Source organism: Hypanus sabinus, chromosome 6, assembly GCF_030144855.1.
Source record: "Hypanus sabinus isolate sHypSab1 chromosome 6, sHypSab1.hap1, whole genome shotgun sequence".
Lineage (NCBI taxonomy): Eukaryota > Metazoa > Chordata > Chondrichthyes > Myliobatiformes > Dasyatidae > Hypanus > Hypanus sabinus.
This window is the reverse complement of record NC_082711.1, coordinates 111,954,471-112,026,246: the sequence shown is the minus strand read 5'-3', so window position 1 is coordinate 112,026,246 and position 71,776 is coordinate 111,954,471. Positions and strand designations below refer to the sequence as shown.

At 45.3% G+C, this 71,776-nt stretch overlaps 1 protein-coding gene across 3 annotated transcripts; it reads right to left on the bottom strand.

Moving 5' to 3' along the window:
* Positions 1 to 27,670: 27,670 nt before the first annotated feature.
* Positions 27,671 to 60,272, bottom strand: LOC132395758 (patatin-like phospholipase domain-containing protein 2). Of its 3 annotated transcripts, none has more exons than XM_059972748.1 (8): positions 59,613 to 60,272; positions 57,188 to 57,420; positions 55,403 to 55,468; positions 41,249 to 41,452; positions 38,974 to 39,034; positions 34,488 to 34,655; positions 32,124 to 32,196; positions 27,671 to 30,447 (listed from the first exon to the last, which is right to left on the bottom strand). In XM_059972748.1, the coding sequence occupies exons 1-8, from the start codon at positions 59,842 to 59,844 to the stop codon at positions 30,312 to 30,314; spliced, it is 1,173 nt and encodes a 390-aa protein (XP_059828731.1). In that variant the 5' UTR covers positions 59,845 to 60,272; the 3' UTR covers positions 27,671 to 30,311. The 3 variants fall into 3 exon arrangements, with proteins under 3 accessions (XP_059828731.1, XP_059828732.1, XP_059828733.1); XM_059972749.1 differs by having other exon boundaries at positions 34,488 to 34,625; XM_059972750.1 differs by lacking the exon at positions 41,249 to 41,452.
* Between the last annotated feature and the right edge of the window lie 11,504 nt (positions 60,273 to 71,776).

The following is a 71,776-nucleotide window of genomic DNA, read 5'->3' as shown; positions in this document are numbered from 1 at the left end:
GCAATTTGTGTGTGTTACTCTGAATTGTCAGCAGGAGTTCCTCCAGCAGATTGTGTGTGTTACTCCTAATTGTCACCATGAGTTCCTCCGGCAATTTGTGTGTGTTACCCTGAATTGTCAGCATGTGTTCCTCAGGCAATTTGTGTGAGTTACCCTGAATTGTCAGCAGGAGTTCCTCCGGCAATTTGTGTGTGTTACCCTGAATTGTCAGCATGTGTTCCTCAGGCAATTTGTGTGAGTTACCCTGAATTGTCAGCAGGAGTTCCTCCGGCAATTTGTGTGTGTTACTCTGAATTGTCAGCATGAGTTCCTCCGGCAATTTGTGTGTGTTACCCTGAATTGTCAGCATGAGTTCCTCCGTCAATTTGTGTGAGTTACCCAGAATTGTCCGCATGAGTTCCTCTGGCAGCTTGTGTGTGTTACCCTGAATTGTCAGCATGAGTTCCTCTGGCAGATTGTGTGTGTCGCCCTGAATTGTCAGCATGAGTTCCTCCTGCAATTTGTGTGTGTCACCCTGAATTGTCAGCATCAGTTGCTCCGGCAATTTCTGTGTGTTATCCTGAATTGTCAGCATGTGTTCCTCAGGCAGTTTGTGTGAGTTACCCTGAATTGTCAGCATGAGTTCCTCTGGTAGATTGTGTGAGTTACCCTGAATTGTCAGCATGAGTTCCTCCGGCAATTTGTGTGAGTTACCCTGAATTTTCAGCATGAGTTCCTCCGGCAATTGTGTGAGTTACCCTGAATTGTCAGCAGGAGTTTTTCTGGCAATTTGTGTGTGTTACCCTGAATTGTCAGCCTGAGTTCCTCCGGCAGATTGTGTGTGTCACCCTAAATTTGTCAGCATCAGTTCCTCTGGCAATTTGTGTGTGTTACCCTGAATTGTCAACATGAGTTCCTCCGGCAGATTGTGTGTGGTACCCTGAATTGTCAGCATCAGTTCCTCTGGCAATTTGTGTGTGTTACCCTGAATTGTCAGCAGTTGTTCCTCCGTCAATTTGTGTGAGTTACCCAGAATTGTCAGCATGAGTTCCTCTGGCAGCTTGTGTGTGTTACCCTGAATTGTCAGCATGAGTTCCTCTGGCAGATTGTGTGTGTCGCCCTGAATTGTCAGCATGAGTTACTCCTGCAATTTGTGTGTGTCACCCTGAATTGTCAGCATGAGTTCCTCCGGCAATTTGTGTGTGTTACCCTGAATTGTCAGCATGAGTTCCTCCGGCAATTTGTGTGTGTTACACTAAATTGTCAGCATCAGTTGCTCCGGCAATTTCTGTGTGTTATCCTGAATTATCAGCATGTGTTCCTCAGGCAGTTTGTGTGAGTTACCCTGAATTGTCAGCATGAGTTCCTCTGGCAGATTGTGTGTGTTACCCTGAATTATCAGCAGGAGTTCCTCCGGCAATTTGTGAGTGTTACTCTGAATTGTCAGCAGGAGTTCCTCCAGCAGATTGTGTGTGTTACTCCTAATTGTCAGCATGAGTTCCTCCGGCAGATTGTGTGTGTTACCATGAATTGTCACCTTGAGTTCCTCCGGCAATTTGAGAGTGTTACCCTGAATTGTCAGCATGTGTTCCTCAGGCAATTTGTGTGAGTTACCCTGAATTGTCAGCATGAGTTCCTCTGGTAGATTGTGTGAGTTACCCTGAATTGTCAGCATGAGTTCCTCCAGCAGATTGTGTGTGTTACCCGGAATTGTCAGCATGAGTTCCTCCGGCAATTTGTGTGAGTTACCCTGAATTGTCAGCATGAGTTCCTCCGGCAATTGTGTGAGTTACCCTGAATTTTCAGCATGCGTTCCTCCGGCAATTGTGTGAGTTACCCTGAATTGTCAGCAGGAATTTTTCCGGCAATTTGTGTGTGTTACCCTGAATTGTCAGCATGACGTCCTCCGGCAGATTGTGTGTGTCACCCTAAATTTGTCAGCATCAGTTCCTCTGGGAATTTGTGTGTGTTACCCTGAATTGTCAGCATGAGTTCCTCCGGCAGATTGTGTGTGTTACCCTGAATTGTCAGCATGAGTTGCTCTGGCAGATTGTGTGTGTCGCCCTGAATTGTCAGCATGAGTTCCTCCGGCAGATTGTGTGTGTTACCCTGAATTGTCAGCATGAGTTCCTCCGGAAGATTGTGTGTGTTACCCTGAATTGTCAGCAGGAGTTCCTGCAGCAGATTTTGTGTGTTACTCTGAATTGTCAGCATGACTTCCTCCTGCAGTTTGTGTGTGTTACCCTGAATTGTCAGCATGAGTTCCTCCGGCAACTTGTGTGTGTTACCCTGAATTGTCAGCATGAGTTCCTCCGGCAGATTGTGTGTGTTACCCTGAATTGTCAGCATGAGTTCCTCCGGCAGATTGTGTGTGTTACCCTGAATTGTCAGCATGAGTTCCTCCGGCAGATTGTGTGTGTCACCCTAAATTTGTCAGCATCAGTTCCTCTGGCAATTTGTGTGTGTTACCCTGAATTGTCAACATGAGTTCCTCCGGCAGATTGTGTGTGGTACCCTGAATTGTCAGCATCAGTTCCTCCTGCAATTTGTGTGTGTCACCCTGAATTGTCAGCATGAGTTCCTCCGGCAATTTGTGTGTGTTACCCTGAATTGTCAGCATGAGTTCCTCCGGCAATTTGTGTGTGTTACCCTAAATTGTCAGCATCAGTTGCTCCGGCAATTTCTGTGTGTTATCCTGAATTGTCAGCATGTGTTCCTCAGGCAGTTTGTGTGAGTTACCCTGAATTGCCAGCATGAGTTCCACTGGTAGATTGTGTGTGTTACCCTGAATTATCAGCAGGAGTTCCTCCGGCAATTTGTGTGTGTTACTCTGAATTGTCAGCAGGAGTTCCTCCAACAGATTGTGTGTGTTACTCCTAATTGTCAGCATGAGTTCCTCTGGTAGATTGTGTGAGTTACCCTGAATTGTCAGCATGAGTTCCTCAGGCAATTTGAGTGTGGTACCCTGAATTGTCAGCATGAGTTCCTCCGGCAATTTGAGTGTGTTACCCTGAATTGTCAGCATGTGTTCCTCAGGCAATTTGTGTGAGTTACCCTGAATTGTCAGCATGAGTTCCTCTGGTAGATTGTGTGAGTTACCCTGAATTGTCAGCATGAGTTCCTCTGGTAGATTGTGTGAGTTACCCTGAATTGTCAGCATGAGTTCCTCTGGTAGATTGTGTGAGTTACCCTGAATTGTCAGCATGAGTTCCTCCGGCAATTTGTGTGTGTTACACTAAATTGTCAGCATCAGTTGCTCCGGCAATTTCTGTGTGTTATCCTGAATTGTCAGCATCAGTTGATCCGGCAATTTCTGTGTGTTACCCTGAATTGTCAGCAGTTGTTCCTCTGTCAATTTGTGTGAGTTACCCAGAATTGTCAGCATGAGTTCCTCTGGCAGATTGTGTGAGTTACCCTGAATTATCAGCAGGAGTTCCTCCGGCAATTTGTGTGTGTTACTCTGAATTGTCAGCAGGAGTTCCTCCAGCAGATTGTGTGTGTTACTCCTAATTGTCACCATGAGTTCCTCCGGCAATTTGTGTGTGTTACCCTGAATTGTCAGCATGTGTTCCTCAGGCAATTTGTGTGAGTTACCCTGAATTGTCAGCATGAGTTCCTCCGGCAATTTGTGTGTGTTACCCTGAATTGTCAGCATGTGTTCCTCAGGCAATTTGTGTGAGTTACCCTGAATTGTCAGCAGGAGTTCCTCCGGCAATTTGTGTGTGTTACTCTGAATTGTCAGCATGAGTTCCTCCGGCAATTTGTGTGTGTTACCCTGAATTGTCAGCATGAGTTCCTCCGTCAATTTGTGTGAGTTACCCAGAATTGTCCGCATGAGTTCCTCTGGCAGCTTGTGTGTGTTACCCTGAATTGTCAGCATGAGTTCCTCTGGCAGATTGTGTGTGTCGCCCTGAATTGTCAGCATGAGTTCCTCCTGCAATTTGTGTGTGTCACCCTGAATTGTCAGCATGAGTTCCTCCGGCAATTTGTGTGTGTTACCCTGAATTGTCAGCATGAGTTCCTCCGGCAATTTGTGTGTGTTACACTAAATTGTCAGCATCAGTTGCTCCGGCAATTTCTGTGTGTTATCCTGAATTGTCAGCATGTGTTCCTCAGGCAGTTTGTGTGAGTTACCCTGAATTGTCAGCATGAGTTCCTCTGGTAGATTGTGTGTGTTACCCTGAATTATCAGCAGGAGTTCCTCCGGCAATTTGTGTGTGTTACTCTGAATTGTCAGCAGGAGTTCCTCCAGCAGATTATGTGTGTTACTCCTAATTGTCAGCATGAGTTCCTCCGGCAGATTGTGTGTGTTACCATGAATTGTCACCATGAGTTCCTCCGGCAATTTGAGTGTGTTACCCTGAATTGTCAGCATGTGTTCCTCAGGCAATTTGTGTGAGTTACCCTGAATTGTCAGCATGAGTTCCTCCAGCAGATTGTGTGTGTTACCCTGAATTGTCAGCATGAGTTCCTCCGGCAATTTGTGTGAGTTACCCTGAATTGTCAGCATGAGTTCCTCCGGCAATTGTGTGAGTTACCCTGAATTTTCAGCATGCGTTCCTCCGGCAATTGTGTGAGTTACCCTGAATTGTCAGCAGGAGTTTTTCCGGCAATTTGTGTGTGTTACCCTGAATTGTCAGCATGACGTCCTCCGGCAGATTGTGTGTGTCACCCTAAATTTGTCAGCATCAGTTCCACTGGGAATTTGTGTGTGTTACCCTGAATTGTCAGCATGAGTTCCTCCGGCAGATTGTGTGTGTTACCCTGAATTGTCAGCATGAGTTGCTCTGGCAGATTGTGTGTGTCGCCCTGAATTGTCAGCATGAGTTCCTCCGGCAATTTGTGTGTGTCACCCTGATTTGTCAGCATGAGTTCCTCCGGCAGATTGTGTGTGTTACCCTGAATTGTCAGCATGAGTTCCTCCAGCAGATTGTGTGTGTTACCCTGAATTGTCAGCAGGAGTTCCTGCAGCGGATTTTGTGTGTTACTCTGAATTGTCAGCATGACTTCCTCCTGCAGTTTGTGTGTGTTACCCTGAATTGTCAGCATGAGTTCCTCCGGCAATTTGTGTGTGTTACCCTGAATTGTCAGCATGAGTTCCTCCGGCAACTTGTGTGTGTTACCCTGAATTGTCAGCATGAGTTCCTCCGGCAGATTGTGTGAGTTACCCTGAATTGTCAGCATGAGTTCCTCCGGCAATTGTGTGAGTTACCCTGAATTTTCAGCATGAGTTCCTCCGGCAATTGTGTGAGTTACCCTGAATTGTCAGCAGGAGTTTTTCCGGCAATTTGTGTGTGTTACCCTGAATTGTCAGCATGAGTTCCTCCGGCAGATTGTGTGTGTCACCCTAAATTTGTCAGCATCAGTTCCTCAGGCAATTTGTGTGTGTTACCCTGAATTGTCAACATGAGTTCCTCCGGCAGATTGTGTGTGGTACCCTGAATTGTCAGCATCAGTTCCTCTGGCAATTTGTGTGAGTCACCCTGAATTGTCAGCATGAGTTCCTCTGGCAGATTGTGTGTGTTACCCTGCATTGTCAGCATGAGTTCCTCTGGCAGATTGTGTGCGTCGCCCTGAATTGTCAGCATGACTTCCTCCTGCAATTTGTGTGTGTTACCCTGAATTGTCAGCATGAGTTCCTCCTGCAATTTGTGTGTGTCACCCTGAATTGTCAGCATGAGTTCCTCCGGCAACTTGTGTGTGTTACCCTGAATTGTCAGCATGAGTTCCTCCGGCAGATTGTGTGAGTTACCCTGAATTGTCAGCATGAGTTCCTCCGGCAATTTGTGTGAGTTACCCTGAATTTTCTGCATGAGTTCCTCCGGCAATTGTGTGAGTTACCCTGAATTGTCAGCAGGAGTTTTTCTGGCAATTTGTGTGTGTTACCATGAATTGTCAGCATGAGTTCCTCCGGCAGATTGTGTGATTTACCCTGAATTGTCAGCATGAGTTCCTCCGGCAGATTGTGTGTGTCAGCCTAAATTTGTCAGCATCAGTTCCTCTGGCAATTTGTGTGTGTTACCCTGAATTGTCAACATGAGTTCCTCCGGCAGATTGTGTGTGGTACCCTGAATTGTCAGCATCAGTTCCTCCTGCAAGTTGTGTGTGTCACCCTGAATTGTCAGCATGAGTTCCTCCGGCAATTTGTGTGTGTTACCCTGAATTGTCAGCATGAGTTCCTCCGGCAATTTGTGTGTGTTACCCTAAATTGTCAGCATCAGTTGCTCCGGCAATTTCTGTGTGTTATCCTGAATTGTCAGCATGTGTTCCTCAGGCAGTTTGTGTGAGTTACCCTGAATTGCCAGCATGAGTTCCACTGGTAGATTGTGTGTGTTACCCTGAATTATCAGCAGGAGTTCCTCCGGCAATTTGTGTGTGTTACTCTGAATTGTCAGCAGGAGTTCCTCCAACAGATTGTGTGTGTTACTCCTAATTGTCAGCATGAGTTCCTCTGGTAGATTGTGTGAGTTACCCTGAATTGTCAGCATGAGTTCCTCCGGCAATTTTAGTGTGTTACCCTGAATTGTCAGCATGTGTTCCTCAGGTAATTTGTGTGAGTTACCCTGAATTGTCAGCATGAGTTCCTCTGGTAGATTGTGTGAGTTACCCTGAATTGTCAGCATGAGTTCCTCTGGTAGATTGTGTGAGTTACCCTGAATTGTCAGCATGAGTTCCTCCGGCAATTTGTGTGTGTTACACTAAATTGTCAGCATCAGTTGCTCCGGCAATTTCTGTGTGTTATCCTGAATTGTCAGCATCAGTTGATCCGGCAATTTCTGTGTGTTACCCTGAATTGTCAGCATGTGTTCCTCAGGCAATTTGTGTGAGTTACCCTGAATTGTCAGCAGGAGTTCCTCTGGCAATTGTGTGAGTTACCCTGAATTGTCAGCAGGAGTTTTCCTGGCAATTTGTGTGTGTTACCCTGAATTGTCAGCATGAGTTCCTCCGGCAGATTTTGTGTGTCACCCTAAATTTGTCAGCATCAGTTCCTCTGGCAATTTGTGTGTGTTACCCTGAATTGTCAACATGAGTTCCTCCGGCAGATTGTGTGTGGTACCCTGAATTGTCAGCATCAGTTCCTCTGGCAATTTGTGTGCGTTACCCTGAATTGTCAGCAGTTGTTCCTCTGTCAATTTGTGTGAGTTACCCAGAATTGTCAGCATGAGTTCCTCTGGCAGATTGTGTGAGTTACCCTGAATTGTCAGCAGGAGTTTTTCCGGCAATTTGTGTGAGTTACCCTGAATTGCCAGCATGAGTTCCTCTGGTAGATTGTGTGTGTTACCCTGAATTATCAGCAGGAGTTCCTCCGGCAATTTGTGTGTGTTACTCTGAATTGTCAGCAGGAGTTCCTCCAGCAGATTGTGTGTGTTACTCCTAATTGTCACCATGAGTTCCTCCGGCAATTTGTGTGTGTTACCCTGAATTGTCAGCATGTGTTCCTCAGGCAATTTGTGTGAGTTACCCTGAATTGTCAGCAGGAGTTCCTCCGGCAATTTGTGTGTGTTACCCTGAATTGTCAGCATGTGTTCCTCAGGCAATTTGTGTGAGTTACCCTGAATTGTCAGCAGGAGTTCCTCCGGCAATTTGTGTGTGTTACTCTGAATTGTCAGCATGAGTTCCTCCGGCAATTTGTGTGTGTTACCCTGAATTGTCAGCATGAGTTCCTCCGGCAATTTGTGTGTGTTACCCTGAATTGTCAGCATGAGTTCCTCCGTCAATTTGTGTGAGTTACCCTGAATTGTCAGCATGAGTTCCTCTGGTAGATTGTGTGAGTTACCCTGAATTGTCAGCATGAGTTCCTCTGGTAGATTGTGTGTGTTACCCTGAATTGTCAGCATGAGTTCCTCCGTCAATTTGTGTGAGTTACCCAGAATTGTCCGCATGAGTTCCTCTGGCAGCTTGTGTGTGTTACCCTGAATTGTCACCATGAGTTCCTCCGGCAACTTGTGTGTGTTACCCTGAATTGTCAGCATGAGTTCCTCCGGCACATTGTGTGAGTTACCCTGAATTGTCAGCATGAGTTCCTCCGGCAATTGTGTGAGTTACCCTGAATTTTCAGCATGAGTTCCTCAGGCAATTTGTGTGAGTTACCCTGAATTGTCAGCATGTGTTCCTCAGGCAATTTGTGTGAGTTACCCTGAATTGTCAGCATGAGTTCCTCTGGTAGATTGTGTGAGTTACCCTGAATTGTCAGCATGAGTTCCTCCAGCAGATTGTGTGTGTTACCCTGAATTGTCAGCATGAGTTCCTCCGGCAATTTGTGTGAGTTACCCTGAATTGTCAGCATGAGTTCCTCCGGCAATTGTGTGAGTTACCCTGAATTTTCAGCATGCGTTCCTCCGGCAATTGTGTGAGTTACCCTGAATTGTCAGCAGGAATTTTTCCGGCAATTTGTGTGTGTTACCCTGAATTGTCAGCATGACGTCCTCCGGCAGATTGTGTGTGTCACCCTAAATTTGTCAGCATCAGTTCCTCTGGGAATTTGTGTGTGTTACCCTGAATTGTCAGCATGAGTTCCTCCGGCAGATTGTGTGTGTTACCCTGAATTGTCAGCATGAGTTGCTCTGGCAGATTGTGTGTGTCGCCCTGAATTGTCAGCATGAGTTCCTCCGGCAGATTGTGTGTGTTACCCTGAATTGTCAGCATGAGTTCCTCCGGAAGATTGTGTGTGTTACCCTGAATTGTCAGCAGGAGTTCCTGCAGCAGATTTTGTGTGTTACTCTGAATTGTCAGCATGACTTCCTCCTGCAGTTTGTGTGTGTTACCCTGAATTGTCAGCATGAGTTCCTCCGGCAACTTGTGTGTGTTACCCTGAATTGTCAGCATGAGTTCCTCCGGCAGATTGTGTGTGTTACCCTGAATTGTCAGCATGAGTTCCTCCGGCAGATTGTGTGTGTTACCCTGAATTGTCAGCATGAGTTCCTCCGGCAGATTGTGTGTGTCACCCTAAATTTGTCAGCATCAGTTCCTCTGGCAATTTGTGTGTGTTACCCTGAATTGTCAACATGAGTTCCTCCGGCAGATTGTGTGTGGTACCCTGAATTGTCAGCATCAGTTCCTCCTGCAATTTGTGTGTGTCACCCTGAATTGTCAGCATGAGTTCCTCCGGCAATTTGTGTGTGTTACCCTGAATTGTCAGCATGAGTTCCTCCGGCAATTTGTGTGTGTTACCCTAAATTGTCAGCATCAGTTGCTCCGGCAATTTCTGTGTGTTATCCTGAATTGTCAGCATGTGTTCCTCAGGCAGTTTGTGTGAGTTACCCTGAATTGCCAGCATGAGTTCCACTGGTAGATTGTGTGTGTTACCCTGAATTATCAGCAGGAGTTCCTCCGGCAATTTGTGTGTGTTACTCTGAATTGTCAGCAGGAGTTCCTCCAACAGATTGTGTGTGTTACTCCTAATTGTCAGCATGAGTTCCTCTGGTAGATTGTGTGAGTTACCCTGAATTGTCAGCATGAGTTCCTCAGGCAATTTGTGTGAGTTACCCTGAATTGTCAGCATGAGTTCCTCTGGTAGATTGTGTGAGTTACCCTGAATTGTCAGCATGAGTTCCTCTGGTAGATTGTGTGTGTTACCCTGAATTGTCAGCATGAGTTCCTCTGGTAGATTGTGTGAGTTACCCTGAATTGTCAGCATGAGTTCCTCCGGCAGATTGTGTGTGTTACCCTGAATTGTCAGCATGAGTTGCTCTGGCAGATTGTGTGTGTCGCCCTGAATTGTCAGCATGAGTTCCTCCGGCAGATTGTGTGTGTTACCCTGAATTGTCAGCATGAGTTCCTCCGGAAGATTGTGTGTGTTACCCTGAATTGTCAGCAGGAGTTCCTGCAGCAGATTTTGTGTGTTACTCTGAATTGTCAGCATGACTTCCTCCTGCAGTTTGTGTGTGTTACCCTGAATTGTCAGCATGAGTTCCTCCGGCAACTTGTGTGTGTTACCCTGAATTGTCAGCATGAGTTCCTCCGGCAGATTGTGTGTGTTACCCTGAATTGTCAGCATGAGTTCCTCCGGCAGATTGTGTGTGTTACCCTGAATTGTCAGCATGAGTTCCTCCGGCAGATTGTGTGTGTCACCCTAAATTTGTCAGCATCAGTTCCTCTGGCAATTTGTGTGTGTTACCCTGAATTGTCAACATGAGTTCCTCCGGCAGATTGTGTGTGGTACCCTGAATTGTCAGCATCAGTTCCTCCTGCAATTTGTGTGTGTCACCCTGAATTGTCAGCATGAGTTCCTCCGGCAATTTGTGTGTGTTACCCTGAATTGTCAGCATGAGTTCCTCCGGCAATTTGTGTGTGTTACCCTAAATTGTCAGCATCAGTTGCTCCGGCAATTTCTGTGTGTTATCCTGAATTGTCAGCATGTGTTCCTCAGGCAGTTTGTGTGAGTTACCCTGAATTGCCAGCATGAGTTCCACTGGTAGATTGTGTGTGTTACCCTGAATTATCAGCAGGAGTTCCTCCGGCAATTTGTGTGTGTTACTCTGAATTGTCAGCAGGAGTTCCTCCAACAGATTGTGTGTGTTACTCCTAATTGTCAGCATGAGTTCCTCTGGTAGATTGTGTGAGTTACCCTGAATTGTCAGCATGAGTTCCTCAGGCAATTTGTGTGAGTTACCCTGAATTGTCAGCATGAGTTCCTCTGGTAGATTGTGTGAGTTACCCTGAATTGTCAGCATGAGTTCCTCTGGTAGATTGTGTGTGTTACCCTGAATTGTCAGCATGAGTTCCTCTGGTAGATTGTGTGAGTTACCCTGAATTGTCAGCATGAGTTCCTCTGGTAGATTGTGTGAGTTACCCTGAATTGTCAGCATGAGTTCCTCCGGCAATTTGTGTGTGTTACACTAAATTGTCAGCATCAGTTGCTCCGGCAATTTCTGTGTGTTATCCTGAATTGTCAGCATCAGTTGATCCGGCAATTTCTGTGTGTTACCCTGAATTGTCAGCATGAGTTCCTCCGGCAATTTGTGTGTGTTACACTAAATTGTCAGCATCAGTTGCTCCGGCAATTTCTGTGAGTTACCCTGAATTGTCAGCAGTTGTTCCTCTGTCAATTTGTGTGAGTTACCCAGAATTGTCAGCATGAGTTCCTCTGGCAGTTTGTGTGAGTTACCCAGAATTGTCAGCATGAGTTCCTCTGGCAGATTGTGTGAGTTACCCAGAATTGTCAGCATGTGTTCCTCAGGCAATTTGTGTGAGTTACCCTGAATTGTCAGCATGTGTTCCTCAGGCAATTTGTGTGAGTTACCCTGAATTGTCAGCAGGAGTTCCTCCGGCAATTTGTGTGAGTTACCCTGAATTGTCAGCAGGAGTTCCTCCGGCAATTTGTGTGTGTTACTCTGAATTGTCAGCATGAGTTCCTCCGGCAATTTGTGTGAGTTACCCAGAATTGTCCGCATGAGTTCCTCTGGCAGCTTGTGTGTGTTACCCTGAATTGTCAGCATGAGTTCCTCTGGCAGATTGTGTGTGTCGCCCTGAATTGTCAGCATGAGTTCCTCCTGCAATTTGTGTGTGTCACCCTGAATTGTCAGCATGAGTTCCTCCGGCAATTTGTGTGTGTTACCCTGAATTGTCAGCATGAGTTCCTCCGGCAATTTGTGTGTGTTACACTAAATTGTCAGCATCAGTTGCTCCGGCAATTTCTGTGTGTTATCCTGAATTGTCAGCATGTGTTCCTCAGGCAGTTTGTGTGAGTTACCCTGAATTGTCAGCATGAGTTCCTCTGGTAGATTGTGTGTGTTACCCTGAATTATCAGCAGGAGTTCCTCCGGCAATTTGTGTGTGTTACTCTGAATTGTCAGCAGGAGTTCCTCCAGCAGATTATGTGTGTTACTCCTAATTGTCAGCATGAGTTCCTCCGGCAGATTGTGTGTGTTACCATGAATTGTCACCATGAGTTCCTCCGGCAATTTGAGTGTGTTACCCTGAATTGTCAGCATGTGTTCCTCAGGCAATTTGTGTGAGTTACCCTGAATTGTCAGCATGAGTTCCTCCAGCAGATTGTGTGTGTTACCCTGAATTGTCAGCATGAGTTCCTCCGGCAATTTGTGTGAGTTACCCTGAATTGTCAGCATGAGTTCCTCCGGCAATTGTGTGAGTTACCCTGAATTTTCAGCATGCGTTCCTCCGGCAATTGTGTGAGTTACCCTGAATTGTCAGCAGGAGTTTTTCCGGCAATTTGTGTGTGTTACCCTGAATTGTCAGCATGACGTCCTCCGGCAGATTGTGTGTGTCACCCTAAATTTGTCAGCATCAGTTCCACTGGGAATTTGTGTGTGTTACCCTGAATTGTCAGCATGAGTTCCTCCGGCAGATTGTGTGTGTTACCCTGAATTGTCAGCATGAGTTGCTCTGGCAGATTGTGTGTGTCGCCCTGAATTATCAGCATGAGTTCCTCCGGCAATTTGTGTGTGTCACCCTGATTTGTCAGCATGAGTTCCTCCGGCAGATTGTGTGTGTTACCCTGAATTGTCAGCATGAGTTCCTCCAGCAGATTGTGTGTGTTACCCTGAATTGTCAGCAGGAGTTCCTGCAGCGGATTTTGTGTGTTACTCTGAATTGTCAGCATGACTTCCTCCTGCAGTTTGTGTGTGTTACCCTGAATTGTCAGCATGAGTTCCTCCGGCAATTTGTGTGTGTTACCCTGAATTGTCAGCATGAGTTCCTCCGGCAACTTGTGTGTGTTACCCTGAATTGTCAGCATGAGTTCCTCCGGCAGATTGTGTGAGTTACCCTGAATTGTCAGCATGAGTTCCTCCGGCAATTGTGTGAGTTACCCTGAATTTTCAGCATGAGTTCCTCCGGCAATTGTGTGAGTTACCCTGAATTGTCAGCAGGAGTTTTTCCGGCAATTTGTGTGTGTTACCCTGAATTGTCAGCATGAGTTCCTCCGGCAGATTGTGTGTGTCACCGTAAATTTGTCAGCATCAGTTCCTCAGGCAATTTGTGTGTGTTACCCTGAATTGTCAACATGAGTTCCTCCGGCAGATTGTGTGTGGTACCCTGAATTGTCAGCATCAGTTCCTCTGGCAATTTGTGTGAGTCACCCTGAATTGTCAGCATGAGTTCCTCTGGCAGATTGTGTGTGTTACCCTGCATTGTCAGCATGAGTTCCTCTGGCAGATTGTGTGCGTCGCCCTGAATTGTCAGCATGACTTCCTCCTGCAATTTGTGTGTGTTACCCTGAATTGTCAGCATGAGTTCCTCCTGCAATTTGTGTGTGTCACCCTGAATTGTCAGCATGAGTTCCTCCGGCAACTTGTGTGTGTTACCCTGAATTGTCAGCATGAGTTCCTCCGGCAGATTGTGTGAGTTACCCTGAATTGTCAGCATGAGTTCCTCCGGCAATTTGTGTGAGTTACCCTGAATTTTCTGCATGAGTTCCTCCGGCAATTGTGTGAGTTACCCTGAATTGTCAGCAGGAGTTTTTCTGGCAATTTGTGTGTGTTACCATGAATTGTCAGCATGAGTTCCTCCGGCAGATTGTGTGATTTACCCTGAATTGTCAGCATGAGTTCCTCCGGCAGATTGTGTGTGTCACCCTAAATTTGTCAGCATCAGTTCCTCTGGCAATTTGTGTGTGTTACCCTGAATTGTCAACATGAGTTCCTCCGGCAGATTGTGTGTGGTACCCTGAATTGTCAGCATCAGTTCCTCCTGCAAGTTGTGTGTGTCACCCTGAATTGTCAGCATGAGTTCCTCCGGCAATTTGTGTGTGTTACCCTGAATTGTCAGCATGAGTTCCTCCGGCAATTTGTGTGTGTTACCCTAAATTGTCAGCATCAGTTGCTCCGGCAATTTCTGTGTGTTATCCTGAATTGTCAGCATGTGTTCCTCAGGCAGTTTGTGTGAGTTACCCTGAATTGCCAGCATGAGTTCCACTGGTAGATTGTGTGTGTTACCCTGAATTATCAGCAGGAGTTCCTCCGGCAATTTGTGTGTGTTACTCTGAATTGTCAGCAGGAGTTCCTCCAACAGATTGTGTGTGTTACTCCTAATTGTCAGCATGAGTTCCTCTGGTAGATTGTGTGAGTTACCCTGAATTGTCAGCATGAGTTCCTCCGGCAATTTTAGTGTGTTACCCTGAATTGTCAGCATGTGTTCCTCAGGCAATTTGTGTGAGTTACCCTGAATTGTCAGCATGAGTTCCTCTGGTAGATTGTGTGAGTTACCCTGAATTGTCAGCATGAGTTCCTCTGGTAGATTGTGTGAGTTACCCTGAATTGTCAGCATGAGTTCCTCCGGCAATTTGTGTGTGTTACACTAAATTGTCAGCATCAGTTGCTCCGGCAATTTCTGTGTGTTATCCTGAATTGTCAGCATCAGTTGATCCGGCAATTTCTGTGTGTTACCCTGAATTGTCAGCATGTGTTCCTCAGGCAATTTGTGTGAGTTACCCTGAATTGTCAGCAGGAGTTCCTCTGGCAATTGTGTGAGTTACCCTGAATTGTCAGCAGGAGTTTTTCTGGCAATTTGTGTGTGTTACCCTGAATTGTCAGCATGAGTTCCTCCGGCAGATTTTGTGTGTCACCCTAAATTTGTCAGCATCAGTTCCTCTGGCAATTTGTGTGTGTTACCCTGAATTGTCAACATGAGTTCCTCCGGCAGATTGTGTGTGGTACCCTGAATTGTCAGCATCAGTTCCTCTGGCAATTTGTGTGCGTTACCCTGAATTGTCAGCAGTTGTTCCTCTGTCAATTTGTGTGAGTTACCCAGAATTGTCAGCATGAGTTCCTCTGGCAGATTGTGTGAGTTACCCTGAATTGTCAGCAGGAGTTTTTCCGGCAATTTGTGTGAGTTACCCTGAATTGCCAGCATGAGTTCCTCTGGTAGATTGTGTGTGTTACCCTGAATTATCAGCAGGAGTTCCTCCGGCAATTTGTGTGTGTTACTCTGAATTGTCAGCAGGAGTTCCTCCAGCAGATTGTGTGTGTTACTCCTAATTGTCACCATGAGTTCCTCAGGCAATTTGTGTGTGTTACCCTGAATTGTCAGCATGAGTTCCTCCGGCAATTTGTGTGAGTTACCCTGAATTGTCAGCATGAGTTCCTCCGGCAATTTGTGTGAGTTACCCTGAATTGTCAGCATGAGTTCCTCCGGCAATTTGTGTGTGTTACCCTGAATTGTCAGCATGAGTTCCTCCGGCAATTTGTGTGAGTTACCCTGAATTGTCAGCATGAGTTCCTCCGGCAATTTGTGTGAGTTACCCTGAATTGTCAGCATGAGTTCCTCCGGCAATTTGTGTGTGTTACACTAAATTGTCAGCATGTGTTCCTCAGGCAATTTGTGTGAGTTACCCTGAATTGTCAGCATGAGTTCCTCAGGCAATTTGTGTGAGTTACCCTGAATTGTCAGCAGGAGTTCCTCCGGCAATTTGTGTGTGTTACTCTGAATTGTCAGCATGAGTTCCTCCGGCAATTTGTGTGAGTTACCCAGAATTGTCAGCATGAGTTCCTCCGTCAATTTGTGTGAGTTACCCAGAATTGTCCGCATGAGTTCCTCTGGCAGCTTGTGTGTGTTACCCTGAATTGTCAGCATGAGTTCCTCCGGCAACTTGTGTGTGTTACCCTGAATTGTCAGCATGAGTTCCTCCGTCAATTTGTGTGAGTTACCCAGAATTGTCCGCATGAGTTCCTCTGGCAGCTTGTGTGTGTTACCCTGAATTGTCAGCATGAGTTCCTCCGGCAACTTGTGTGTGTTACCCTGAATTGTCAGCATGAGTTCCTCCGGCACATTGTGTGAGTTACCCTGAATTGTCAGCATGAGTTCCTCCGGCAATTGTGTGAGTTACCCTGAATTTTCAGCATGAGTTCCTCCGGCAATTGTGTGAGTTACCCTGAATTGTCAGCAGGAGTTTTTCCGGCAATTTGTGTGTGTTACCCTGAATTGTCAGCATGAGTTCCTGCGGCAGATTGTGTGTGTCACCCTAAATTTGTCAGCATCAGTTCCTCAGGCAATTTGTGTGTGTTACCCTGAATTGTCAACATGAGTTCCTCCGGCAGATTGTGTGTGGTACCCTGAATTGTCAGCATCAGTTCCTCTGGCAATTTGTGTGAGTCACCCTGAATTGTCAGCATGAGTTCCTCTGGCAGATTGTGTGTGTTACCCTGCATTGTCAGCATGAGTTCCTCTGGCAGATTGTGTGCGTCGCCCTGAATTGTCAGCATGACTTCCTCCTGCAATTTGTGTGTGTTACCCTGAATTGTCAGCATGAGTTCCTCCTGCAATTTGTGTGTGTCACCCTGAATTGTCAGCATGAGTTCCTCCGGCAACTTGTGTGAGTTACCCTGAATTGTCAGCATGAGTTCCTCCGGCAGATTGTGTGAGTTACCCTGAATTGTCAGCATGAGTTCCTCCGGAAATTTGTGTGAGTTACCCTGAATTTTCTGCATGAGTTCCTCCGGCAATTGTGTGAGTTACCCTGAATTGTCAGCAGGAGTTTTCCTGGCAATTTGTGTGTGTTACCCTGAATTGTCAGCATGAGTTCCTCCGGCAGATTGTGTGTGTTACCCTGAATTGTCAGCATGAGTTCCTCCGGCAGATTGTGTGTGTCACCCTAAATTTGTCAGCATCAGTTCCTCTGGCAATTTGTGTGTGTTACCCTGAATTGTCAACATGAGTTCCTCCGGCAGATTGTGTGTGGTACCCTGAATTGTCAGCATCAGTTCCTCCTGCAAGTTGTGTGTGTCACCCTGAATTGTCAGCATGAGTTCCTCCGGCAATTTGTGTGAGTTACCCTGAATTGTCAGCATGAGTTCCTCCGGCAATTTGTGTGTGTTACCCTAAATTGTCAGCATCAGTTGCTCCGGCAATTTCTGTGTGTTATACTGAATTGTCAGCATGTGTTCCTCAGGCAGTTTGTGTGAGTTACCCTGAATTGTCAGCATGAGTTCCTCTGGTAGATTGTGTGTGTTACCCTGAATTATCAGCAGGAGTTCCTCCGGCAATTTGTGTGTGTTACTCTGAATTGTCAGCAGGAGTTCCTCCAACAGATTGTGTGTGTTACTCCTAATTGTCAGCATGAGTTCCTCTGGTAGATTGTGTGAGTTACCCTGAATTGTCAGCATGAGTTCCTCCGGCAATTTTAGTGTGTTACCCTGAATTGTCAGCATGTGTTCCTCAGGCAATTTGTGTGAGTTACCCTGAATTGTCAGCAGGAGTTCCTCCGGCAATTTGTGTGTGTTACCCTGAATTGTCAGCATGTGTTCCTCAGGCAATTTGTGTGAGTTACCCTGAATTGCCAGCATGAGTTCCTCCGGCAATTTGTGTGTGTTACCCTGAATTGTCAGCAGGAGTTCCTCCGGCAATTTGTGTGTGTTACCCTGAATTGTCAGCATGTGTTCCTCAGGCAATTTGTGTGAGTTACCCTGAATTGTCAGCAGGAGTTCCTCCGGCAATTTGTGTGTGTTACTCTGAATTGTCAGCATGAGTTCCTCCGGCAATTTGTGTGTGTTACCCTGAATTGTCAGCATGAGTTCCTCCGTCAATTTGTGTGAGTTACCCAGAATTGTCCGCATGAGTTCCTCTGGCAGCTTGTGTGTGTTACCCTGAATTGTCAGCATGAGTTCCTCCGTCAATTTGTGTGAGTTACCCAGAATTGTCCGCATGAGTTCCTCTGGCAACTTGTGTGTGTTACCCAGAATTGTCCGCATGAGTTCCTCTGGCAGCTTGTGTGTGTTACCCTGAATTGTCAGCATGAGTTCCTCTGGCAGATTGTGTGTGTCGCCCTGAATTGTCAGCATGAGTTCCTCCTGCAATTTGTGTGTGTCACCCTGAATTGTCAGCATGAGTTCCTCCGGCAATTTGTGTGTGTTACCCTGAATTGTCAGCATGAGTTCCTCCGGCAATTTGTGTGTGTTACACTAAATTGTCAGCATCAGTTGCTCCGGCAATTTCTGTGTGTTATCCTGAATTGTCAGCATGTGTTCCTCAGGCAGTTTGTGTGAGTTACCCTGAATTGTCAGCATGAGTTCCTCTGGTAGATTGTGTGTGTTACCCTGAATTATCAGCAGGAGTTCCTCCGGCAATTTGTGTGTGTTACTCTGAATTGTCAGCAGGAGTTCCTCCAGCAGATTATGTGTGTTACTCCTAATTGTCAGCATGAGTTCCTCCGGCAGATTGTGTGTGTTACCATGAATTGTCAGCATGAGTTCCTCCGGCAATTTGAGTGTGTTACCCTGAATTGTCAGCATGAGTTCCTCTGGTAGATTGTGTGAGTTACCCTGAATTGTCAGCAGGAGTTTTTCCGGCAATTTGTGTGTGTTACCCTGAATTGTCAGCATGAGTTCCTCCGGCAGATTGTGTGTGTCACCCTAAATTTGTCAGCATCAGTTCCTCAGGCAATTTGTGTGTGTTACCCTGAATTGTCAACATGAGTTCCTCCGGCAGATTGTGTGTGGTACCCTGAATTGTCAGCATCAGTTCCTCTGGCAATTTGTGTGAGTCACCCTGAATTGTCAGCATGAGTTCCTCTGGCAGATTGTGTGTGTTACCCTGCATTGTCAGCATGAGTTCCTCTGGCAGATTGTGTGCGTCGCCCTGAATTGTCAGCATGACTTCCTCCTGCAATTTGTGTGTGTTACCCTGAATTGTCAGCATGAGTTCCTCCTGCAATTTGTGTGTGTCACCCTGAATTGTCAGCATGAGTTCCTCCGGCAACTTGTGTGTGTTACCCTGAATTGTCAGCATGAGTTCCTCCGGCAGATTGTGTGAGTTACCCTGAATTGTCAGCATGAGTTCCTCCGGCAATTTGTGTGAGTTACCCTGAATTTTCTGCATGAGTTCCTCCGGCAATTGTGTGAGTTACCCTGAATTGTCAGCAGGAGTTTTTCTGGCAATTTGTGTGTGTTACCCTGAATTGTCAGCATGAGTTCCTCCGGCAGATTGTGTGTGTTACCCTGAATTGTCAGCATGAGTTCCTCCGGCAGATTGTGTGTGTCACCCTAAATTTGTCAGCATCAGTTCCTCTGGCAATTTGTGTGTGTTACCCTGAATTGTCAACATGAGTTCCTCCGGCAGATTGTGTGTGGTACCCTGAATTGTCAGCATCAGTTCCTCCTGCAAGTTGTGTGTGTCACCCTGAATTGTCAGCATGAGTTCCTCCGGCAATTTGTGTGTGTTACCCTGAATTGTCAGCATGAGTTCCTCCGGCAATTTGTGTGTGTTACCCTAAATTGTCAGCATCAGTTGCTCCGGCAATTTCTGTGTGTTATCCTGAATTGCCAGCATGAGTTCCACTGGTAGATTGTGTGAGTTACCCTGAATTGCCAGCATGAGTTCCTCTGGTAGATTGTGTGTGTTACCCTGAATTATCAGCAGGAGTTCCTCCGGCAATTTGTGTGTGTTACTCTGAATTGTCAGCAGGAGTTCCTCCAACAGATTGTGTGTGTTACTCCTAATTGTCAGCATGAGTTCCTCTGGTAGATTGTGTGAGTTACCCTGAATTGTCAGCATGAGTTCCTCCGGCAATTTTAGTGTGTTACCCTGAATTGTCAGCATGTGTTCCTCAGGCAATTTGTGTGAGTTACCCTGAATTGTCAGCATGAGTTCCTCTGGTAGATTGTGTGAGTTACCCTGAATTGTCAGCATGAGTTCCTCTGGTAGATTGTGTGAGTTACCCTGAATTGTCAGCATGAGTTCCTCCGGCAATTTGTGTGTGTTACACTAAATTGTCAGCATCAGTTGCTCCGGCAATTTCTGTGTGTTATCCTGAATTGTCAGCATGTGTTCCTCAGGCAATTTGTGTGAGTTACCCTGAATTTTCAGCATGAGTTCCTCCGGCAATTGTGTGAGTTACCCTGAATTGTCAGCAGGAGTTTTTCTGGCAATTTGTGTGTGTTACCCTGAATTGTCAGCATGAGTTCCTCCGGCAGATTGTGTGTGTCACCCTAAATTTGTCAGCATCAGTTCCTCTGGCAATTTGTGTGTGTTACCCTGAATTGTCAACATGAGTTCCTCCGGCAGATTGTGTGTGGTACCCTGAATTGTCAGCATCAGTTCCTCTGGCAATTTGTGTGCCTTACCCTGAATTGTCAGCAGTTGTTCCTCTGTCAATTTGTGTGAGTTACCCAGAATTGTCAGCATGAGTTCCTCTGGCAGATTGTGTGAGTTACCCTGAATTGTCAGCAGGAGTTTTTCCGGCAATTTGTGTGAGTTACCCTGAATTGCCAGCATGAGTTCCTCTGGTAGATTGTGTGTGTTACCCTGAATTATCAGCAGGAGTTCCTCCGGCAATTTGTGTGTGTTACTCTGAATTGTCAGCAGGAGTTCCTCCAGCAGATTGTGTGTGTTACTCCTAATTGTCACCATGAGTTCCTCCGGCAATTTGTGTGTGTTACCCTGAATTGTCAGCAGGAGTTCGTCCAGCAGATTGAGTGAGTTACCCTGAATTGTCAGCATGTGTTCCTCAGGCAGTTTGTGTGAGTTACCCTGAATTGCCAGCATGAGTTCCTCTGGTAGATTGTGTGTGTTACCCTGAATTATCAGCAGGAGTTCCTCCGGCAATTTGTGTGTGTTACTCTGAATTGTCAGCAGGAGTTCCTCCAGCAGATTGTGTGTGTTACTCCTAATTGTCACCATGAGTTCCTCCGGCAATTTGTGTGTGTTACCCTGAATTGTCAGCATGAGTTCCTCCGGCAATTTGTCTGTGTTACCCTGAACTGTCAGCATGTGTTCCTCAGGCAATTTGTGTGTGTCACCCTGAATTGTCACCATGAGTTCCTCCGGCAATTTGTGTGTGTTACCCTGAATTGTCAGCATGAGTTCCTCCGGCAATTTGAGTGTGTTACCCTGAATTGTCAGCATGAGTTCCTCTGGTAGATTGTGTGAGTTACCCTGAATTGTCAGCATGAGTTCCTCCAGCAGATTGTGTGTGTTACCCTGAATTGTCAGCATGAGTTCCTCCGGCAATTTGTGTGAGTTACCCTGAATTGTCAGCATGAGTTCCTCCGGCAATTGTGTGAGTTACCCTGAATTTTCAGCATGCGTTCCTCCGGCAATTGTGTGAGTTACCCTGAATTGTCAGCAGGAGTTTTTCCGGCAATTTGTGTGTGTTACCCTGAATTGTCAGCATGACGTCCTCCGGCAGATTGTGTGTGTCACCCTAAATTTGTCAGCATCAGTTCCACTGGGAATTTGTGTGTGTTACCCTGAATTGTCAGCATGAGTTCCTCCGGCAGATTGTGTGTGTTACCCTGAATTGTCAGCATGAGTTGCTCTGGCAGATTGTGTGTGTCGCCCTGAATTGTCAGCATGAGTTCCTCCGGCAATTTGTGTGTGTCACCCTGATTTGTCAGCATGAGTTCCTCCGGCAGATTGTGTGTGTTACCCTGAATTGTCAGCATGAGTTCCTCCAGTAGATTGTGTGTGTTACCCTGAATTGTCAGCAGGAGTTCCTGCAGCGGATTTTGTGTGTTACTCTGAATTGTCAGCATGACTTCCTCCTGCAGTTTGTGTGTGTTACCCTGAATTGTCAGCATGAGTTCCTCCGGCAATTTGTGTGTGTTACCCTGAATTGTCAGCATGTGTTCCTCAGGCAATTTGTGTGAGTTACCCTGAATTGTCAGCAGGAGTTCCTCCGGCAATTTGTGTGTGTTACCCTGAATTGTCAGCATGTGTTCCTCAGGCAATTTGTGTGAGTTACCCTGAATTGTCAGCAGGAGTTCCTCCGGCAATTTGTGTGTGTTACTCTGAATTGTCAGCATGAGTTCCTCCGGCAATTTGTGTGTGTTACCCTGAATTGTCAGCATGAGTTCCTCCGTCAATTTGTGTGAGTTACCCAGAATTGTCCGCATGAGTTCCTCTGGCAGCTTGTGTGTGTTACCCTGAATTGTCAGCATGAGTTCCTCCGTCAATTTGTGTGAGTTACCCAGAATTGTCCGCATGAGTTCCTCTGGCAGCTTGTGTGTGTTACCCAGAATTGTCCGCATGAGTTCCTCTGGCAGCTTGTGTGTGTTACCCTGAATTGTCAGCATGAGTTCCTCTGGCAGATTGTGTGTGTCGCCCTGAATTGTCAGCATGAGTTCCTCCTGCAATTTGTGTGTGTCACCCTGAATTGTCAGCATGAGTTCCTCCGGCAATTTGTGTGTGTTACCCTGAATTGTCAGCATGAGTTCCTCCGGCAATTTGTGTGTGTTACACTAAATTGTCAGCATCAGTTGCTCCGGCAATTTCTGTGTGTTATCCTGAATTGTCAGCATGTGTTCCTCAGGCAGTTTGTGTGAGTTACCCTGAATTGTCAGCATGAGTTCCTCTGGTAGATTGTGTGTGTTACCCTGAATTATCAGCAGGAGTTCCTCCGGCAATTTGTGTGTGTTACTCTGAATTGTCAGCAGGAGTTCCTCCAGCAGATTATGTGTGTTACTCCTAATTGTCAGCATGAGTTCCTCCGGCAGATTGTGTGTGTTACCATGAATTGTCAGCATGAGTTCCTCCGGCAATTTGAGTGTGTTACCCTGAATTGTCAGCATGAGTTCCTCTGGTAGATTGTGTGAGTTACCCTGAATTGTCAGCATGAGTTCCTCCAGCAGATTGTGTGTGTTACCCTGAATTGTCAGCATGAGTTCCTCCGGCAATTTGTGTGAGTTACCCTGAATTGTCAGCATGAGTTCCTCCGGCAATTGTGTGAGTTACCCTGAATTTTCAGCATGCGTTCCTCCGGCAATTGTGTGAGTTACCCTGAATTGTCAGCAGGAGTTTTTCCGGCAATTTGTGTGTGTTACCCTGAATTGTCAGCATGACGTCCTCCGGCAGATTGTGTGTGTCACCCTAAATTTGTCAGCATCAGTTCCACTGGGAATTTGTGTGTGTTACCCTGAATTGTCAGCATGAGTTCCTCCGGCAGATTGTGTGTGTTACCCTGAATTGTCAGCATGAGTTGCTCTGGCAGATTGTGTGTGTCGCCCTGAATTGTCAGCATGAGTTCCTCCGGCAATTTGTGTGTGTCACCCTGATTTGTCAGCATGAGTTCCTCCGGCAGATTGTGTGTGTTACCCTGAATTGTCAGCATGAGTTCCTCCAGCAGATTGTGTGTGTTACCCTGAATTGTCAGCAGGAGTTCCTGCAGCGGATTTTGTGTGTTACTCTGAATTGTCAGCATGACTTCCTCCTGCAGTTTGTGTGTGTTACCCTGAATTGTCAGCATGAGTTCCTCCGGCAATTTGTGTGTGTTACCCTGAATTGTCAGCATGAGTTCCTCCGGCAACTTGTGTGTGTTACCCTGAATTGTCAGCATGAGTTCCTCCGGCAGATTGTGTGAGTTACCCTGAATTGTCAGCATGAGTTCCTCCGGCAATTGTGTGAGTTACCCTGAATTTTCAGCATGAGTTCCTCCAGCAATTGTGTGAGTTACCCTGAATTGTCAGCAGGAGTTTTTCCGGCAATTTGTGTGTGTTACCCTGAATTGTCAGCATGAGTTCCTCCGGCAGATTGTGTGTGTCACCCTAAATTTGTCAGCATCAGTTCCTCAGGCAATTTGTGTGTGTTACCCTGAATTGTCAACATGAGTTCCTCCGGCAGATTGTGTGTGGTACCCTGAATTGTCAGCATCAGTTCCTCTGGCAATTTGTGTGTGTTACCCTGAATTGTCAGCAGTTGTTCCTCCGTCAACTTGTGTGAGTTACCCAGAATTGTCAGCATGAGTTCCTCTGGCAGATTGTGTGTGTTACCCTGCATTGTCAGCATGAGTTCCTCTGGCAGATTGTGTGCGTCGCCCTGAATTGTCAGCATGACTTCCTCCTGCAATTTGTGTGTGTTACCCTGAATTGTCAGCATGAGTTCCTCCTGCAATTTGTGTGTGTCACCCTGAATTGTCAGCATGAGTTCCTCTGGCAGATTGTGTGTGTTACCCTGCATTGTCAGCATGAGTTCCTCCGGCAATTTGTGTGTGTTACCCTGAATTGTCAGCATGAGTTCCTCTGGCAGATTGTGTGCGTCGCCCTGAATTGTCAGCATGACTTCCTCCTGCAATTTGTGTGTGTCACCCTGAATTGTCAGCATGAGTTCCTCCGGCAATTTGTGTGTGTTACACTAAATTGTCAGCATCAGTTGCTCCGGCAATTTCTGTGTGTTATCCTGAATTGTCAGCATGTGTTCCTCAGGCAGTTTGTGTGAGTTACCCTGAATTGTCAGCATGAGTTCCTCTGGTAGATTGTGTGTGTTATCCTGAATTATGAGCAGGAGTTCCTCCGGCAATTTGTGTGTGTTACTCTGAATTGTCAGCATGAGTTCCTCCGGCAGATTGTGTGTGTTACCATGAATTGTCACCATGAGTTCCTCCGGCAATTTGAGTGTGTTACCCTGAATTGTCAGCATGTGTTCCTCAGGCAATTTGTGTGAGTTACCCTGAATTGTCAGCATGAGTTCCTCTGGTAGATTGTGTGAGTTACCCTGAATTGTCAGCATGAGTTCCTCCAGCAGATTGTGTGTGTTACCCTGAATTGTCAGCATGAGTTCCTCCGGCAATTTGTGTGAGTTACCCTGAATTGTCAGCATGAGTTCCTCCGGCAATTGTGTGAGTTACCCTGAATTTTCAGCATGCGTTCCTCCGGCAATTGTGTGAGTTACCCTGAATTGTCAGCAGGAGTTTTTCCGGCAATTTGTGTGTGTTACCCTGAATTGTCAGCATGAGTTCCTCCGGCAATTTGTGTGTGTTACCCTAAATTGTCAGCATCAGTTGCTCCGGCAATTTCTGTGTGTTACCCTGAATTGTCAGCATGTGTTCCTCAGGCAGTTTGTGTGAGTTACCCTGAATTGTCAGCATGAGTTCCTCTGGTAGATTGTGTGTGTTACCCTGAATTGTCAGCATGAGTTCTTCCGGCAGATTGTGTGTGTTACCCTGAATTGTCAGCATGAGTTCCTCCGGCAATTTGTGTGAGTTACCCTGAATTGTCAGCATGAGTTCCTCCGGCAATTGTGTGAGTTACCCTGAATTTTCAGCATGAGTTCCTCCGGCAATTGTGTGAGTTACCCTGAATTGTCAGCAGGAGTTCCTCCGGCAATTTGTGTGAGTTACCCTGAATTGTCAGCATGAGTTCCTCCGGCAATTGTGTGAGTTACCCTGAATTTTCAGCATGAGTTCCTCCGGCAATTGTGTGAGTTACCCTGAATTGTCAGCAGGAGTTTTTCCGGCAATTTGTGTTTGTTACCCTGAACTGTCAGCATGAGTTCCTCCGGCAGATTGTGTGTGTTACCCTGAATTGTCAGCATGAGTTCCTCCGGCAGATTGTGTGTGTCACCCTAAATTTGTCAGCATCAGTTCCTCTGGCAATTTGTGTGTGTTACCCTGAATTGTCAGCAGGAGTTCCTCCAGCAGATTGTGTGTGTTACTCCTAATTGTCAGCATGAGTTCCTCCGGCAGATTGTGTGTGTTACCATGAATTGTCACCATGAGTTCCTCCGGCAAATTGTGTGTGTTACCCTGAATTGTCAGCATGTGTTCCTCAGGCAATTTGTGTGAGTTACCCTGAATTGTCAGCATGAGTTCCTCTGGTAGATTGTGTGAGTTACCCTGAATTGTCAGCATGAGTTCCTCCAGCAGATTGTGTGTGTTACCGTGAATTGTCAGCATGAGTTCCTCCGGCAATTGTGTGAGTTACCCTGAATTGTCAGCAGGAGTTTTTCCGGCAATTTGTGTGTGTTACCCTGAATTGTCAGCATGAGTTCCTCCGGCAGATTGTGTGTGTCACCCTAAATTTGTCAGCATCAGTTCCTCTGGCAATTTGTGTGTGTTACCCTGAATTGTCAGCATGAGTTCCTCCGGCAGATTGTGTGTGTTACCCTGAATTGTCAGCATGAGTTCCTCTGGCAGATTGTGTGTGTCGCCCTGAATTGTCAGCATGAGTTCCTCCTGCAATTTGTGTGTGTTACCCTGAATTGTCAGCATGAGTTCCTCCTGCAATTTGTGTGTGTCACCCTGAATTGTCAGCATGAGTTCCTCCGGCAGATTGTGTGTGTTACCCTGAATTGTCAGCATGAGTTCCTCCGGCAGATTGTGTGTGTTACCCTGAATTGTCAGCAGGAGTTCCTGCAGCAGATTTTGTATGTTACTCTGAATTGTCAGCATGACTTCCTCCTGCAGTTTGTGTGTGTTACCCTGAATTGTCAGCATGAGTTCCTCCGGCAATTTGTGTGTCTTACCCTGAATTGTCAGCATGAGTTCCTCCGGCAACTTGTGTGTGTTACCCTGAATTGTCAGCATGAGTTCCTCCGGCAGATTGTGTGTGTTACCCTGAATTGTCAGCATGAGTTCCTCAGGCGATTTGTGTGTGTTACCATGAATCGTCCGCATGAGTTCCTCCTGCAATTTGTGTGTGTTACCCTGAATTGTCAGTGTCTACCAAATCTGTGTTTATGAATTGAGGGCTTATGAGGAGTTGAGGACCAAGGCAATTCAGCTGTGATGGGAATCGACAATGTAGGAGGAGCTAGATTGGCCAGATTTCCTACCCCTGCTCCTCTTCTCTTGTGTTTTAAAGTAAAATAACTAAACCAGATCAGGGTTTAACACTCGTCTGAAAGGCTTCTGTCTGAGTGGGTGCAGAGGAGATTTATCAGGGTGTTGTCTGGACTAGATCAGGGTTTAACACTCATCTGAAATGCTTCTGTCTGAGAGGGTGCAGAGATTTATCAGGATGCTGCCTGGACTGGAGAGCTGAAGGTAAAGCAACCCTTGGAATGAATTGATCATAAAATGATAGAATTCACTCTTCGGTTTCAGGGGGAGAAGACAAGATTGAATCTATTTGTATTTCACTGGAGTAAAGGGAATTACAGGGGGATGAAAGAGGAGCTGGCCAGAGTTGAAGGGACACTATCAGGGATGACAGCAGAGCAGTACTACTATTGTTTTGGGGGCAATTCGAAAATAGATACATCCCAATGATGAAGAAATATTGTAAAGGGAGGATGTGGCAACTGTGGCTGACAAGGGAAGTCAAAGACAGCATCAAAGCAAAAGAAAGAGCATATAGTATAGAAAAAATTAGTGGGATGATAGAGGACTGAAAAGCTTTTAAAAAGCAAGGCAACTAAAAATCCATCCGGAGAGGAAAAAATGAAATTTGAAGGTAAGCAGGAGAATAATATTAAAGAGAAGACTAAAAGTTTTTTTAGATATATAAAGTGAAAAAGAGATGAGAGTGGATATCGGACCACTGGAAAATGATGCTGGAGAGGTATAACGGAGAACAATGAAATGGTGGACAAACTGATCAAGTATTTTCCATCAGCCATCACTGTGGAAGACATTAGCAATAGGCTAGAAGTTTGAGATTGTCAGAGGTGAGTTACTAAGGAGAAGGTGCTTAGGAAGCTGAAAGATCCGAAGGTAGATAAGAGACCTGGACCAGATGGACCACACCCCGGGTTTCTGAAAGAGGTCGCTGGAGAGATTGTGGAGGCATGAGTCATGGTCTTCCAGAAGTTCAGATTCTGCAATGGTTCCTGAGGACTGGAAAATTACAAATGGCACTCCTCTCTTTAAGAAGGGAGAGACAGAAGAAATTATAGGCCAGTTAGCTTGACCTCTGTGGTTGGGAAGATGTTGGAGTCCATAATTAACTCAGAATAGTTTCCTTTGGGGAAGTCTGTTGGAATTTTTTGAGGAAATAATAAGCACAGGATAGACAGCCGATTTTGTTTATTTGGATGTTCAGTAGGTGCCGCACATGAGGCCCCTTAACAAGGTAAGAGCCCATGGTATTACAGGAAAGATACTAGCATGGATAGAAGATAGGCTGACTGGCGGAATGCAAAGAGGTGGAATAAAGGTACCCTATTCTGGTTGGCTGCCAGTGACAAGTGGTGTTCCGCAGGGACAGTTTCTTTTCACGTTATGTGTTAATGATTTGAATGACGGAATTGATGGCTTTGTGGCCAAGTTTGCAGATGATACAGATAGGTGGAGCACGTGGACCATTGTGAGCAATTTTGGGCTGGTCTGAGAAAAGGTGCGCTGGCATTGGAGAGGTCCGGGGACGTTCACAAGAGTGATTCCAGGAATAAAGGGGTTAATGCATGAGGAGCATTTGATGGGTCCATGCCTGTACTCGCTGAAGTTTAGAAGTTTAGAAGAATGAGGGAGTCTCTCATTGAAACCTATTAAATATTGAAAGGCCTAGACCAGGGGTCGGCAACGTTTACCACTGAAAGAGCCAATATGGACCCATTTCCCACAGAAAAGAAAACACTGGGAGCCACAAAATGAAATAACACTGCATACAACGGTTTTTTTTTGCCTTTATGCTATGTATAAACAAACTATAATGTGTTGCATTTATGAAATTGATGAACTCCTGCAGAGAAAACGAAATTACATTTCTGCATGCAACAAAAACATTTTGAACTCCGAAAAAAAGACGTTGGGTTGAAGGTTACTCCGTAGGTAGCCTACCTTGGATCGAAGAATTAAAAGAAAGCGCGCACTGGCGCGCATTGGCAGTTGTGATGTATATTAATAGCGATAAAAAACACGTTGTAGCGGTGTGCTACACGCAGCGCTAAAATAAAGACTGCAGTCAAAGGTAACTTTATTCGAACTAAACAGCCTTGCTTTAAAGCCTCCCTCAACCCGTCCCCGTGGGCGCGGATGCTCCAAAAGACACGTACTCACAAACCCCCGTAGGCTATCTCCCTTAGTCGGAACGGTAGCTAATTGTGAGCCGGTTCGGATGTGCCAGGAAACGGTGTCTCCGCAAAGTTTTCATATTGTACAAGATCACCATAATCTTCAAATTTCGAATTACATTTCAAAAGCTAACAAACCACGGGGAGCCGCATCACAGAGATCAAAGAGCCGCATGTGGCTCTGGAGCCGCAGGTTGCCGACCTCTGGCCTAGACAGTGGATGTGAAGAGGAGGTTTCCTCTAGTGTGTGAATCTAGGACCAGGCTCTACGATCTAGATAACAAGTCAGCCATGATGGAATGGTGGAGGAGACTCGATGGGATGGGTGCCTAATTGTGCTCTTACGTTTTACAGTGTTATGGTCTTTTCATGAGGATGGGTTGACTGAACTAGGGCTTTTCTGTTTGGAGTGAAGATGAGAGGTAACTTGATGGCAAGTTGATTTTTCCCAGGATGGAAATGGCCAATATGAAGGGGCATAATTTTAAGGTGACTGGAGAAAAGTATAAAGTGAGTCAGAGATAGAGATATATATACACACATCTTTTACACAGAGAATGGTGGGTGTGAGCAACACCCTGCGGGGGATGGTGATAGAGTTAGATATATCAGGGACATTTAAATAACATCAATAGGCACGTTGATGATAAAGAAATGGAAGATCATGTGGGAGGGAAGGTCTAGATTGATCTTGGAGTAGGTTAAAAGGATGGCACAACATTATGGGCTGAAGGGCCTGAAGTGTGTTGTAATGTTCTGTGTTCCACGCAAGAGAGCAATCTGTCATTAAGGTGAGAGAGTCAGCACAGAGCATGTTCAAATATCTAGAGTAGGGCCTGTCTAACTTCTGGTTAGACAAAAGCACCAACCAACAAACCACACCAACATCCTGCCGAAAAAGCCTTTGTCTATTGTGTATAATATGTATAAAATCTACAGTAAATTGTATATACAAATATAATATTCATTATACAACTGGAATATTAAAGCAAGTAGGCGACACTGAGTATTTATAAGGCATTGATCAAACCACGCTTGGAGTATTGTGAGCAGTTTTGGACCCACCCCTTATCTAAGAAAATATGTGCTGTCATTGGAGAGGGTGAAGAGGAGGTTCACGAGAATGATTCCAGGAATGAAAGGGTTAGTGCATGAGGAGCATTTAATGGCTCTGGGCTTGTTCTCATTGGAGTTTAGAAGAATGAGGGGGGAAGCTCATTGCAACCTACTCAGACTGACAAGTCTGAGAAGAGTGGATGTTGAGAGGATGTTTCCAATAGTGGAGGGATCCAGGAACAGAGGGCACAACCTCAGAATAGAAAGGTGTCCATTTAGAACAGAGATAATGAGGAATTTCTTTAGCCAGATAAAGAGTGGTGAATCTGTAGAATTCATTGCCACAGACAGCTGTGGAGGCCAAGTCATTGACTATATTTAAAGCAGAGGTTGATAGGTTCTTGATCAGTCAGGGTGTCAAAGGTTACGGGGAGAAGGTAGGAGAATGGGATTGAGAGGGACAATAAACCAGCCACAATGGAGCAGACTCAATGGGCTGAATGGCCTAATTCTGTTTCTATGTCTCATGGGTTTACAGTCTAAATTACAGTGCTGGGGCTGTAGTGGAGTTGAGATCTAACTATAATGTTCAGACAAAGTCTGGATATATCTCCAAAAGGGAAAGAAATAATATGGCAGTAGTTCTTGGGAATGTATTGCTGTTAAATAGAACCAGTGGAAGTTTGATGGAATGAACAGCCTCCTTCTATGCTTAAGGTACTCTGTGACTCTGTGGTCCCACGGTCATCATGCTTAACTGTCAATGCTGATGGGATGCAGAGGAACCATCTTCTAACTCTGGTGGATGGGGAGACAAAGAGGAAAAAAAGTTATAACTTACTGTGGCAAGGTATGTTACAGAGGAAATGCATTGCCTGAAACCCTGGCAAGCAAACCCTCTACACTTATTAATTAATATATTAAGGTTGTCATAGCCAGGCATGGTTCCCATGACCTATTAAATGTGCCCAATGGCATGCGTCCAAATAGCCTCTGACAGCCAAATCCAGCTTCTGGCCTTCATGTGTGGCTTAGCTACTAAGCCCTGTGAAACCGTTTCTACTGATGGGTTAAGGGAAAGGTGGGTTACTGATGCCTTAAAACCATTCGCTTCGGGCACATGGGGCTCATCAGCTGTGGTTAGCAGTGAAATCATTCCCACTTCTCCATTAAGTCAGTGGTGACCCACAGGAGACCTGATAAAGTTGAAGTTTGATTTTGCCCAAGTTCTTCTCCACTAAGGTTGGGTGGAACAAAAACTACAGGCCATAGGTTCAGGGTGAAAGGTGAAAAGTTTAAGGGGAACACGAAGAGGGTCTTCCTCACTCAGAGGATGGTGAGGGTGGAACGAGCTGCCAATGGAAGTGGTAGGTATGGGTTTGATTTCAACTTTTAAGAGTAGTTTGGATAGGTACATGGATGGGAGGGTAATGGTGGGCTATGGTCCTGGTGCAGGTCAATGGGACTAGGCAGATAGTTTGGCACAGACTAGAGGGGCTGAAGGACCTGTTTCTGTACTGTAGTGTTCTATAGCTCCAAGTTCAAAGTCTACTTCTGTTTTGAGTGCACTACCATCTGAAGACGTTTAAAATCCAGGAGATTAAGGACATCAATGTTGACAACTCAAAGTGTTTCCAGCATTTTCAGTTTATGGTTCAGGTTTCTGCTATCTGATCCCCTCTACATAAACCTGTCCTTTAAAAGGGTTATATAAACTAACTCCACCATCAGATTTCTGAACAATCCATCAACTCCTGCACACTACCTCACTATTCATCCTTTGCAAAGGACAAAGTGCATTTATTATCAGAGTTTGCATACTATATACACCCTTGAGATTCCTCTCCTCACAGGCAGCCACAAAACTGAGAAAATCAATAGAATCCATTAAAAAAAAGACCATCAAACACCCGATAAAGTGCAAATAGTGCAAACAAGTAGAGTGAGCAAATAGCATTCAGAACTGAAGTTTATGAAAGTGAGCCCACAGCCACGGAGCCAAATCCAGGAGCCTGTTAGTTGCAAGTCACACCTTGCGCTGTACCGTGGATACAAAACAATAAACTTTAAGGCATACGTTAGTGATAATAAACATGATTCTGAGTACCGATAGGAGAGAGTGGGAACTCAGCATTGTCGAAATCAGTTGACAGATCAGTTGGTCCTCCAGACTGAAGCCTCACCGTGAGTGAATTGCAAGGAACACACTTAGCTACAAATATTTCATTATGCTTTACCAAACATGGCTTTATGGTAGCCCTGCTGACTGCATGTCTTACCAGAACTCTGGTTTAGCGGACCTTTGTGTCGATCGCGCAGAGTGGGTCAGTAAAATTGCTGCTGGACAAGAGCTTGGGAATTTCCAGAAGACCATTCAGTCCATCAGGCCAATGCTACCTTTCAGTAAAGATCAATACAAAAACGGCAGAGAAGGCTAACTCCTAAAGAAAGGTGATAAATACTGCAACACTTACCTCTGCATTGGGCGCAAGGCTAGTCTGCAGATGCCCAGGATACTAGTCTTCTTCACGCTTAGAAACCACAACACTGATAAAAACAGACGGACAATACAATTGAGTAACATCTCAACACAGCCCCCATCTCTCCAAACATCTCACTCAATGGTGAAAGAGACTGAAGAGTAGAATCAAAGGCCAAGGGAAAGTACATCGGGGGGGGGGGGGCATAAATGGAGAGAATTGAGGAGGAAGGCAAAGTGAGGGAATCAGGAGGGAGGATGGGGGGCCTATACAGCAGGAATGAAAGGGTTAATGGATGAGACAGTTTGATGTCTCTAGGCCTGTACTCACTGGAGTTTAGAATGGCTGGGGGTGTGGAAATCTCATTGAAACCTATCAAACATTGAAAGGCCTAGATAGAGTGGATGTGGAGTTAATGTTTCCTACAGCGTGGGATTCTAGGACCAGAAAGCACAGCCTCAGAATAGAGTGATGTCCATTTAGAACAAAAATAATGAGGAATTTTTTAGCCAGACAGCAGTGGAGGCCAAGTCATTGAGTGTATTCAAAGCAGAGATTGATAAGCTCTTGATTAGTCTGAGTGTCAAAGTTATAGAGAGAAGGCAGGAGAATGTGGCTGAGAGGGATGGTAAGTCAGCCACGATGGAATGGTGGAGCAGTCTTAATAAGCCAAATAGCCTAATTCTGTTCCTATGTCTTTTGGTCTTAAAACTACCGGGGAGATGAGATTGCACTGAGAGACACCATAGGCTGAACAGTCTCCTATATAGTTAAATATTATGGAATAGAAATAGGAAGAATGATATTAGGATCATTAACTACAAACCCTCAATTCCAAAAAAGGCCACATTCTATAGACAGAGCAACACCTTGTGTCAGTATCAGTTTTAACACAGTTTCACACCAGAAAGCTCTTCGGGGGAAATATCAAACTAAATTTAGCATGCAGCCACATAACTATTGGAACGAAGACAAAGATGGAGGGAACACACACCCGTCCTCATCAATGGGTCAGAAGTGGAGAGAGCAAGCAGTTTAGAGTTCTTGGGTGTCAACATCTCTGAGGATTTATCCTGGGCCTAACAAATTAGTGCAGTTACGAAGAAGACAAGTCAGCAGCTATACTTCATTAGAAGGTTGAGAATTCCTTTGTTACCAAAGACTCACAGATTTCTCCTGGAGAGTATGCTAACTGGTTGCATCACTGTCTGATATGGAGGGGCCACTGCACAGGATTGGAAAAAGCAGCTGAAAGTTGCAAACTCAGTCAGCTGTATCATGGACACCAGCCTCCTCAGTATCCAGGACACCTTCAAAAGGCGATGCCTCAAAAAGGCGGTATCCCTCACTAAGGACCCCCGTCACCCAGGACATGCCCACTTCTCATTGCTCCCATAATGGAGGGGGTACAGGAGCCTGAAGACCCACGCTCAACATTTCAGGAAAAGCCTCTTCCCCTCCCCCATAAGATTTCTGAACAGACAATGATCCCATGAGTACTACCTCACTATTTTACTCTCATTTTACACTATTTATTTGTGTTTATATTTCTTGTTGTAACATAGTTTTTTTTATATATATTGTGCTGTAATGCCACAAACGCAACAAATTTCACAACAAATGTCAGTAATGTCATAACATATAACCTGATACTGACTGGAATTCTGATCGCGAAGTGAATTAAAGTGGGGCCTCAGAGCTGGCCGCTGAAAAGGCACACCGGTTCAGAAGGAAGGTTCCAAAGGTAGATCCCAGAACAAGGGAGATATGGTATCAGGCCAGAACCACAAACGGCACAGAGCCTTGTGGAGATCTGAACAATTTTTCACGTACAACTGTGGATGGAGACTTCAGGGTAGTTGTCGTTAGGTTGTGACAGCTATGGACTCAAAGAGGCAATGGGATTTTATCCTGTGGAAAGGATCCTGTTGAAGTTGTATAAGATGTTGGTGAGGCCTAACTTGGAGTATTGTATGCAGTTCTGGTCACCTACCTACAGGGAAGGTGTAAATAAGATTGAAAGAGGGGAGAACAAATGTTATGAGGAGATTGGCGGGACAAGCATGTTAAGAGAAGCTTAGATAGGTACATGGATGGGAGTATAGTCCGGGTGCAGGTTTATGGGACTAGACAGATTAACAGCTAAGCACGGAGGAAGGGACACAGTGCCTGTTTCTCTGAGGTTGTGTTTGAAGACTCTGTGACTCTGAAGGTGGATATCTGGGATTAGATGTGTTCTGAATCCCAATTGCTAACTGGAGCCAGAGGGTCTCCAAAGTCCTGAAGATATGCACCTTGAACAAAATGAAAAGAAGTGATGTGACCTTCAAAGGATGGAGAAATATATGGAAATGATACCTTTAGGAATCCAGGCCTTGTGCCAAGAAAAACGGCCTTCCAGGGAACCAACATTGGAGCTCTCTTCAAGTTGCAGGCAGAGGTTCACAGAAAGACAGTGCAGACTCCTCTTACAATACCATTGGGATAAGATCTTGGCTATAACAGGGCGATCAAGAGTTAGCATATCTAAAAAATGAAACACAAGTGAAGAGATTGCTTTCTCCAAAACAGGATTTAAATACATTCAGAGATTGGAGGGGAAAGTACAGGCAAGAGAACAAACATAAGAGATTCTGCAGATACTGCAGGGGCACAATTGAGAGCATCCTGACTGGCTGCATCACTGCCTGGTGTGGGAACTGTACTTCCCCCTATTGCAGGACTCTGCAGAGAGTGGTGCGGACAGCCCAGCACAGCTGTAGATGTGAACTTCCCACTATTAAGGACGTTTACAAAGACAGGTGTGTAAAAAGGGCCTGAAGGATCACTGGGGACCTGAGTCACCCCAACCACAAACTGTTCCAGCTGCTACCATCCAGGAAATGGTACCGCAGCATAAACACCAGGACCAACAGGCTCCGGGACAGCTTCTCCCACCAGGCCATCAGACTGATGAACTCATGCTGATTTGAGTGTGTTTCTATGTTATATTGACTGTCCTGCTGTACATACTATTTATTATAACTGACACATTGCACATTTGAAGGAGACGTAACGTAAAGATTTTTACTCCTCATGTACGTGAAGGATGTAAGAAATAAGGTCAATTCAATTCAATACAGAGTAACGCACAAAATGCTGGAGGAACTGCATCTATGGAGAGGAATAAACAGTCAACGTTTCGGTCTGAGACCCTTTGTCAGGACAAGGTGGAGGGGAGGCAAGATCTCTTGCCCTGGGGGTATCCTGCTCTACGTTGGAGACATAGGTTGGGAGTTTGGAGATAATGGAGTCTGATGGGAGAGGAAGGTGGAGCATAGGTTAATATGAAGGAGAGGGGATCCAGTGGGAGGAGTGTGCAGGTGATGGAGAGACGCAGAGTGTGAACGAGGGGCTAGGTATCTTGTGAGAAACATCTCCACTACTAACAAGTCAGTGAGTCCCTGGTGGGTAAAGGCACACTTCAAAGATAAATCAAAATCAGCCTGAAGAAATTCTACATTATGCCTAAAACCCGAGAGGACATTGCACTCGATAGATACACCTGGAGGAAATCTGTCCAAGAGGGATCTGAGCTACATGTGAACGTCTCGGTTGTGCCGCAGAGAACAAGCGGCAGCTGTGGAAGGAGAGACTGAACAACAGGAAGACCCAGTCACTGACCACAGCTACAACTTGCTCTTGTCCGCGCTACAACAGAATCGGGCTCTACATCCACAAGGACCCAATAGACAACCCCTTAGGAGAAGATCATACCCGACTCGAGTGATTGATCTATGACTACTAACACACTAAGAGCCTTTCTTCAGTGCAAACGTGTGACAGAAATTCCTTTTCATCTCTGTTTGAAATGAATGCCCCTCAGTTCTAAGGCTATGCTGTCTGGCCCTAGACTCTTCTACTATAGGAAATATCCTCTCCATGTCCACTCTATTGAAGCCTTTCATTATTCCATAGGTTTCAATGAGATCCCTCCTCATTCTTCTAAACTCCAGTGAGTACAGGCCCAGAGTCATCAAATGTTCCTCACATGTTAACCCTTTCTTTCCTAGGATCATTCCTGTGAACCTCCTCTGGACCCTCTCCAAAGCCAGCACATATTTTCTTAAACAAGGGGCCTAAAACTACTCACAATACTCCAAGTGAGGCCTCACCAGTGCCTTATAAAGCATCGACATTACATCTTTGCACTTATATTCTAGTCTTCTCAAAGTGAATGCAAACTTTGCAATTGCCTTCCTCACCACGGACTCAATTTGCAAATTAACCTTCAGGAAATCCTGCACAAAGACTCCCAAGTTTCTTTGTGCCTCCCATTTTTGAACTTTCTCTCCTCTTAGAAAACAGACTACATCTTTATTCCTTCTACCAAAGTGCATGACCATTCACTTCCCTACACTACGCTCCAAATACCACTTCTTTGCCCATTCTCCCAATCTGTCAACATCCTTCTACAGACTCCCTGCTTCCTCAAAGCCACCTGCCTCTCCATGTATCATTGTATCGGCTGCAAACTTGGCCACAAAGCCCTCAATTCTTTCATCCAAATTGTAACGTGAAAACAAATCCAAATAACGTGAAAAGAAGTGGACCCAATACCAACCCCTGTGGAACACCTCGTCACCAGAATAGACCGCCTTTATCTTCTGCTAGTAGGCCAATCTTCTACCCATACTAGCAGGTGTACCTAATGAAGCAGACAGTGAGTGTATAACTCAACATTAAATGGCCAGTGAGAAGGCAGTGGTGAGCCCTCGGTCTGAACTGTGGCACAAGACGGAGACCCACAATTTTGACCAGTGTGTTCCTGTGGCCTTTGCACCTTTGGCCGAGGTCACAGGGTCAGGTGTGGTGTTGAAGGTGCCGGTCAAATCATAATTGTTCAGACAACTTCACAGCATCTCAGCAACTAATTGTTCATCAGAATTCCTCTTCCCACCCTGTCTCTTGCAAAAATGCTATCTCCTTCTCACAATTCCTCCATCTCTGCTACGTCTGCTCTCAGGATGAGGCTTTTCATTCCAGGACAAAGGAGATGTCTTCCTTTTTTAAGCAAAGAGGCTTCCCTTCGTCCACCATCAACTCTGCTCTCAAACGCATCTCTCCCATTTCCCGCACATCTGCCCTCACCCCATCCAACCGCTACCTCACTCGGGATAGGGTTCCCCTTGTCCTCACCTACCACCCTACCAGCCTCATATAATTCTCTGTAACTTCCACCACCTCCAACTACCAAACTCATTTTTCCCTCCCCCCCTCTTTCTGCTTTTCACAGGGATCGCTCCCTACGTGACTCCCTTGTCCACTTGTCCCCCCCCCCCCCATCCCTTACCACTGATCTCCCTCCTGGCACTTACCCTTGTAAGCGGAACAAGTGCTACACCTGCCCTTACACCCCCTCCCTCACCACCATTCAGGGCCCCAGACAGTCCTTCCAGGTGAGGCGACACTTCACCTGTGAGTCGGCTGGTGTGGTATACTGCGTCCGGTGCTCCCGGTGTGGCCTTTTATATATTGGTGAGACCCGACGCAGACTGGGAGACCGTTTTGCTGAACACCTATGCTCGGTCTGCCAGAGAAAGTAGGAAGACCCAGTGGCCACACATTTTAATTCCACGTCCCATTCCCATTCTGATATGTCTATCCATGGCCTCCTCTACTGTCAAAATGAATCCAAACTCAGGTTGGAGGAACAACACCTTATATACCGGCTGGGTAGCCTCCAACCTGATGGCATGAACATTGACTTCTCTAACTTCCATTAATGCCCCTCCTCCCCTTCTTACCCCATCCCTAACGTATTTAGTTGTTTGCCTGTTCTACATCTCCCTCTGGTGCTTCCACCCCCCTTCTCCCGAGGCCTCCCGTCCCATGATCCTTTCCCTTCTTCAGCTCTGTATCACTTTCGCCAATCACCCTTCCAGCTCTTAGCTTCATCCCACCCCCTCCGGTCTTTCCCATTTCGCATTTCCCCCTCCCCCCACTACTTTCAAATCTCTTACAATCTTTCCTTTTGTTTAGTCCTGACGAAGGGTCTCGGCCCGAAACGTCTACAGCACTTCTCCCTATAGATGCTGCCTGGCCTGCTGTGTTCCACCAGCATTTTGTGTGTGTTGTTGCAACCTAATGTCTTGACTTTGTACTCAACATCCTGACGGACAAAGGCCAGCATGTAAAACCCTTCTTCACCATGCTTTCTACATCAGAAGCCAAGCCTGCTTACCCTCTCAACCTTCACTGGGAAGTATTGGGTCAAGTCCTGTACGGGTTATGTGATGACACGGATATGTGAGAGAGCCAAGAGTAGCTAGAGAAAGCAAGCCAGCAGATCACCTTATATTCCATCTGGATAGCCTCCAACCTGATGGCATAAACATTAATTTCTCCAACTTCCTCCTCCCCACTCCCCTTCAATTCCCCACTTTTAACTCTTATCTCTTCTTCTCACCTGCCATCACACAGTCCACACTGCTTTTCAGTCAAATTCCTTCCTCTTCAGCCCTTTACCTTTTCCACCAATCACCTCCCAGCTTCTTACTTCGTTTCCCCCCAACTCCCCACTGCCACCCACTCACCTTCCCCCTCACCTGATCTCACCTATCACCAGCCAGCTTGTACTCCTTCTCCTTCCCTCCACCCACCTTTTTATTTGGGCTTCTTCCCCCTTCCTCTCTAGCTCTGTTGAAAGGTCTGTGCCCAAAACATCGACTCCGTATTCCCCTCCGTACATGCTGCCTAACCCGCTAGGTTCTTCCATCAGTCTGTCCTCTTTGCTCAGCAGAATCTCGTGTAGAAACAGATAAATCATATCAAGTTTGTGTTTCCGACAGGAATCTGTACTCACTGTTTGCCAGCAGGTAGAGCAGGGTGTCCCTGTATCCATTCCTGAGGAACTGATGCAGCACCTAAAAGAGAGGTGATGATACTGAGATCCACTCTCCAGCTCCCTTCCCTCTCCCCGAGCGCGGTCAGGGGCATCACAGCAGGAAGCGATGATCCAGAGTCCAGGGAGAGGGGCATTGGGGGCAGGGAACTCACAGACCACAGGCTGATTTGGGGGTTCTAACCCCTGGAGAGTGAGAAAAGAGGGTTTATATGAGATTGGAGATTGAGATAAGGACTGGGAGTAACCTGCTGAGTTATGGGGGCGGGGGGGGGGGGGAGCATGAGATAGAGATAAAGATAGTGGAGGGGGGGAGAAAGAGGTTTAGAGAGAAAGAAGGATACAGAGCGGGGAAGAAGTGGGGAATAGAATGAAGGACAGAGAGAGGGGATAGAGAGAGAGATGGAGGATATGGAGAGTTCTAGCAATGCAGGGGAAGACATGGTGTTTTGTCTTTCTGGGGAGCAGCAGGGAAAATTCTGGAGAGAGGGAGCAGGGACGTTCAGCATTCAATACAGGGAGAATGGTGACATAAATCCACGAGCCAAGATGAGGGTGTAGAGAATTCCAGGGGCAAGGGTGGGGTGCACAGCATTCTGGGGGTAAGATGAGGGGTTACAGCATTCCAGGGACCAGATGGGGGGGGGTACAGCATTCTGGGGAGAAGATGGAGGGAGTACAGCATTCTGGGGAGAAGATGGAGGGAGTACAGCATTCTGGGGAGAAGATGGAGGGAGTACAGCATTCTGGGGAGAAGATGGAGGGAGTACAGCATTCTGGGGAGAAGATGGAGGGAGTACAGCATTCTGGGGAGAAGATGGAGGGGTACAGCATTCTGGGGAGAAGATGGAGGGAGTACAGCATTCTGGGGAGAAGATGGAGGGAGTACAGCATTCTGGGGAGAAGATGGAGGGGTACAACATTCTGGGGAGAAGATGGAGGGGTACAGCATTCTGGGGAGAAGATGGAGGGGTACAGCATTCTGGGGACAAGATGGAGGGAGTACAGCATTCTGGGGACAAGATGGAGGGAGTACAGCATTCTGGGGAGAAGATGGAGGGGTACAGCATTCTGGGGAGAAGATGGAGGGAGTACAGCATTCTGGGGAGAAGATGGAGGGGTACAGCATTCTGGGGACAAGATGGAGGGGTACAGCATTCTGGGGAGAAGATGGAGGGAGTACAGCATTCTGGGGACAAGATGGAGGGGTACAGCATTCTGGGGACAAGATGGAGGGGTACAGCATTCTGGGGAGAAGATGGAGGGAGTACAGCATTCTGGGGAGAAGATGGAGGGAGTACAGCATTCTGGGGAGAAGATGGAGGGGTACAACATTCTGGGGACAAGATGGAGGGGTACAGCATTCTGGGGAGAAGATGGAGGGGTACAGCATTCTGGGGAGAAGATGGAGGGGTACAACATTCTGGGGAGAAGATGGAGGGAGTACAGCATTCTGGGGAGAAGATGGAGGGGTACAACATTCTGGGGACAAGATGGAGGGGTACAGCATTCTGGGGAGAAGATGGAGGGGTACAGCATTCTGGGGACAAGATGGAGGGGTACAGCATTCTGGGGACAAGATGGAGGGGTACAGCATTCTGGGGAGAAGATGGAGGGAGTACAGCATTCTGGGGAGAAGATGGAGGGAGTACAGCATTCTGGGGAGAAGATGGAGGGGTACAACATTCTGGGGACAAGATGGAGGGGTACAGCATTCTGGGGAGAAGATGGAGGGGTACAGCATTCTGGGGAGAAGATGGAGGGGTACAACATTCTGGGGAGAAGATGGAGGGAGTACAGCATTCTGGGGAGAAGATGGAGGGGTACAACATTCTGGGGACAAGATGGAGGGGTACAGCATTCTGGGGAGAAGATGGAGGGGTACAGCATTCTGGGGAGAAGATGGAGGGGTACAACATTCTGGGGAGAAGATGGAGGGAGTACAGCATTCTGGGAAGATGGAGGGGTACAGCATTCTGGGGACAAGATGGAGGGGTACAGCATTCTGAGGAGAAGATGGAGGGGTACAGCATTCTGGGGACAAGATAGAGGGGTACAGCATTCCAGGGACAAGATGGGCTTGTTGTTTGCTGTCTGTTCTATGTCCTCTGAAGGGCCAATGCTGTGCTGTCTGTTCTATGGAAGGATATAGCCTCCCTCTTGGAAGTGGTTGCTGGGGGCTTTGGGGAGAATAGGGTGTTCCTCCCAAACCGAGTGCCTGATGGAGAGGGATTACCTTGGAGCTGGGAGGGAAGAATGCCCTGGTTATACGATACATGTTTTCCGGGATGAGCGCGTAGCTGAATTTGGCAAAGTTGTAGAAGAAGCAGTCAGCAAAGACACTGGGACAAATGTCCACTTCGCCGGTGAACGGGGAGATGATGATGGTGTTCTTGTCGTACAGAGGCAGGTTGTTGGTTAACCCTCCGTCAATGTAGTGCTGACAAAGGAAAACATAGGTTTTAACATTCCTGTGCATGGGTTCTTAACGCCTCGGCCTGCCTGTCAAACTAGGTGGTGGGATCTGAGGACTCCCAACATCAATCAGGCAGGAAAAATCATTGCAGGTGCCACTTATCCTGAGAACTGCCTTTTCCAAAAGCTCCCTTCTGTCCACTCACTGGCCAGACCGACAGCAGGGGAGCCAAGTGACCTCTGTGGCTGCACGGACAGGGCCCACGTCCTGCGGTGTTGCCTGTTACAGTCGCCCAGCAAGGAGGTGCTCCGGCGGAGTCAGTGTGGGAGAGAGCTGGAGACTGTGCTGCGTTGGGGAGCTGGCGTCTCCCGTCGACACTCCTCTCCAGTGGAAGCCGAGTTGGACGGCGTTCATCTGCAGCTGCCCTGCTTGATGAGAAACTGCTGCCCCATCTGTCTGCAGGCCATGACACTCAGGGTTGGGCAAGATATATACACTTTATTATGACTGATTGTCTTTTCTTCTATCATAACTATGTGCAAGATGTGCTGTGTCGATATATGTACTGTGTTTTGCACCTTAGCCCCAGAGGAACATTGTTTTGCTTTATTTCTGTGTACTATTGAATTACAAACCTAAACTCAAAAGGGATGTTAAAACAAAAGCTTTGCACCACTTTAAAAGTTTCTTCCCCCAGGCTGTTAATCTGATCACCCATTCTAGTTACATACCACTAACTCCCTCTAACTATTACCCCTATCACTGCACTGTAAACAGCTTTTATAATGTCCTTTACATTGTAAATACATGCTGGTATTTATACTCTGGCCACATTATTGGGTACACCTGTACAACTGCTCGTTAATGCAAATATCTAATCAGCCGATCATGTGGCAGCAGCTCAATGCATAAAAGCATGCAGACCTGGTCAAGAGGTTCAGTTGTTGTTCAGACCAAACATCAGAGTAGGGAAGAAATGTGATCTAAGTGACTTTGACTGTGAAATGATTGTTGGTGCCAGACGAGGTGGTTTGAGTATCTCAGAAACTGCTGATCTCCTGGGATTTTCACGCACAACAGTCTCTAGAGTTTACAGAGAATATTGCCAAAAATACATCCAGTGAGCGGCAGTTCTCTGGGGGAAAAGAAAACACTTTGTTAATGAGAGAGAGGTCAGAGGAGAATGGCCAGACTGGTTCAAGGTGACAGTGACTCAAGTATCCCCGTGTTACAACAGTGGTGTGCAGAAGCATCTCTGAACACAACACATCGAACCTTGAAGTGGATGGGGGACAGCAGCAGAAGGCCACGAGCATACCATACAGAAATACATTCAGTGGCCACTTTATTTGGTACATACTGTAACCAAACAAGACAATGAATGCACCTATTTTTGTATATTTTATTCTATATCCATCCTTTATGCTCCAACTTTATTTTGATATAGTGTAATTCCTTTCTCTTTATAATAGTTGAATGATGATTTTTGCTGCATGTCATACCCTGACCAACCCACCACAGCAAACCTCTAACAGATGCCAATGTAATCTCTGGAAAAGTTTGATTCAAGATGGAGGCACGTCTAGTTGCAGTGACCACTCTGGCTCCAACCTGAAATGGTGAATGAGGTTGAACCTTGTGTACTTGGATTTTCAGCAGGCATTTGATGAGGTGCCGCATATAAGGCTGCTGGACAAGATCAGAGACCATGGTATTACAGGCCTCTGGCTGATTGGCAGGAGGCTAAGAATGGGAATAAAGGGGGCCCTTTCTGATTGACTGCCAGTGACCAGTGGTGATCCACAGAGGTCTCTGTTGTGACTGCTTCTTTGTACATTATATGTCAATAGTTTGGATGACAAAATTGATGACTTCGTGGATGATATGAAGATAGGTGGAGGGGCAAGTAGCATTGAGGAAGCAGAGAGGCTACAGAAGTACTTGAACAGATTGGGAGAAGAAGTGGCAGATGGAATATGTTGTTGGGATGTGAACGGTCATGTACTTTGACAGAAGGAGTAGAAGCATAGACTATTTTCTAAATGGACAGAAAGTTCAAAAATCCAAGGTGCAAAGGGACTTGGGAATCCTTGTGCAAGCTTCCCTGAAGGTCAACTTGCAGCTTGAGTTGGTGATGAGGAATGCATGTTTGCATTCATTTCGAGAGGAATATAAAAGCAAGGATGTAATGTTGAGGCTTTATAAGGCACTGGTGAGGTCTCACTTGGAGTATTGTGAGCAGTTTTGGGCCCCTTATCTGAGAAAGGATGTGCTGACGTTGGAGAGAGTTCAGAGGTGGTTCATGAGAATGACCCTGGAAATGAAAGGGTTAATGTATGAGGAGTGTTTGATGGTTCCGGGCCTGTACTCACTGGAGTTTAGAAGAATGAGGGGAGGGATTTCATTTGAATGTTGAAAGGCCTACAGAGTAGATGTAGAGCGGACATTTTACATAGTGGGGGAGTCTAGGGCACAACCTCAGAATGGAGGGATGTCCATTTAGAACAGAAATGTGAAGGAATTTCTCCAGCCAGAGGATGGTGAATGTGTGAAATTTGTTGCCACAAGCAGCTCTGAAGGCCAGGTCACTGGGTGTACTTAAGACAAAGTTGGTAAGTTCTTGATTAGGTTATGGGGAGAAGGCAGGAAAATGGTTTGAGCGATCAATCAATCAGTCATAGTGAGCAGACTCAATGGGCCAAATGGACTAATTCTGCTCCTATGGCTTACGGTCTTTACATTCCGTGTCTTTTTCTGCACTACGTGTCTCTGCTAAACATTGCTAAGTGGGGTGGGTGGTGCTTGTTCAAATGAGAGAGGGAACATCATCAACTAGTGGTCATCTTGCCCCAGTGCCAGAAGAAATCAAGGGGCTCCAGATTCAACAATGAGGGCTCGAGGCCATTTGCAAGGCTACCACTTCTCATCGGTCTACCATACTAGGGGCACAAGACATTTAGGGGACAGTGGTAGGGGATGTTGGCTCTCCAGTTTTATCCATTCTCCATATCTATTGTTGAAGAGGGCTTTGTCAACACAGTACATTCTGCAGATTCTGGAAACCCAGAGCAACAGAGTCAAAATCTTGGAGGAACTTGGATCAGCAAATTTGCTGATGATACAAAGATTGGAGGTGTAGTGGACAGTGAGGAAGGTTTTCAAAGATTGCAGAGGGATTTGGACCAGTTGGAAAAATGGGCTGAAAAATGGCAGATGGAGTTTAATACAGACAAATGTGAGGTATTGCACTTTGGAAGGACAAACCAAGGTAGAACATACAAGGTAAATGGTAGGACACTGAGGAGTGCAGTAGAACAGAGGGATCTGGAAATACAGATACATAATTCCCTAAAAGTGGCGTCACAGGTAGATAGGGTCATAAAGAGAACTTTTGGTACATTGACCTTTATAAATCAAAGTATTGAGTATAAGAGTTTGAATGTTATGGTGAGGTTGTATAAGACATTGGTGAGGCTGAATTTGGAGTATTGTGAGCAGTTTTGGTCATCTAATTACAGGAAGGATATTAATAAGGTTGAAAGAGTGCAGAGAAGGTTTACAAGGATGTTGCTGGGACTACAGAAACTGAGTTACAGAGAAAAGTTGAATAGATTAGGACTTTATTCCCTGGAGCATATAAGAATGAGGGGAGATTTGATAGAGGTATATAAAATTATGATGGAGTGAATGCAAGCAGACTTTTTCCACTGAAACTAGGGGAGGAAAAAAAGAGGACATGAGTCAAGGGTGAAGGGGGAAAAGTTTAAAGAGAACATTAGGGGAGCGGCTTCTTCACACAGAGTGGTGGGAATGTGGAATGAGCTGCCAGATGAAGTGGTAAATGTGGGCTCACTTTTAACAATTAAGAAAAACTTGGGACAGGTAAATGGATGAGAGGGGTATGGAGGGATATGGTCCAGGTGCAGGTCAGTGGAACTAGGCAGAAAAATGGTTCAGCATAGCCAAGAAGGGCCTAAGGGCTTGTTTCTGTGCTGTAATGTTCTGTGGTTCTATGGTTCTAACTCAGTTGGTGCGGCAGCATCTTGGACAAGAATAGGCAGTCAACGTTTCAGGCCGAAACCCTTCATCAGGACTGGAAAGGTAAGGAGAAGATGCCAGAATAAGGAGGTTAAGGGAAGGGAAGGAGTACAAGGTGACTTGCCAATCGTGATGAAAGGTCTTGGCCCAAAACATTGACTTATTTTTTTGTTTATTTAGAGATAAAGCGTGGAACAGCCCTTCCAGCCTAATGATCCGGCACTGCTTAGCAACCCACCTATTTAACCCTAACCTAATCACAGGACAATTTACAACAGCCGGCTAACCAGTATGTCCTTAGACTGTGGGAGGAAACCAGAGCACCCGGAGGAAACCCATCTACTCACGGGGAGAACATACAAACTCCTTACAGACAGTAGTGGAAATTGAAATCTGAACTCTGACACCCCGAGATGTAATAGTGTCACGCTAACTGCTATGCTACCACGGCAACTGTTCGTTCTTCTCCATTGAAGAGGGCTTCGCTGTGTTGAGTGGGCCAGAAGGGCTTTTTGAGAATCTTGATCCTAGGAGGCCACTCGGTGATTGTTTGAAGAATCTGAGTGATATACTATGCCACTTTATGGATGGTTAACATTACAATATTTATTTCAACCTAAATGTCAACTATATACCACTCATCTTTTGGGGTAGCAGCCAAAACTCTTGGCACTGGCTCCCTATTAGGTATCTGCCCCAATAATTGAAGTTTCATAGAAATAGTTAAAAAGGTATATAAAAAAAGACTAACTACCATTTAACTGAGTAACAAATTATGTATTTAAATGAAATATCTGGAACATAGAGCATTACCAGTGTTACTGGTGGTTGTCCATCATATCCGACGATGACATGAAACGACAATGACATCACAGCTGGGGTCTTCCTTGGTTCTAGTGAATGCCCACTGTGCCTCACACCATGCCCTTTGCTCTCAGTGGAGTGCTGCAGAACCAGCTTCCTGGCCATTGGATTTCACTGGCGATCTCATCCGCCCAGTCCACCTTAGCTGACTTCACATACTGGGACGGCATGGCCCCATCTCTCTGGGGTATGAGAGCTACTGGCCACCCTGTCAAAACGGTGTACCGGCGTGTGGCCGCTCTTGTATGCAAACACCTTCTTGGAGCCACAGGTGGGAGCTGATTTTCCAGTGGGGACCAAAGGTAACATTCAAGCTGATTGTTGATACCTTCAAATGCTTTCCAACTTGAAGTGGTGAAATTGTTTGACTTTTACTCTCTGCTATTTCTGGCCAATCCATGCATCAGTGCTTGAAACCACAGTGAGCAAAACAGTTCTGCATTGTCTTAACTATTTCCTTCTTGCCAACTATCAGTGACAAAATCGCTGCTTCTTAAACACACGCAACTGACACTATTTAAAAACTATTCACTCTAAGGTGTATAAGATGATGAGACGCATTAATCGTGTGGATAGCCAGAAGCTTTTTCCCAGGGCTGAAATGGCTAATATGAGGGGGCACAGTTTTAAGGTGCTGGGGAGTAGGTACAGAGGAGATGTCAGGGGTAAGTTTTTCCACACAGAGAGTGGTGAGTGCGTGGAATGAGCTGCCGGTTATGGTGGTGGAGGATAAAATAGGGTCTTTTAAGAGACCCTTAGTAGGTACATAGAGCTTAGAAAAGTAAAGGGTTATGTGGTAGGGTAATTCTAGGCAGTTTCTAGAGTAGGTTACATGGTCAGTACAGCATTGTGGGTCGAAGGGCCTGTAATGTGCTATAGATTTCTATGTTCCTAGCACAGTGTAGTATCTAACAGCCATACGACGTGTAGGCAACTGACACTCATTAAAAACTGGCAACAGTTTCCTGTCGCAATTAAGTAGCATAATCTCCCAAATAAACAAAGGGAATCCTAGCTATTTTCTCAATTTAGATTAGATGACAGAATTCAGCCTGATCTTGGCAATGGGCCCAGTTTATCAGGCAGGCCCTACAATTGGACTGATCGAAAGATTGGAAGCAGGATTCAAGGGGTGTCTAATTGAACAACATACTAAGCTCAGGATGTCCTGATTACAGCTCAAGGGCTGTCAAACTGAAATACCGAGCAATTCCCCTACCCATCTTATGCCCTTCATTACAACATTGCATGTTACCCATCTAACCAAACAATACATTCAATTAATCTCAGGCTAAACTATATAATTTATCGTATTTTATTGATGGAAACAACATGGCAACAGGCCTTTCTGGCCCAACAAGCACACGTCACCTGATTACACCCACATTACCAATTAACCAACCAACCTGTATGTGTGGAAACCAGAGCACACGGAGGAAAACAGAGGTCGTGGGATGAACGTACAAACTCCTTACAGACAGTGGTGGGAATTGAACTATGTCACTGGTGTGGAAAAGTATTACACGAACTGCTACACTACAAGTCCAATTTCAAGTGATCTGCTTATGCCAAGTGCATGCAACTGCACAGCATTCAACACTATAATTCCCTCCAGGTTTGACAAGAAGCTCAGAGACCTCAGCCTTGACCCTACCTTGTGTAGCTGGATCCTGGACTTCCTGTCAGATCGCCGGCAGGTGGTAAGAGTGGGCTCCCTCAACTCTGCCCCTCAACACAGGTGCCCCTCCGGGCTGTGTCTTAAGCCCCCTTTACTCTCTGTATACCCGTGACTATGTTGACACCCACAGCTCCAATCTGTTAATTAAATTTGATGACTAGACTACATTGATTGGACTCATCTGAAATAATAACAAGGGACCCTACAGAGAAGTCATCTCTCTGACACAGTGTTGTCAAGAAAACAACCTCTCCCTCAATGTCACAAAAAAAGATTGGCTGTGGACTACAGGAGAAATGGAGACAGGCTCACCCCTATTGACATCAATGGATCCGGGATTCAGAGGATAAACAGCTTTAAGTTCCTCGAAATAAATATCACCAAGGACCTTACATGGTCTGTATACATCAGCTGTGTGGTGAAATGCACAACAGTGCCTCTTTTACCTCAGATGGTTGAGAAAATTTGGTATGAGCCCCTAAATCCTAAGAACTTTCTACAGGGATACAATTGAGAGCATCCTGTCTGGCTGCATCACTGCCTGGTATGGGAACTGTACATCCCTTAATCCCAAGACTCTGCAGAGAGTGGTGCGGACAGCCCAGCGCATCTCTAGATGTGAACTTCCCACTATTAAGGACATTTACAAAGACAGGTGTGTAAAAAGGGCCTGAAGGATCATTGGGGTCCCAAGGTCACCCCAACCACAAACTGTTCCAGCTGCTACCATCCGGGAAACGGTACCACAGCATAAAAACCAGGACCAACAGGCTCCGGGACAGCTTCTTCCACCAGGCCATCAGACTGATTAACTCATGCTGACCCAACTGTATGTCTATGTTATATTGACCATCCTGTTGTAAATACTATTAATTACAATTAACATAATTGCACATTTAGACTGAGACATAATGTAAAGATTTTTACCCCTCATGTATGTGAAGGATGTAAAAAATAAAGTCAATTCTATTCAATTCAATATATAACACATACACCAGCATACTGGGGAAGGCCAACATGAACAGCATCTTCACCACGATAAAGCTACACCAACTCCAACGGAGATAGGTCATGTCATCCGGATGCCTAACTCATGTCTCCCCAAGATGATCCTATACTCCAGTTGAAGGATTTTCAGTGAGTCCCTGGTGGGTAAAGGAACACTTCAAAGATAAATCAAACTCAGCCTGAAGAAATTCTACATTATGCCTAAAACCCGAGAGGACATTGCACTCGATAGATACACCTGGAGGAAATCTGTCCAAGAGGGATCTGAGCTACATGTGAACGTCTCGGTTGTGCCGCAGAGAACAAGCGGCAGCTGGGGAAGGAGAGACTGAACAACAGGAAGACCCAGTCACTGACCACAGCTACAACTTGCTCTTGTCCGCGCTACAACAGAATCGGGCTCTACATCCACAAGGACCCAATAGACAACCCCTTAGGAGAAGATCATACCCGACTCGAGTGATCGATCTATGACTACTAACACACTAAGAGCCTTTCTTCAGTGCAAACATGTGACAAGATGCATTCTGCTTCTCACCTCCATGAGCGTTTAGGCAGTTACATGTCCTTCAGAGACTCGACGATCAAAGTTCAAACTAAAGTCATTATCAAAGTGCACATCTGGTGCTGTATACTACCTTAACGTTCATTTTCATGGAGGCATTCACAGCAAATACAAAGAAAACAATAGGATCACAAGACAAGACAAAGTAGCAGAATTAGGCCATTCAGCCCATTGAATTTGCTGCACCATTCCATCATGGGTGATTTATTATCCCTCTCAACCCCATCCTCCTGCCTTTGACACTCTGAATAACCAAGAACCTATCAACCCCTGCTATAAATATACTTGATGACCTGGCCTCACCAACTATCCATGGCAATGAATTCCACAGAAACCACTCTCCGGCCAAATAAACTCCTTCTCTTTTCTAAATGGACATTCCTCTATTCTGAGGCCCTCCTCCATTATGGGAAACATTCTTTCCACATCCAGGCCTTTCAATATTCACTAGGTTTCAATGAGATCACACCTCATTCTTCTAAATTCCAGTGAGTACAGGCCCAGAACCATCAAACGCTCCTCACATGTTAACCCTTTCACACCCAGGATGATTCTCATGAACCTCCTCTGGACCCACTCCCATGCCAGCACATCTTTTCTTACACAAAGAGCCCAAAACTGCTCACAATACTCCAACTGCAGTCTGAACAGTGCTTTGTAAAGGCTCTGCATCAAATCCTTTCTCTTATATTATAGTCCTCTTGAAATGAATGCTATTATTGCATTTGCCTGATTTACCACCAACTCAGTCTGTAAGGAATCCTGCACAAGGACAATCCAGTTCCTTTGCACCTAAGATTTTTTAATTTTCTCCCCATTTAGAAAATAATTTATGCCGTAATTCCTTCTACCAAACTGCATGACTTAAAGTTCCTTTCACTACATCTGCCACTTATTTTTCCCATGCTTCCAATCTGTCCAAGTCCTTCTGCAGATTCTCTGCTACCTGCCCTCCATCTATCTTTGTATTGTCTGCAATCCTGGCCACAAAGCCATCAATTCCATAGCATTAAGAAGGAAAAGATGGAAGCTTCCCGATCCTCTAACTTACCACTGTTTTTTGTTATATTATATGCCCCCTCTTTGGCTTTTATGTTGGCTTTGACTTTTCTTGTTAGCTATGACTGTGTCATCTTGCCTTCAGAATACTTCTTCCTCTTTGGGATGTATATATCCTGTGCCTTCTGAATTGCTTCCAGAAATTCCAGCAGTTGCTGTTCTGCCATCATCCCTGCCAGAGTTCTTTTCCGATCAATTCTGGCCAACTCCTCTCTCATTCCTCTGTAATTCCCTTGACTTCACTGTATACTGATACATTTGACTTTAGTTTCTCCTTCTCAGATTTCAGGCTGAATTCTATCATATTATGATCACTGTTCCCTAAGGGCTCCTTTGCCTTAAGCTCTCTAATCAATTCCGTTTACTTGCACAACAACCTATCCAGATTAGCTGATCCCCTAGTAGGCTCAACCATGAGCTTCTCAAAAGAGTCATCTCATTGCCACTCTAGAAATTCCCTCTTGTGGGATCCAGCACAAACCTGATTTTCCCCAATCTACCTGCATATTGGAATCCCCCATGACCGTCGTAACATTGCCCTTTTGGCATGCATCTTCTATCTCCCACTGTCATTTTTAGGCCACATCCTTACTACTGTTTTGGGGTCTGTATACAACTCCCATCAGGGAGTTTTAATCCTTGCGGTTCCTTAGCTCTACCCACAATGATTCAACACCTTCCATCCTTTCTTAATGATTTGATTTCATTTTTTACCAACAGAGCAACGCCATCCTTCTGCCTTCCTGCCTGTCCTTTTGATCCTTGGACGTTAAACTTCCAACCAAAATCTGCTTCCAGCCATGATTAAGTGGTGTCAACAACATCATACCTGCCAATCTGTAACTGTGCTGCAAGTTCTTCTACCTTATTCCGTATTCTGCATGCACTCAAATATAACACCCTTATCACCATTTTTGATTTTTTCCACCTTTTCCATTGCAACTCATCTGGAGTTGACTGCAAATTTGTGCTATCGCCAACTTCTCCTTGCTCGCAATCTCACTACACATTGCCTCTGTTTGTAAACCAACTACCCCATCCTCAGCTCTATCACTCCAGTTTCACCCGCCAAAGTAGTTGAAGCCCCGCTGAACAAGTCTAGCAAACCTGCCCACAAGGATATTGGCCCTGCTCAGGTTCAGGTGCAAGTCATCCCTTCTGCGCAGGTCGTACCTTCCCCAGTGTTCCATAACTCTGAACCCCTGCCCCTGCACCAGCTCCTCGGCCACACGTTCACCTGCCAAATCATTCTATTCTTACCCTGACTGGCATGTGGCACTGGCAGCAATCCAGAGATTACTACCCTGCAGGTCCTGTTTTCAGCTTTCTTCCTAGCTCCCTAAAATCTCTCTTCAGGACCTCTCCACCTTGTCCACCCATGTCATTGGTGCCAACATATTGTTATGTGATGAACAGACCTGATGGACAATGGGGTACAGAGTTAACCATCCCCCCTGAGAAACACGAACTATTACTGTTGCTATGCTGACCATGAAAAAGAGAGACGGAAAAACAAGCAAGAACATCAGCGACAGATAAGAGAGAGGGGGAAATTGCTGATTAACCGCATTGTGACTCCTTTTTGAATTATTTACTGTTTCGCTGCAAGGACAATAGTTTGCCCATAAACATTCCTCAGTGGACTGAAGGAGTGGCCTTATTTGATGGACACAGTCATTTAGGAGTGATGGATAGCTGAGACCCCGTTAGTGGGGATAAAAGACAGGTCTGGAGAGACACCCTCCGGACACGCCAGTGGACACTGATTGAGTGTTGGAACCCACAAGAAAGGTGGGGGCTTTGAAGACCGAACCAGGAGGTCGGTCAGTAAGGCTATCAGTGTAAAAGCAGGGCCAGTGGGGACTTGTGTGTGTGTCCACTCATGCCAGAGTGACAAGTCCACCACAGAAGTACGGTCTGGCTGAAGACCAGAGGGGTCATAACTGAATGACCACACCGATACGATGGATTAAGAAAGCAAAGAAAGGTTTGCCTGACTGTAGCTGTTACATCTCACTCTCTCTCTCTCTCTCTCTCTCTCTCCAGCGATTACAATACAACAACCATAACTACATCAGCACTCATGAACTGAACTGAACTTTATATTCTATGACAATTAATTTACCCCTAGACATCGATAGAGCTTGTTTATTATTGATTATTATTATTCCTACACTTTTAGGTTTATTACTGCTAACTGGTTTTATATGTATATTTGCATTATTGATATGGTTATGCTTATTTTTATTAATAAACACCTTTAGTATAGTACCACCAGACTCCAACGAATTCTTCTTTCTCTGCTGGTTAGACACCCGGTTACAGGGTACGTAACAAGATATCATGACTTCTGGCTGCTCACCCTCCTCCTTTAGAATGCCACTGACCCAATCCAAGACATCGCTGACTCTGGCACCAGGGAGGCAACATACCATCTGGGTGTCTCTATCACGCTCACAGAATCTCATCTCTGTTCCTCTGACTATGGAAGTTAAGCAAGGAATGAGTAAGGCTAAAAAGGCCAGGAATTGTCCTTGGCGCAAGGCACTTTACATGTATATTGATATCAAGGTGATAGCTACTGGATGCCCAATTCACATGTCCCCAAATAGATCCCCTATTCCCAGTTGAAGGGGGGTCACCCACCAATAGACAACCCCTTAGAAGAACATTCTACTCGACTCAAGTGATTGCACTACACACAGATGGTGGGAAGAGGAAGATTAATATTTATGTGCACATTAGTAATGGAAAAGATTAGCTTCATATTCTAACTCTACAAAATTTTGGAGAAGAAAGTTAAGGGAACTTGACAACTTGACTAGTGGGGCAGCCGTTACTGATGTGATCATCGTACTGCCCATGTGTATTCGCAGCTCAATGCTCAACTCATTCATATTTATTCATTGAGAAGGTCGTCAGATGGATCTGAGTCTGTGAAAAATACAACAAAATCCAAAACACAGCAAAGTCAAAAGCCCTTTTGAAGAGGGTAGGAATCAGTTTACAGCGATCTGCAGCTCATTTTCACGCATGCTTTAACACAAGGGGATACTGTAATCATGAGTATCTCACATGACTAGGAACATCACAACTAAAGCAAAGATTGTTAGTTTAAAAACAAAATGCAACCCAGGCCCTTCATGATGATTAATAAAAACTGTAAGGAGTCTGTACGTTTCCCCATAACCACGTAGGTTTCCTCTATGTGCTCTGATTTACTCCCACAGCCCAAAGACATACTAGTTAAATGATCCTTGCAAAGTGTCCTGTGATTAGGACAAGTTGGGTGGCTCGGCTCATTAGGCTGGAAGAGTCTGTTCCACACTCTATCTCGAAGTAAAGATACAACCTTGTTTATAGCAATTTAATCAAATCATACATTTAATTGTAGATCTCTTCTCAGAAAAATTGTGCACATGTGCCAACAAATTCCATGGTTTCACCACCCTCTGCTTAAAGAAATTCCTTCTCATCTCTGTTCTAAAAAGAAATCCTTGTATTCTGAGACTATGCCCTCTGGTCCTAGACTCACTGACTATAGGAAGCATCATCTCCACATCCACTCTATCTAGGCCTTTTAACATTTGATGGGTTTCAATCAGATCCTTCCCCCCCACCCCATTCTTTTAAACTCCAGCGAGTACAGGCCCTGAACCCTCAAACCCTCCTCATACATCAACTCTTTCATTCCCAGGATCATTCTCGTGAACCTCCTCTGGACCCTCTCCAATGCCAACACATCTTTCTTAGATATGGGGCTGAAAACTGCTCACACTATGCCAAAAGTTGCAGTTTGTTCCTTGCCACGCTTTGATGAAGGTTACATCGAGTCCTTCCTACAGGCAAAGACTCACAATGTAACTGGAAAATGGATCACAATTACGTAACTTAAAGTGCTGTAGTCATCAAGAGTGAGATGAGGGCAAAGGAAACAGTCCGAGGGATTGATTGCACAGAGTAGCCCCAAGCCTTCAGCACAGAGCAGGTCAGGGAGAAGCTGAGCAGCACAAGAGATACAAGTTCTTGCCAATTACAACAGGGTCATAGGAACTCTCCCGATTAGTCAGTAACCTCGACACAGCCAGATGGAAGATGTGAGAAACAGAAATCCCATGCCATTGACCATAAAGACAGAAACAAAATACAACTATTCAGCCTGTCAAGTCTCTGCCATGCCATTCCATCATGATTGATTTATTAACCCTCTCAACCCCATTCTTCTGTCTTCTCCCTGTAACCTTTTATACCCTGACTAATCAAGAACCTATCAACCTCCGGTTTAAATATACCCAATAATTTGACAATGAATTCCACAGATTCGCCACCCTCTAGCTGAAGAAATTCCTCCTCATCTCTGCTCTAAAGGAGCATCCCCCTATTCTGAGGTTGTGCCCTCTGGTCCTAAACTGCCCCACTATAGGAATCATCCTGCCCACATCCACTCTGTCTAGACCTTTGAATATTTGATAGGTTTTAATGAGATCCACCTCATTCTTCTAAACTCCAGCAAATTCAGGCCCAGAGCTGTCAAACGTTCTTCACATGTTAACCCTTTCATTTCCAGAATTGCTCAAGAGAAGCTTTGCTAGATCCTCTCCAATGCCAGCACAGTGTTTCTTAGATAAGGGGCCCAAAACTGCTCAGAACACTCCGAGTGTTGCATTTTGGTACATATTACACTTCGATGAAGATTACACAAAGTCCTTTCTGCAGGCAGAGACTCACAATGCAATCTGGAAAATGGGTCACAATTACATACCACACCCCGGAAAGTTGGACAGAACAGCCCACAGTAGACCGGAATAAAACAACTGCAGAGTAATGCCTGTGAAAGGAAGAATCAAAATTCAAACCAGGAATAATTTACACCCAATGTCTTCAACTTCTACTTAATTAACAATGATAACATTCTACTTAACATGTTATTGGATATTGTCACAGGGAGGTGCTCAGAAATATTTTTCAAATTAAGACTAGAAATCCAGAATAAGGACATTGAAGAGAAGATTGGGACAAACAGAAATGAACAATAATCTGCTTTGTATAGGCTCACAGCCAAGGAATCAGGATACTGAACACAAGGGTCTTCACAAAGATCCCTCAAAGTTGCTACACAGTTTGACAGAGTGGTGAAGAAGTTGTCTGGTGTGTTGGACTTCATAAGTCACTTCAAGAGCCGTGAGGTAATGTTGCAGCTCTGTAAAACCCTGGCTAGATCACACTTGCTCAGATCTAATCACCTTTTTATAGGAAGGATGGGGAAGCTTTAGAGAGGGTCCAGAGGATATGTACCAGCATGCTGCCTGGAATATGAGGAAAGGTTGAGTGAGATGGGGCTTATTACTTTTGAGCAAAGGAGGATGAGGGATGGCTTGATAGAGATGTACACGATGATAAGAGACATCAGTAGAGCGGACAGCCAGAGGCTTTTACCCAGGTTTAAACTCATTTGGACGGAAACTTAGAGGGACGGAATCTAGTTTTGTCTGCGGGTGGGGCAGTTAGTATACAAGTAGCTGCAGTGCATAGCGAAAACATGAGGAAGGACAGTCAGATGACAGCAAAATTGCAGTCAGTAAGATGCATTAAAGTGTAATTTAGGGGCAAAAATCAAAAAGGGTGGTAAAATTCAGGACTGAAAGTGTTATATTTGAATGCATACAGTGTATGGAATAGGAGATTATTTTGTAGCACAGTTAGAAATTGGTAAATGCAATACTAGTACTGTATTAATTTTGCGAGGACTAGAAGATAAAAGTGAGGGTGTAATGCTGAGGCTTTATAAAGGCATTGGTCAGACCACACTTGGAGTATTGTGAGCAGTTTTGGGCCCCTTATCTAAGAAAAGATACGTTGGCTTTGGAGGAGGTTCACAAGAATGACTCTGGGGATGAAAGGGTTAACAGATGAGGAGCATTTGATGGCTCTAGGACTCTGCTCACTGGAGTTTAGAAGAATGAAGAGGGGGGTGAATCTCATTGAAACCTATCGAATATTGACAGGCCTAGATAGAATGGATGTGCAGAGGATATTTCCTAAAGTGGGGGAGTCTAGGATGAGAGGGCATGGCCCAGAATAGAGTAATATCCATTTAGAATAGAGATGAGGAGGAATTCCTTTAGCCAGAAAGTGGCGAATCTGTTGAATTTATTGCCAAAGATCACTGTGGAAGCCGTCGTTGAGTGTATTCTGCTCCCATGTCTTATGGTCATTGTCCTAGGTAATGGCTGATATGAGAGGGCACAATTTTAAGGTGATTAGAGGAAATTGGAAGGGGAATGTCAGAGTTAAGTGTTTTTTTTATATACTGTACACAGAAAGTGGTGGGTGTACGGAATGAGCTGCCAAGTCTGGTGGTAGAGGCAGATACATTAAGGGCATTTAAGGCACATGGATGATGGAAAAATGGAGGGCCATGTGTGAGGGAAGGGTTAGATTGATCTTAGAGTAGGTTAAGAGGTTGGCACGTATCATGGAAAAAAGGGCCTGTACTGTTCTATGTTATCTCTCATTGTATGTAGATGGAGACACAGCAGACTGTTACCTGGATAAGTTCCTCATTGGAACTGAAGTCAGAGACAAGGATGTTCTGTCTATCAGATACCCGGGTCACAGAGATGAACAGCCTCCCACACGCAAGCTCAAATGCATTCTCGCAAAGAGTCTCCACCAGACTGTCCCGGACAAGTTGGAGAGGGTTAAAAAAAGGATTCATCGGCCCAAGGAAGTGTCTTCTTGACTGTTCAGCTGTTCGTGTGACGCTCCGGTAGAAATGATCTGTTATGGAGTGAAAATGATTCCTGAGACCAAATGGATGGCACAAAACCATCAGGAAGATCCCACAGCATAAACAATGCATTTGGTCATCTGTATCTCACCCATTTACAATTCAGAAAGAATCAGGCATTGTAACCTGGATCATGTATGTGAATGCTGGAGTCTGGAACAACACTCACATTGCTGGAGGATCAGGCAACTTCTGTGGATGGAGCTGGCCAGTGGAACATCACTACATTGGTTTCTCACTGAGGTTAAAGAGGGAGGCCTGGAAATGGAGCTGGAAGGCTCGTGGAACAAGATAGCAGTCCCACCTTTTCTCAAACTTTCAGTAACTGCTCCTCCTGTCCCCTGCCTACATTTCGCTTTTCACACTGTTCCTCCTGTTTGGACTGGTCCTCATCAGCCTATCCCATTCCCCTCCTTCAGCATCTGCCCAAAACCTACTCACTCCCCACCATTGCTTCCCCCCTCTTTTTGCCACACTCCACCTTTCTGTCTTATCAGATTCCATTATCGTCAGCCCTTTGTCACCTCCCAGCTTCTGGCATCATTCCCACTCTCCTCTTACCATCCAGCTCTTGCTCTACCCGTTGCCCAGCTAGGAAATGGCAGATGGAATACAATGCAGACAAGCGTGAGGAGTTGCACTTTACACGGTAGGTCCTACACAGTGAGTGGTACAGCATTAAGGAGTGCAGTAGAGCTAAGGGATCTTGGAATATAGGTCCATAATTCCTTGAAAGTGGCATCACAGGTAGATAGGGTCAATAAAGGGAGCTTTTGGCAAATTGGCCTTCATAAACCTAAAGTTAAAGAGGCCATATCTGGAGTATTGTGTACAGTTCTGGTAACCTACGCTACCTATAGAAAGATCTCAATAAGATTGAAAGATGCAGAGAAAATTTACAAGGATGTTGCCAGGACTTGAGGATCTGAGTTACAGGGAAAGGTTGAATGGGTTAGGACTTCATTCCCTGAAGCATAGGAGAATAAGGGGAGATTTGATAGAAGAATCCAAAATTATGAGGGTTATAGATAGGGTAAATGCAAGCAGGATTTTGTCCACCGAGGTTGGGAGATCATGAGCTAAGCATGAGAGGCCAACTATTTAAGGGAAATATAAAGGGGGTGGTGAAAGAGTGAATGAGCTGCTGATGGAAGTGGTGGGTGCCAGCTCAGTGTCAACATTTAAGAGAAAGATGGGAGGGACTTGGAAGGCGATGGTCCTGGCGCAGGTCAATGGGGCTAGGCAGAACAACAGTCAGCATGGAGTAGATGGGCTGAATGGCTCGTTTCTGTGTTGTGGTTCTCTAAGACTGTATGACCCAATGTCCACACTCCAAGTAAGACAATCTGTAACCCACAGTTCACTTGTATCATCTTCATGTTGAGTAAATGAAGATGTGAATGCATGGCCATCCATATTACACCTTTCACAACCACACGGCAGGATCTACAGAGGAACACATAGAAAGGAATTAAACCTGAGACCTTCCTCTATTTACATTTACATCATGGCAAATACTTCTCACCATACCCCTCAGTGGCCACTTTATAAGGTACACCTGCTTATTAATGCAAATATCTCATCAGCCAATCAGGTGGCAGTAACTCAATGCTTAAAAGCATGTTAAACGATTCAATTATTGCTCAGATCAAGCAGGGGAAGAAATGTGATCTCAGTGACTTTGACTGGGGAATGATTGTTGGTGCCAGATGGGGTGGTTCGAGTATCTCAGAAACTGCTGATCTCCTGGGACTTTGGTACACAACCATTTGTAGGGTTTACAGGGAAGAGCGCGAAAAGCTTTAAACAATACATCCAGTGAGCGGCAGTGGTGTTAGTTAAAACTTCTTGTCATGAGGGAGGTCAGAGGAGAATGGCCAGACTGGTTCACGCTGACAGGAAGGCAACAGCACCTCCAGGAACCATGTGTTACAACAGAGGTGTGGAGAACAGCATCTCTGAAAACACAACACGTCGATCCTTGAAGCGGACGGGCTACAGCTGCAGAAGACCTGAAACATTCACACAGTGGCCACTTTATTAGGTACAGGAGGGACTGTATAAAGTGACCACTGAGTGTATAATTTCTTCCTCCACACCTGCCTATTGTCCGCCGGTTAGGGACAAGCCGAGGATAGGCAGTGTCAAAGTCCAGATGAATGTGACGTTTTCGATGGCTTACCGAGATCAATGCCACAGACGATAGCGGCAGCGATGAGGGAACCGGCAGATACTCCGAACACTCTCCGAGCCCCACGGACAACCTCGGGCGCGTTTTCCAACAAGCACTGCGCCACGCCGATGTGGTAAGTTACGAGAAAGCCACTCCCCGAGAAGGTCAGTGTCTGGGCTGGAAGCCCGCCGCCATCCTCCACAGCTCCGGGCTCACCCCGTGCACCACCTCTCTCCTCCATATCCAGAGTCGGGTCTCAGGGACAGAGCGCACCCGGGTAGCGCACATTACACCCTGCCGCATCCAACTTCCCGGATTCTCGCTCCATCCTCCCCGATGCTCTTCATCCCCCTCCTCTTCCTGAAGCCCTTCTGTGGTGAACTACATATACCTGTCTGGACACGCCCCCCGCTGACTGCTCCTGTGGCTCCTCCCACAGACCCCTGTATAAAGGCGATCGGAGGCACAGCTCCTCCCTCAGTCTCCAGGATGTTGTGTGGTGGACGCTTGCTGCTTCTGCTTTCTTCCAGCCAATAAAAGCCTACCTTAACTCACGTCTCCGAGAGTTATTGATGGTGCGGAACCTACTGAACGCTGGCTCTCTGAATACCCCCCTTCCTCAGCCAGTCCTCCCGAGGACTTCCCTCCTCCTCGCTCTGTCAGAGTTCATCCTCCTCCGACCCATCTCCCACTTGCAAGGACTGGCGCCCCCCCCCCCCACCTGTACCTGTACTCCGGCGGGGTTCACTCCGCATCGCAAGGACACCCACACTCCCGCCTGGACCCTGGTTTCAGAGAGCCTGCCTCCCCATCGTTCTGTTCTCCACACACCCCCATCCTGCTCCCCTGCTCCCAGGGGCCCCTCTGCCCAAGGTCTGGGCGCTCCATCTCCCTGAGAACTAACACGTGCTTCCAGGAGTCGTCTTTGCCCTAGGTGAGCTCCCTGGGTCCCCTGTTCCTCGGTGGAAGGTACCATTGTTATCACAATAGCAATCACTGTGACTGCACCAAACTCTTTAACGCTCCTTTTCCACACTCCCTTCCCTCAACGAGTTTTCCTCCACTGTTCTCTTACCTCCTCTAGTTTTTGCCTGCTCTCTGCTCTCCCAGAACCTCTCTCCCTCCCTCCTCTCTGGCGCTTCGCGTCTCCTCTAACCGCTACGTGGCCGCGTCGTCGGTGGTGCTTTTGTAGATCAGATGTACACCGCCTCCTCCTGTCGCTCCTCCTCTTCCAGTCTACATTGCTCTTTCACATTCTGTGTTTCTTATCCCATTGGTCACCCGTGGCTGATCTCTTCCGGTAACGGTTCTGGATAACAGTAGAATATCCTCGGAAAGTTCCCTCTGACCTGAGTTGTACAGTTCGCCCTGAGCAGTCTCGATGTCATCCAGTGTTCCTTCAGCTGAATATCCCCAGCTGTACCGATGAAGGCCCGAAACGTCGACTGCTGAGTTGCCCCAGCAGTGTGTGTGGGGTTGGGGAGGTGTCTAGATTTCCAGCATCTGCAGATCTCTTCCTCCATGGGCGCCATGGTAACGTAGCGCCTGGCGAGACGCTGTTTCAGCTCAGGGCATCGGAGATCAGAGTTCAATTCCGGCGCCAGCTCTCCGGCTTTCCGAAGACGCATCGATTAGTTAATTGGCAATTGTAAGCTGTCCTGTGATTGCGCCAGAGTTAAATGGTATTGCTGGGTGGTGAGGGCGCATTAGACCTGTTCCGCACTTTATCTCAATCTCAATATTGTTTCCACTCACATCCCCAGTGAGGGTTGTAGATCGATGAATCATCATTGCCGACCACCTAGTGAAAGGAAATGCTTTCTCCGACCACCATCTAACGTCATCTTAACGTTTGCCTTCAATGGTGCGTTTGGTGATTTCATTCCTTTTGTGACCCGATCTCCACCTTCAGTGAACTTGCACCTGCTGTCTAAACTCCAACTCGCACCAAGTCCTCTCCGTGTACGGTGACACACATTACTTCACCATCCGGCATTGGGGAAGGCGCCATCCATAACCAAGCAACAGACACAAACTGCAGGTGGAACGCAGCAGGCCAGGCAGCATCTATCGGGAGAAGCACTGTCGAAGGGTCCCGGCCTGAAACGTCTACTGTACTTCTTCCTATGGATGCTGTCTGACCTGCTGAGTTCCTTCAGCATTTTGTGTGTTGCTCGGATTTCCAGCATCTGCAGATTTTCTCGTGTTTGTGATTTTGTGTTTTTTTTTCTGCTCTTTTTTACACTAATTGTTTAATTTTTATATACTTTACATTATACTTTTCATGTATTGCAGTACACTACTGCCACAAAACAACAAATTTCACACCCTATGTCAGTGATACGAAACCTGGTTCTGATTCACTGCATTTCCAGTCCTGATGAAGGGTCTTGGCTCAAAACGTCGACTGTTGCTTTGGATTTCCAGCATCTGCAGAATCTCTTGTGTTTCCACATTTTCAAATTGTAAATACCACTACACACTATATCATTTCCTGTAGGAGTCACAAAATAACTCCTCTACCGAGCATCACTTTATGTACAATACTGTGCAAAAGTCACGGGCACAATAGCCGGGCTGCCTAAAGAATGTTGCACAGTACTGTCGTGATTTTATGTATTGCACTGTACTGCTGTCGCAAAACAAATCTCATGATGTATTTGAGCGATGATAAACCTGACTTTGATGTGGGTCTCTATTGTGGACTGAGAATGGGAAGGGGGCAGGGAGAGGGGAACCAGGGTTGGGAGAAGGAGAGGAAGAGGGAAGTGCCGTAGACACATTCTCTAATGAACAATTAATCAATTATTTGGAATCAAATTACCGTGCCTGGTGTCTCAGAGCTGGTTATGTCTCCCCTGCCCTGCTATCTTACTCTGTCAGCTTTTCCACACCCCTCCCACACTCGTCATCCTTTGCTCCCATCAGATTTCCAAACTCGCTCTGCGTCCACATTGACAAACACAACAAGCAGGAAGAGCACAGTAAGTATAAGTGCAGCCAGGTGGCCATTGAATAACATTTTCTATTGTAAAGTGCATTTATGTATTCACCCGGCTAATACTAAAATAGCTGCCTGTGCCTTTAAGAGAAAACGGTGACGTCATTGTGCATGGGTGGAGTAGAACGAAGTTTGGGTGCTTTTCCCAGGTTTGGTGAGGAAAGGTGAATAATATTTGATAATATCCAAGTAAATTCGTTTATACAGGTTTGTAAATCTAGAATACCAGTCAGATATTCTCAGATATTATAGATATTAGATATTATTATATATTATTAGATATATTATTATTCTCAGAACTCAGATATTATGGGTTTTAGAGTTAATCAGGAGGAATATAAGATTAACTTATTTGCTGATGATGTTCCGATTTATCTAACTAACCCATTGCATTCGTTGCGTAAATTATCTTCTAGATTGGAAGAATATGGGAAAATATCAGGGTATAAAATAAATTGGGATAAAAGTGAAATTTTACCCCTTACTAAAGGAGATTATAGTCAATGTCGATTAATAACTCAATTTAGATGGCCGATAAATGGTATAAAGTATTTAGGTATAAGAGTTGATAATGATATAAAGAATTTATATAAACGAAATTATTTGCCATTATTGAAAAAAATTCAAGAGGATCTTGATAAATGGTTAATGTTACCAATAACATTAATAGGTAGAGTAAATGATGTAAAAATGAATATATTCCCTAGATTACAATATTTATTCCAAACACTACCAATACAATTACCGCAGAAGTTTTTTCAAGAGTTAAATAAATGTGTGAGGAAGTTCCTTTGGAAAGGTAAGATGTCAAGAATATCGTTGGAAAAATTGACATGGAAATTTGACCTAGGAGAGTTACAATTACCAAATTTTAAGAATTATTATAAAGCAAATCAACTTGGATTTATTACATCTTTTTTGATGAAGATAAACCGGCATGGATTAGAATAGAATGAGATAAAATAGGAGAAAATATACCCGAAGATTTTATATATAAATGGGAATCTAAATGGATACGGGAAAAGAAAGAATCTCCTATACTAAAGCATTTGATTGATTTATGGAATAAGATAAATGTTGATGATGAGATAAAGAAATCTTTATTAGCAAAGAGACCTTTAATTCAAAATAAATGTATCCCTTTTACAATGGATGGTCATTTGACATATTTTACATGCTTTAGATTTTCGCGAGTATAGGGAATCGGAACCGGATGGTTGTGGTTGTGCTAAGTTCCTTCTCGGCCGTAGGTTAGTCTTTCGAGTAGTGAATCTACAAGGAGATGTATTGTAAAAGTTTATTTTTGTCTTTCGTTACTGTTTCATGGCCGAATGTGAAATTAATGGAGTAATGTGAATGTCTTAATCTCATGTGTGAACGTGAGCAAGGAGAACTCATTTCAGGTTCTAGCCTGTGTGTGTATGGAAGTTAAGCACATGTGTGCCAAGTTAAGATGAGATATATTTATTCATATTTTCGATGTGTGTAAGCTACAAAGTTGGTGGGATTCTAATGTTTGTATTTTTTTTAGAATTGCTACTATCGTATCGGTTTTGTGTATTTTTATTTATTTTCATACTGCATACTTAACAAAGGTGTGGTTTGAAATTAAGCTGACACTGCAACAGGAGGAACGGTGGTTTTTTAAATTATTTCGTCATTTTTATTTTGATGCCCTCTTTCTGCATTAAAACATCTAAAACAGGTAAAGGAGTTAAAGACCCGGAAAAGTATTTGTTGTTCTGCATGTGTATTTATCCCCAGGCTACATAAATATAAAAGTGATCCTGTGAAACACAAAGTGCCTGAGTGTGGTCACATAGAGTACATAAGATTAGTGTATGTACATAGACTGTACGTACAGTACTGTGCAAAAGTCCTAGGCACCCTGACTAAGATGAAGGCTACAACTTCTTGGACTGAAAATTGACAATAAACAGTCTTGAGTCTCTCCGTTCTCAGTAGTCACTCATCTTCCAAATTATAGGAGTTCCTGCAATTCCTCCTTGCTTGTTTCTAATCCTAATGGTGCCTCTTCATAGACTCACAAGTTCAAAGGTTAAAAGTTCAAATAAATTTATTATCAAAGTGTGTATATGTTACCAAATACCACCCTGAGATTCATTTTCTTGCGAGCATTCACAGTAAATACAACAGGATTTATGAAACAAAGACTGACAAACAAGCAGTGGGCAAAAGAAGAGAAAATGAACTGAGAAGGTGAGTTGTAAAGAGTCCTGGAAAGGGAGGCTGTACGTTGTGGAATCAGTTCAGTGTTGTGGTGAATGAAGTTGTCCATGCTGGCACAGGAGCCTGATGGTCGAGGGTTAACAACTGTTCCTGAACCTGGTGGTGTGGAACCTAGGGCCCCTGTACTTCCTGCCCAATGGTAGTAGTGTGGCCTGGATGATGGGTGTCTTTGGTGATGGATGCTACTTTCCAGTGACAGTGCTCCATCAAGATGTTTTCAGTGGTGGGGAGGGCTTTACCTGTGCTGCACTGGGCTGTATCCATCACTTCCTGTAGACATTCCCATTCCTGGGCATTGGCGTTTCCATATCTGGCTGTGGTGCATCTAGTCTGGATACTCTCCACTGTGCATGACAGAGTTTGGGATGACAGGCCAAATCTGTGCAACCATCTAGGATATTAGAGGCACAGTATCTTTCTGATGATCCTGACGTGCTGGTCTTGGAACTCTGAATGCTAGAGAATTTAAAGTTGCTGCCCTTCTCCAGCTCGGATCCTCCAATGAGGACTGGCTCATGGACCTCAGGTTTCCTTCTCCTGAAATTAATAATCAGCTCCTTGGTCCCGCTGACATTGAGTGAGAGGTTGTTGTTGTGGCTCCATTCAGTCAGATTTTCACTCTCCCTCCTATATGCTGATTCATCACCATCTTTGATTCAGTCTACGACAGTGGTGTAGTCAGCAAGCTTGAATATGGTATTGGAGCTGTGCTAAGCCACACAGTCATAAGTGTAAAGCACATAGATCAGGGGACAAAGCACACAGCATTGTGGTGCACCTGTGTTGATAGAGATCGTGGAGGAAATGTTTTTGCCAATCTGAATTGACTGGGGTCTATGAGAGGAAATTGAGAATTCAGTTGCACAAGGACATATCAAGGCCTAGATCTTGGAGCTTAGTGATAAGGGGATTATAGTACTGAATGCAGAGCTATAGTAAATGAAAAGCATCCTTATGTATGAATCTTCAATGTCCAGACGTTCCAGAGTTGAGTGAAGAGCCAATGAAATGGCATCTGCAGTATTGTGGCAGCAGATCAACTAGTCTGCAGCAGATGACAGGATCCAGGTCTCTCACCATGCAGGAGTTGATATGTATCATCACCAACCTCACAAAGCACTTTGGAGTGTACTACAACACAGAAAAATGTCTGTGGCCCATCTAGTACACCATCCTACTAGTCCTATCAACCTACACCCTCCATACCCTTCTCATTGGTGTGCCTATGCAAACTTGAATTTTGCAATCAAGCCTGCATCCACCACTTCCACTGGCAGCTCAATCCACATTCTCACCACCTTCTGAGTGAAGAAGTTCTCCCTCAGGTTCCCCTTCACTCAACCCTGCAACATTTTTAACAGCAAAGATGCATACATCAGGATGCTCTTTATCGACAACAGCTCAGCATTCAGTACTATAATTCCCCCCGCAAACTAATCAATAAGCTTCAAGACATTGGCCTCAATACTTCCATGTGCAACTGGATCTTTGACTTCCTCATTTGCAGACTCCAGCAACATCTGCTCCATGATCTCCATCAGCACAGGTGCACCACGAGGCTGTGTGCTTAGCCCCCTGCTCTACTCACTTTACACTTTAGCTGTGAGGCTAAGCATAGCTCCAATGCCATATTTAAGTTTGCTGATGACACTACTGTTGTGGGCCAAATCAAAAGTGGTGATGAATCAGCATATAGGAGGGAGATTGAAAATCTGGCTGAGTGGTGCCACAGCAACAACCTCTCACTCAATATCAGTAAAACAAAGAAGATGATTATTGACTTAAGGAGAAGGAAACCAGAGGTCTGTGAGCCAGTCTTCATTGAGGGATCAAAGATAGAGTGGGTCGGAAACATTAAATTCCTTGGTGTTATAATTTCAGAGGATCTGTCTCGGGCCCAACATGTAACTGCACTTGGGAAGAAAGCACGGCAGCACCTCTACTTCTGTGGGAGTTTGCCCACATTTGGCATGACATCTAAAACTTTGACCAACTCCTGTAGATGTGTGATGGACTGGTTGCATCAGTCTGCTGTGGAAACACCAATGCCCTTGAACAAAAAATCCTACAAAAAGTAGTGGATATAGCCTTGTCCATAATGGTAAAACCCTCCCTACAATAGAGAACATAGAACCATAGAACTTTACAGCACAGAAACGGGCCTTTTGGCCCTTCTTGGCTGTGCTGAACCATTTTTCTGCCTAGTCCCACTGACCTGCACCCAGCCTATATCCCTCCATACACCTCTTATCCATGTACCTGTCCAAGTTTCTCTTAAATGTTAAAAGTGAGCCCACACTCTCTGTGTGAAGAAGACCCCCCCACCTAATGTTCCCTTTAAACTTTTTTCCCCTCCACCCTTAACCCAAGTTTTTTTTTCTCCCCAGCAGTGGAAAAAGCCTGCTTACATTCACTCTATCTATACCCGTCATAATTTTATACACCTCTATCAAAGCTCCCCTCATTCTTCTACACTCCAGGGAATAAAATCCTAACCTCTTCAACCTTACTCTGTAACTCAGTTTCCCAAGTCCCAGCAACATCTTTGTAAACCTTCTCCGCACTGTTTCAACCTTATTAATATCCTTCCTGTAATTCAGTGACCAAAACCGCACACAATAATCCAAATTCGGCCTCACCAATGCCTTGTACAACCTCACCCTAATATTCCAACTCTTGTACTCAATGCTTTGATTTATAAAGGACAATGTACCAAAAGCTCTCTTTACTACCCTATCTACCTGTGACGCCACTTTTAGGGAATTATGTATCTGTATTCCCAGATCCCTCTGTTCTACCGCACTCCTCAGTGCCCTACCATTTACTTTGTATGTTCCACTTTGGTTTGTCCTTCCAAAGTGCAATACCTCACATTTATTTGTCTGTATTAAACCCCATCTGCCATTTTTCAGCCCATTTTTCCAACTGGTCCAGATCCCTCTGCAAGCTTTGAAAACCTTCCTCACTGTCCACTACACCTCCAGTCTTTGTATCATCAGCAAATTTGCTGATCCAATTTACCACATTATCATCCAGATCATTGATATAGATGACAAATAACAATGGACCCATTACTGATCCCTGTGGCACACGACTAGACACAGGCCTCCACTCAGAGAAGCAATCCTCCACTACCACTCTCTGGCTTCTCCCATTGAGCCAATGTCTAATCCAATTTACTACCTCACCATGTGTACCTAGCGACTGAATCTTCCTAACTAACCTCCCATGCAGGACCTTGTCAAAGGCCTTACTGAAGTCCATGCATACAACATCCACTGCCTTCCCTTCATCCACTTTCCTTGTAACCTCCTCAAAAAACATTAATTGGTTAAACATGACCTACCACACACAAAGCCATGTTGACTCTCCCTAATAAGACCCTGTCTATCCAAATACTTGTAGATCCTATCTCTTAGTATTCCTTCCAATAATTTACCTACTACTGACGTCAATCTTACCGGCCCATAATTTCCTGGATTACTTTTAGAGCCTTTTTTAAACAATGGAACAACATGAGCTATCCTCCAATCCTCCAGCACCTGACCCATGGATATCAACATTTTAAATTTATCTGCCAGGGCCCCTGCAATTTCATCACTAGTCTCCTTCAAAGTCTGCGAGAATACCCTGTCAGGTCCTGGGGATTTATCTACTCTATAGAAACCCTACAGCACACTACAGGCCCTTCAGCCCACAAAGTTGTGCCAAACATGTCCCTTGCTTAGAAATTACTAGGCTTACCTATAGTCCTCTATTTTACTAAGCTCCATGGACCTATCAGAAAGCCTCTTAAAAGAACCTATCATATCCGTCTCCAACACTGTTGCCAACAGCCCATTCCATGTACTCACCACTCTCTGAGTAAAAATCTTACCCCTGACATCTCCCCCGTACCTACTCTCTAGCACCTTAAACATGTGTCCTCTTGTGGCAACTGTTTTAGCCCTGGGAGAAAGCCTCTGACTATCCACACGATCAATGCCTCTCATCAACTTGTACACCTCTAGCAGGTCACCTCTCATCCTCCTTCACTCCAAGGAGAAAAGGCCGAGTTCACTCAACCTGTTCTCATAAGGCATGCTCCCCAATCCAGGTAATATCCTTGTAAATCTCTGCACCCTTTCTATGGCTTCCACGTCCTTCCAACCAGAACTGAGCACAGTACTCAGTGGGGTCTGACCAGCATCCTATATAGCTGTGACATTACCTCTCAGCTCCTAAATTCAATTCCACGATTGATGAAGGCCAATACACCATACGCCTTCTTAACCACAGAGTCAACCTGCACAGCTGCTTTGAGCGTTCTATGGACTTGGACCCCAAGATCCCTTTGATTCTCCACACTGCCAAAAATCTTACCATTAATACTATATTCTGCCATCATATTTGACCTAGCAAAATGAGCAACCTCACACTTACCTGGGCTGAAATCCATCTTCCACTTCTCAGCCCAGTTCCTATCAATGTCCTGCTGTAACCTCTGACAGCCCTCCACACTAACCACAACACCTCCAACCTTTGTGTCATCAGCAAACTAACCAATCCCTCCACTTCCTCATCCAGGTCACTTATAAAAATCACAAAGAGTAGGAGTCCCAGATCAGATCCCTGAGACACACCACTGGTCACCAATCTCCATGCAGATTATGACCCATCTACAACCACTCTTTGCCTTCTGTGGGCAAACCAGTTCTAGATCCACAAAGCAAAGTCCCCTTGGATCCTATGTCTCCTTACTTTCTCTATAAGCCTTACATGGGGTACCTTTATCAAATGTCTTGCTGAAATCCATATACACTACATCTACTGCTCTTCCTTGATCAATATGTTTAGTCACATCCTCAAAAAATTCAATCAGGCTTATAAGGCACGACCTGCCCTTGACAAAGCCATGCTAACTACTCCTAAACATATTATGCCTTTCCAAATGTTCATAAATCCTGCCTCTCAGGATCTTCTCCATCTTACCAACTTACCAACCACTGAGGTAACTCACGGGTCTATAATTTCCTGGGCTATCTCTACTCCCTTTCTTGAATAAGGGAACAACATCTGCAACCCTCCAATCCTTCGGAACTTCTCCCTGATGATGCAAAGATCAGGGGATCAGTACTTGGAGATATAATATGGTGGCCATTACAGAGACTTGGAAGGCTCAGGGACAGGATTGGTTACTTCAAGTGCCGGGTTTTAGATGTTTCAGAAAGGACAGGGAGGGAGGCAAAAGAGGTGGGGGAGTGGCACTGTCGATCAAAGATAGTGTCACGGCTGCAGAAAAGGTGGACGCCATGGAGGGATTGTCTATGGAGTCTCTGTGGGTGGTGGTTAGCAACAGGAAGGGATCAATATCTTTACTGGGTGTTTTTTTTAACAATAGTAACAAGGATATCGAGGAGCAGATAGGGAAACAGACCCTCGAAAGGTGTAATAATAAGAGTTGTCATGATGGGAAATATTAATTTCCCAAATATCGATTGGCATCTCCCTGGAGTGAAGGGTTTAGATGGGGTGGAGTTTGTTAGGTATGTTCAGGAAGGTTTCTTGACACAGTATGTAGATAAGCCTACAAGAGGAGAGGCTGTACTTGATTTGGTATTGGGAAATGAACCTGTTCAGGTGTCAGATCTCTCAGTGGGAGTGCATTTTGGAGATCATGATCACAATTCTATCTCCTTTACAATAACATTGGAGGGTGGTGGGAACAGGCAAGTTAGAAAAGCGTTTAATTGGAGTAATGGGAATTATGAGGCTATCAGGCAGGAAATTGGAGGCTTAGATTGGAAACTGATGTTCTCAGGGAAAAGTACGGAAGAAATGTGGCAAATCTTCAGGGGCTATTTGTGTAGAGCTCTGTATAGGTACGTTCCAATGAGACAGGGAAATTATGGTAGCGTGTGAGTAGGCCTCTGTTAGTCTCGATAGACCATAGATTTGCGCCTTGGAAAGTTTCCAGGGCGCAAGCCTGGGCAGGGTTTTTTTTAATGGAAGACCAGCAGTTGCCTAAGCTGCAAGTCTCCCCTCTCCACGTCACCGATGTTGTCCAAGGGAAGGGCATTATGGAGGGTACAGGAACCGTGGTGTACAAAGGCTGTAATAAATCTAGTCAAGAAGAAAAGAAAAGCTTACAAAAGGTTCAGAGAGCTAGGTAATGTTAGAGATCCAGAAGATTATAAGGCTACCAGGAAGGAGCTTAAGAAGGAAATTAGGAGAGCCAGAGGGATCATGAGAAGGTCTTGGCGGGCAGAATTAAGGAAAAGCCCAAGGCATTCTACAAGTATGTGAAGAGTAAGAGGATAAGACGTAATAGAATAGGACCTATCAAATGTGACAGTGGGAAAGAGTGTATGGAATCGAACACAATAGCAGAGGTACTTAATGAATACTTTACTTCAGTATTCACTATTGTAAAGGATCTTAGTGATTGTAGTAATGACTTGCAGCAGACTGAAAAGCTTGAGCACGCAGACATTAAGAAAGAGGATGTGCTAGAGCTTTTGAAAGCATCAAGTTGGATAAGTTGCCGGGACTGGATGAAATGTACTCCAGGCTACTGTGGGAGGTGAGGGAGGAGATTGTATTTGCCTCAACATAACAAGCACCTCCTCTTCAATCTGTATAGGTTCCATGACCTCACTACTTGTTTGCCTTATTTCCATTGACTCCATGCCAGTTTCCTTAGTAAATACAGATGCAAAAAAAACCATTTAAGATCTCCCCCATTTCTTTTGGTTCCATACATAGCCGACCACTCTGATCTTCAAGAGGACCAATTTTATCCCTTACTACCCTTTTGCTCTTAATATACTTGCAGAAGCTCTTTGGATTATCCTTCACCTTGACTGCCAAAGCAACCTCATGTCTTCCTTTAGCCCTCCTGATTTCTTCAGTATTTTTTGCACTTTTTGTACTCCTCAAGTAC

Coding starts and splice junctions, on each gene's coding strand:
- LOC132395758 (XM_059972748.1), bottom strand. CDS start 59,844: ATGGAGGAGAGAGGTGGTGCACGGGGTGAGCCCGGAGCTGTGGAGGAT. Junction 41,453..55,402: donor GTCCAACTTTCCGGGGTGTG/GTATGTAATTGT, acceptor TTCCTTTGTCAG/CACTACATTGACGGAGGGTT. Junction 34,656..38,973: donor GCTCTACCTGCTGGCAAACA/GTGAGTACAGAT, acceptor TTCATTTTTTAG/ATATGCTAACTCTTGATCGC.